Source organism: Carassius auratus, unplaced genomic scaffold, assembly GCF_003368295.1.
Source record: "Carassius auratus strain Wakin unplaced genomic scaffold, ASM336829v1 scaf_tig00216347, whole genome shotgun sequence".
Classification (NCBI taxonomy): Eukaryota; Metazoa; Chordata; class Actinopteri; order Cypriniformes; family Cyprinidae; genus Carassius; species Carassius auratus.
This window is the reverse complement of record NW_020528521.1, coordinates 64569-136657: the sequence shown is the minus strand read 5'-3', so window position 1 is coordinate 136657 and position 72089 is coordinate 64569. Positions and strand designations below refer to the sequence as shown.

Below are 72089 nucleotides of genomic sequence, written 5' to 3'. Positions count from 1 at the left end.
ACCATAGTTTAACCATGTTATTTGTACAAATATGGTCATACAAATGGTAATCAATACTCAAAAAAAAAAAAAACCTTGTTTAAATTTTCTTTTTGTTAGGGTAATATTTGCAGAGCATTTCTGTATTTGTTTGTGTTGTGAGCATTTGTAGCTTATTTTGTATTTCATTGTGTTCAGTATTTGCAGCACGTGTGCTGTCAAACTGATGAAGATGTTTTCTTAATTTGCTGGTGAATTTTCTATTTGAATGTGTTTTGTGAAGTTGAGCTCTCTCGGCCACCGTGCCTCACCCCTATTTTGAAATCTTCACCCCACACGTACACACGCAACCATGGCAACAACGATCGCAGAAACAAGCGAAGATGACACACAAGCAAATTCAAATAAAAGCCAACATGGATAAGTTGTGTGAAACAACGCAAAATCGTTACTCACCTATCAAAAAGAAACAAATAAACCTCGGCGTCCGATTTGAGCCCTTCCAATCCTTGAGTTTCTCTCCACCGCTGGAAAGCTGCTCCGATATTTACGCGGTTCCTACCTCTTGCTTGATTGTAAACCTTCTTTTTTTATCCGCCATCTCTCTCAATAAAAGCGTCAGCTAAATGATTAAATGTAAATGTAATATGCGTCCTGTGAACTCAAATAGAGCGCGCCGCTCTCTTCTCGCTATCAGGTCAAGACACGCCCCCTTACCGCTGATTGGCTACAAGTGTGTTTTGGGACTCGGTCAGATACAGCGGTCAAAAGCGTGTTTCAAAAATCGTTTAGTTAGTACATGTTTAAAGGAGCGGCGGGCCGGGTCTAATGTACATCGCGGAAACTCAGATTAATCCTCTGTTTACCAATAGAACCTTTCATTGAGAAAGTGAGGGGGACGGATCTGGTTACTATGAATCTGGGGGGGTCATGTCCCCCCCGTCCCTAGTGCCATCTGCGCGCCTGTTTGAAACAGAAAAACCATGGGTTAAAATCAAATCAAGGGTATGACCATGGATATGGGTTGGACCAGAAACCCACTAAGTTAAAATCCTTAAGAATATGGTTTCGAAGCACAGAAAACATAAATGTTAAAATCGCCCAACAGCATTACTTTACTAATTCCAATATCCATGTGTGCAGCACTTTGGTCAACATCTGTTGTTTTAAATGTGCTATATAAACAAACAAACATTGTATTGTATTATAAAAGCTGTTTTTGAACTAACTAGAAGGTTTTGTGTTCTTAAACATACAGGATGTTTTTAAAGTATGTTGACACGTTAAGTAAAAAATAATCAAGGGAATGTAATTTCTCAGTTTATGACCCCTTTCAGTAACTGTAAACTGAAGGATCTCAGGTGAGCAGATGTGTCTCTAGGCCATTTTGGATTCAGTTGTACACTAAATTGCAGAGTAAACTGACAAGGAACAAAACTAATTAACTTCATGGATTATTATTGTAAAGGTAATTTCTAGAAGAGCTCATTACTTGTTACATTTGACATATTACATAACCTTTAGTATTTGTTTAATGATTGAATAAAGTCATATGGCCCCTTTAACGTTAACTCCGACCTTTCCTAATGCATTATTAAAATCAAAAGTAGAGCTTGTTAACATTAATGCACTGTGAATTAACATAACCTAACAGTGAACAGTAGGGGTGTAACGATTCACTCGTTTTCTCGATGCATTGATTACAAACCCTGACGATTCATATGCATCGATCTTGAAACATGATTTTTGAATCGTGAATCGCCAATCTCGGACAGAAATCGATTAAAAACGCTAAGAATCAAATGAATCGTGATTTCCATAGCAATGCAGTGCTTTCAAAATATATACACATTAAATTACTACACACACAAATTAATGGAGACCTTGAACAGTGTTCGTGCCTCTTATCCGCCTGAGACTGTCACAGGATTGCACAGACATCTGGCGCATTTTCTCTCAGAATCATCATTCGCTGATGGAGAGGAAAAGTTAAATAGCTTCTATAGCATTTTATTTTCTGAAAATTAGATAAAGAAGTTTTCACACTGAAAGAAAAGTGATGTCGCTCTCATAGACGTGCCAGGCTTTATCTGCAGCTAAACTGAATTTATTACAGTACAGAAACTATAAAGTATATTTTCTACCTTATTCTGTGCAGAAAATTAAAATAATTGATAATTAAATGTAGCCTAGTATATAAATCAATCATAAAATTGCCATTAGGAATAAATTATCGATAACAAATGATTGATTATTGTCCAGCAGTGTATTTGATTTCTTACAGCTAATTAAAAGTAATAAAAAAAGAAGAGAATTCCTTGTAGAAATAATAATAATAATTAAATAAATAAATAAATAATAAAAATAATAATTATGATAATACATAGGCTACATACATAAAACAATTGTATTTGATATTTCTGTCACTTCTGAAATGATGGCTACGCCCCTGGTGTGACAAAATGATAGCTTATACATAATACTCTTAAAGCTCTTTTTTTAATCTTTATCTTGGCTTACATAATTTTTTACGTATGCCATGTCATGCCATACCAACATTAAACTAGCATATAACAATGGACAAAATGTTTTTTTTTTTTAACCTATGGTTCTCTAACCATAAAGGCTACTGTAATTTTCCCCCTGATTTAGCATTTAAAGAATCCTGTGAATGCACTTAAAGAGTGCAGAATTGAAACATTATAATCGAATCGAATTTAATTGTGAATCAAATCGAATTGAATCGTTCTAAATTTGCAGAAATCGTTCTTGAATCGAATCGAAAACCTATGAATCGTGAATCGAATCGAATTGCTGCCTACCCAAAGATTCACAGCCCTAGTGAACAGCTCTATTTTCATTAACTAACGTTGTCAAAGATTAATTAATACTGTAATAAATGTATTGTTCAATGTTCATCATTAATACGTTAACTAACATTTAATTTAACCGTATTGTAAAGTGTTACCATACTTTGTTTTTGTAAATTCTCCCCTCGTGTTCATCATTTTGGGCTGCGTGGTTGTGGTCTAACAGAGGAAAGCTGTTCAGCTCTGGCTACAGTCCTGAGATCAAACTCCAGTCTGAAAAAGTTGGACCTGAGCAACAATAATCTGCAGGATTCAGGGGTGAAGAAACTCCAGAAAGGATTAGAAAATACAAAATGCACATTGGAGAAACTCAGGTGAATGTAATGAACCATCTTTTGGTTTTTAACAATAACATTCTCTTTGGCTCAAAATGCAAATGTTACTGTAGTAATCTAAAAAAGGAAAGACATGATCAGATGACAAAATGTTTTTTTCTTCTCTGATTAGAAGAAATATATTTAACCGTTTTGTAGTAGTAATATTAATTTATATAACTTTGAATAAAATAAACCTTTTCTAATAGACTTTCAGACTGCAGTATCAGTGAAGAAGGTTATAAAGCTCTGTCTTCAGCTCTGAGATCAAACCCTTCACACCTGATAGAGCTGGATCTCACAAGAAATGATCCTGGAGAATCAGGAGTGAAGCTGCTCAGTGATTTACTACAGGATCCAAACTGTCAACTCAATACACTGAGGTGAGATCTGATGAAATAATGAAAAATAAATGATACGTATGTGAATTATTGTATTTGACTAATTTAGTAAGGTATACAATTTGTTGCATCAAAAATGTTGAAAATGATCAAACATGAAAGATCAGATGCTGCAGCTTCTGTTGTTTTGGTGATAAATGTCAGCACAGTTTAGTTGTATTAAAAGTTACAGGTTAATCAGACATTTTGGGTTACTAGATGTGCTGGTGTTCAGTAGTTTGGTGCCTCAATTAACATTTATGATTGTGTGATTGTGGACATTTTCTCATGAAAAACATTATCCTGATTGTTTAAATTCTACTGAATGCACTGTACATTAATTTCCATCAACCTCAGATTCACAACACTGTAGATCTACTACAGCAGATCTATCACAGACCACTTAGAGCAGAACCATGCATCGTTCATTTATATTTCTACATGACTCCCTGCAATACAACTCTGATTCATCAATCGCTTCATCTAGTGGTCTGTTATTGATACAAACACAACTGCTACATCTGATAACTGAGCGCTAATGTTGAGTCATTAAAATATGTCAGATTAATATTTTGTGTTCAATTATTTACTTGGCCACATGATAAGTGGTGAAATGATACAGTGTAGTCTTCATCAACCTGCAGATGTTTATTTTGTAAAATAATCTGCTGACTGTACACTGTCCCTCAGTTTGGGAACCACTGGAACAGGTGATCTGTGCTCTATTAGTTGGGTCTTTTATGATGATCTGTGTGTTTGATTACTAATGTCTGTGTAGCACACAGAGGACAAAAACATTCAGCCTCGACTCTTTATCATCATTTGTGTTAGTCCAGTGTTTGGTGAATTCTGCTTCATAATAATAGGAAGAGCCGGCATCAAAATATCATCTACATACATCACTATGAATGCTTAGCTGTCACAAGCTAGTTATCTCTTTGCTAACTTTCCTCATCTCCTGCTTAAAAGCCAAAAGAGCTTCAGATTTTTGAGAATCATGATCTAGTGAGCTTCTGCCCGGAGTTTATTTTAAAGAATTTACTTTTGACTTTCTTAAAAATGATTTGTATATTTAAATGTTCAACTGTTTTAACTTGAACTGTACTTTTCGTTACAAACAATGTTTGATAATCTTTAAAAATGTTTTGTAATGCGATACACACTGGATTGATTCCAGCTTCATCTTCTCTTCTGCAGGTTTTTGGGTCCTGCTGCAGATGAAGGCTGTCAGTATGTGACTGGAATTGTGGGTAAAAACCCGTTACTCCTGAGAGAGCTGGATCTGAGTCGACGTGAACTAGGAGACACACGAGTGAATCAGATCTCTGCTCTACTGCAGGATAAACACTGTACCCTCAACACACTGAAGTGAGTATCTTACATCATTTCACATGTTACATGACTAGTAATGTTACAGTCGTCTATTTTAATTCTCATTTGAGTCCGACCCCACGTTATAAAGGTTGGAAGAGCCAGGACATTTTTTTTTTTTTTTTGCAGAATAGAATATGGTCAACATCCGTGACGCAACTTAACTATATACAAAACCAGGGTGTGCATATGTATTAAATAAAATAAATAAATAATCTTTAATAAGTAAATAATAAATAGATCAAATAAATGGAGGGGGGGGTCAGTTGTGCACAAGCACAGATCTAAGATTCGTGGTTTGAGATTTTTGGTTTGGCTTTATTAATTCTCGCTGTTGTGTATTCCAACAATGCAATATTTTTTTATTTCTATAAGCCACATTTTAAACACTGGGGATGTGGGTTCATGCCAGATTTTAAAAATGATCTTTTTGGTCACAGTTAGAGCAGTGTGAAGGATCCTTCGCTGGTTAACATTCAGATTGAGCTCAGCATCATCATTCAACAAACAAAGACTGGGATGTTTGAAGATAACCACGTCACACAACTCTGTCAAAACTTGAAAAACCTGATCCCAGAATTCACCAACATGTTGACACTCATAAAACATATGCATATTAGTCCCCACAGTATTTGAACTACAGATTGAGCAGAAAGGGGTAGGCAAGCGCTTCATTTTGTGCAGGACATATGAAGTAGCTTAAGCCTTGTGAATGAGTTTATAATGTATTAGTTGGTGAGCAAGATTTTTGGACATCATTGGAATACTTTCCCAAATCCAGTCCCAGTTGGGTTTGAAAGGGGCCAGATCCTTTTCCCATATAGTAGTGATGGGGAGTGTGCCGCAGCACTGCTTGAGTGATCTGTTATAAATGAATGACACTGCTCCTCGTGCCTGAGAATAATTCTCTGGGGAAGTCGTGGCCTAATGGTTAGAGGGTTGGACTCCCAATCGAAGGGTTGTGAGTTCTAGTCTCGGCCCGGACGGAATTGTGGGTGGGGGGAGTGCATGTACAGTTCTCTCTCCACCTTCAATACCACGACTTAGGTGCCCTTGAGCAAGGCATCGAACCCCCAACTGCTCCCCGGGCGCCGCAGCATAAATGGCTGCCCACTGCTCCGGGTGTGTGCTCACAGTGTGTGTGTGTTCACTGCTCTGTGTGTGTGCATTTCGGATGGGTTAAATGCAGAGCACAAATTCTGAGTATGGGTCACCATACTTGGCTGAATGTCACTTTCACTTCACTTCACTTCACTAATTCACACAGTCCAACAGAGGATGAGAGTCCAGATTACGGTTCCACTGACGACATATGCACACATTGCCCTTCTCAACCTTAAATACAGAAAGTAGGAATGACCAGGAAGATTGTAGCAGTCTTTCAGGTCTTGAAAGGACCTTAATCTGTGATCGTTGAATATATCACTCAAGAGCCAGGACATTTTTAATATAACTCTGATTATATTTGTCTGAAAGAAGAAATTCATATACATCTAGGATGGCTTGAGGGTGAGTGAGTGTAGGGAATGTGTCCTCTTTCTTTTGTGATATAACGGCTCATACTGCTTTATTTCTGTGCAACTAATTTTCAGTCCTGATAAATTAATTCATTATGATCAATGTATCTCTTATTATTGTAAAACATTGATGCTTTTGGATTTAAATTTTTAACAAAGCATGCAAACATGTTTGTTTTGTGATAGCGCTGGTTCCAGTGACTTATCTATTATTAGTTTTCTGATAACTTCTTTGTTGGTGAAATGATGGAGTTTGACGTTGTGTCTAACACAACTGAACAGAACCGGTCCAGACTGGGCTTTATTCTGTGCAGGCATTGCTTCTTCAGTCTGACCTGTTTCAGAGAAATATTACTGTACTCCACATCTACACACACAGACAAACCTACAGTTTTATTTAGATGTGCAAAGTTGAATCTGTGGAGCAAAGCTGATCAAGTCATTGGACAGAGCAGAGCGAATGCATTTACGTTGTAGTGATATTCAGACCAGAATCAGTTTAAACAACAAATACACAGCAGTCAGGACTTTTATTTTAGAGAATATGATCAGTTTCAGACAAAAGATGAAATAAGAATTATATGATAGAAATAAAAAGATGGGAAAGATTTTAACACCTTTCACACAAGGTTGTTAGGAATTAAAACTTCATTGTATTTCTATCAAGAAACAGCAGAAATTGTACATAAATCATGAGAAGTGTCAATTATTTGATTAAATGAACAACTTATTTGTTTTTCTGTTTTGAAGACCAAATTGTGGGAAATTATCCAAAGGTGTTCAGACACTCTTCCTCTGTTTTTTGTTTTATCAAGACATTGTGACTTTATTAAATAGTTTTCTTCTATCTTCTCTCTTTCTGTCAATGTAGATTAAGATGCTGTTATTTGACAGATGAAGGTTGTTCTGCTGTGACTTCATGAACATAACGTGTCTGATTCATTGTGTTTTCTCTTTCTGTCTTCAGTCTGTGTGATTGCAGTATTACAGAGAAACAGTGTCTCATCCTGACTTCAGCTCTGAAATCAAACCCATCACACCTGAGAGAACTGAACCTGAGCTGGAATGAACTACTAGGAGACTCTGGAGTGAAACACCTCAGTGATCTACTGATGAACACACAATTCAAGCTGGAGAAACTACAGTTAGTATCATTATACTCTACAGCAGTTACAGTCAGATAGATTTATCAGTGTACATCATTTATTTCCAAAAATAAATGTATCCTTGTGATCTTTAATGAAAATAACTATCACTTTCCCTCATAAAACATCTCTTCTCTCGTCTGATGATGTGAAGGAGGAAAAACCTGTCAGTCACATGAAATCACAGCAATAGCAAACAATTATCAGCTTGTCATCAAAAACTCATGAATTCCTGACCTGCAGTTTTGTTTTTAAAGTGGTTTCACTCAGACATGCATCACAATAAGAACAAAATATGATCACAAAATCTTGTACTTGTTGACTGTAATCTACAATCTTAAAATATCTTGAATTGAATTTTCATTTTTGAACAGAGTTTTCTTTATTTGTTACATTTAATATCAATTTTAACATTTTAATGTTATTTTTAAAATTCTTCTGTAGTTGATCTTGTATCTTAATTACGTTATAAATCACAAACCCCTTTTTTTTTGGTCTAACTAAAGATTCTCTAGACTTGAAATGTAACTAATATCCTCAATATCCTAGTTTTTTATGGCTGTGTAATTATTTATTTATTGTTTTCAGGTTTCAGCAACATTTTATTTATTACACTGTATGGTGTTAACACATGATGAATTACTCACAGATGAACATAACGTGTCTGATTCATTGTGTTTTCTCTTTCTGTCTTCAGTCTGTGGGGATGCAGTATTACAGAGAAACAGTGTCTCATCCTGACTTCAGCTCTGAAATCAAACCCATCACACCTGAGAGAACTGAACCTGAGTCTGAATAAACGACTAGGAGACTCTGGAGTGAAACACCTCAGTGATCTACTGATGAACACACAATTCAAGCTGGAGAAACTAGAGTTAGTATCATTATACTCTACAGCAGTTACAGTCAGATTAAAGATTACTTTTACTTTCACAGTCACCATGAAATTAAAGTTGACAGTTATTATTTTTTATGGAATATTGCAGTGCTGAAATGATTTATCTGTGCACATAATGTATTTCTAATCCTGATCTTTGATCTGAATAACTTTCCTTCTCACAACTGTCATGAATCCTGTCCGCGGTCTTCCGTCCGCTCTCCACCAGAGGTCCTCCTCCTTTATATTGACTCACACTACACAGACTGTTATATATAGGTCCTCCTCCTTTATATTGACTCACACTACACAGACTGTTATATATAGGTCCTCCTCCTTTATATTGACTCACACTACACAGACTGTTATGTGTCCCCCGGACTACATTTCCCATGAACCATTGCACTGATTCACCATAATTGAAGGCGATTCATCTTTGATTATTAATGTGTTATTTAATATCTTGATAGTGAACTGTGGTTCTGTATATTAAATGCTGCTCCATCTGAAATCAATCACTTTAAATAATAGTGTAAGTATTAAAATAACAAACTCAAATGGAAAAAAATGTGTTTTAAGCTTATTAATATTTTGAGTCTCTTCTCCCTCACCTCACAGTGCTTTAGTTCAGGGCCTGCTTTCTTCTTGTACATATCACACACACACACACACACAAACACACACACACACACACATTTTTCGATGAGTCCACTAGTGATAATAATGTTACCTGCTTGACAGAAAGGGTTGCCAGGTTTTCAAAACAAAATCCACCTAATTGCTTCTCAAAACTAGTCCAAACTAACCACATTTCGAGGGGGTCCCTTGGTAAAAATAGCATTCCGAAGCTAAAATACACGTCACTGGGGTCATTTTAACCCACGGTAACATTGATAAAGTTTCAAATCCATGAGAAAACTGCAGACTTGGCAACACTGTGAAGATAGTAATGTCTACAACAGACACAAGCGCTGTCTCATGCTGCACTTATAGTAGTACAACTTTCCTCTGTGGATATACTTCCTCACAAGTGCAATTCTAGCTTTTACGCCCCTGCATGTGATTTATTGAGCAGCCCTACATTCAGAAGAGCACATCAGTTTTTCAGCCTGGTTCTCTTCTGAGAAGCTGGTGACCCATCAAATATAACAACAAAACATACATTAATAATAGTAATAATATTATTGCAATTTATTAAGTGTTTATTTAAATAAAATAATAACGTGTGATAATTCTATTATATTTTAAAATAAAATGGGACCATTAAATACAAAAACAATTATTTTATAGTAAACTTAAAAATAAAATGCTAATATTTTTATTATTATTATTTTAATTTGAATTAGAATTTCTTTAATTTTTCATCTTCAAACTTAAACTCAGCAAGCTTTTATTTTGGCGGGTTGCTCGTAAGTCTATGTGCTTCTGGGTTTAGTCTGAAGAGCGTCAGTGAATAAAATGTCACAGTTCTGCATTGTGCATTGAAAACATTAACAGGAAGCCTAGATTTATTATTTCAGTTTGAATAGAAATCTTATACACTACAGTTTGTCGATCTAAAATGGTAATTGTGCATTAATAGCAGTCAACCATGTCGGTCCACAAACACACACTCTGAACTCATTTACAGCACGTTTCTTATTTTGGTCGCGCATGCGGTAATAATTTAATTGAATAAAATAAAATAAAACTTTTAAAAAGCTAACTGAGACTTGTTATAGCACTTGTGTATCATTGCTCATTTGTTGATTTTGATTGCTTCAGTTGTCGTAATTTATAAGTCACTTTGAATTTGTATTTCTTTTAAATTATTGCAGTGTATGGTGTTAACACATGATGAATTACTCACACATGAACATAACGTGTCTGATTCATTGTGTTTTCTCTTTCTGTCTTCAGTCTGCGTTATTGCAGTATTACAGAGAAACAGTGTCTCATCCTGACTTCAGCTCTGAAATCAAACCCATCACACCTGAGAGAACTGAACCTGAGCTGGAATAAACTACTAGGAGACTCTGGAGTGAAACACCTCAGTGATCTACTGATGAACACACAATTCAAGCTGGAGAAACTACAGTTAGTATCATTATACTCTACAGCAGTTAAAGTCAGATTGATTTATCAGGGTACATCATTTATTTCCAAAAATGAATGTATCCTTGTGATCTTTAATGAAAATAACTATCACTTTCTCTCATAAACACATCTCTTCTCTCGTCTGATGATGTGAAGGAGGGAAAACCTGTCAGTCACACGAGATCACAGCAATAACAAACAATTATCAGCTTTTCATCTAAAATTAATTCCTGACTTGCAGTAAAAAAAAAAAAGAAAGAAAAAAATATGATCATAAAATGTACTTGTTGACTGTAAACTTCAATCTTAAAATGTCTTGAAGTAAATTTAGATTTATGAACAGAATTTTCTTGATTTGTTACATTTAAACTTTTTTTTTTAATGTTGTAAAGTGGTAAATAGTTGATCCTGTATCTTATTTTTTTTTTGGTCTGACTAAAGATTCTTCAGACTTGAAATGTAACTAATATCCTCAAATCCTATTTTGTTTTAGATTAAGTTTATGGCTGAATGATTATTTATTTACTTATATTGTTTTTAGGTTTTATTTATTGCACTGTATGTTGTTAACACATGATGAATTACTCACACATGAACATAACGTGTCTGATTCATTGTGTTTTCTCTTTCTGTCTTCAGTCTGTGTAGATGCAGTATTACAGAGAAACAGTGTCTCATCCTGACTTCAGCTCTGAAATCAAACCCATCACACCTGAGAGAACTGAACCTGAGCGAGAATCAAATAAAAAACCCAGGAGTGAATCACTTATGTGACGTACTGAAGGATTCACGCTGTAAATTGGAGAGATTGAGGTCAGTAACATTCACAGACAAGAATCAAAATGATGAAAATCACTTTGTTTAACTCTTATGTGCTGTTCAAGGTCTTTTGAGACCCCAAATGATGTTTGCTGAAATAAAAACAAAAGTTCCCTTTATCTAAATGACATGAGACTTTGTACGGTTGTCAACACTTGGTAGATCTACAAATAGAAAATTAAATTGGATTGATATCTGGTTGTGTGTTAGTGTGAAAAAAGTCTCTCTCTGGAGACACACATTGAAATGAATGAGGAAATGATCAAATCAATAAATCACCACAATTCAGACCACAAAATACACAAAAGTGAAGTGCACAATGCAGAATGATTAAACTCGCATACAAATGATGTTACATAATTAGTCAAAATGTCCATCACAACACAGATAACACACACAGTCTGAGGAGGAGACACCAGCACATCCACGATGGAGGAAAACACACACGCCATGTTATCAACATTAATCACAATTAGGAATGAGGGTCTTAATAAAGTGAATTTTACATAAAAAGCTCGTTTTATATAAAAAACTATTTAAAAATATATTTTTAATTAATACATTTTATACATTTACTAAATATCATAAATCCTTCAAAAAAAAAAAAACTACGTAAATGTAGAGTAAAAACATTAATAAATGACACATTCTGTAACTGGAGAGCCCAAACAGCACGAGTGTCGTCCCCAAACGAACAGCACATAAGAGTTCAACAAAACACTTTATACTCAATATCTCATGATGAATGTGTTCACATTATATTTGTGAAAGATTCTTCATCTTAATGATTTGTTTGTAAGATGATCTCTCTTCCTCTGTTTGTCTCTTTCTAGTCTTATTTACTGTGGCATTACAGATGTTTCTTCTTTAACTCAGTCTTTGACAAACACAAAAGCTCTGCAGTTTCTAAAAGAGCTTGATCTGAGAGGTAATACGATTGGAGACTCAAAGCAGAAGCTCATTGATGTGCTACGAGACTCAAACTGTAAACTGAGGTGAGTAAACTTCACTTTGTGATTGTGGTGAAGTAGACACCTCGCTGGGCACGCACGTACACATACACACACCTGCATACATACCCCATTCACTTTTCATTCCCCTCTCCTTACCTGCTAGTTCTGCTCACGGCAAAGCGGGTGCACACGCCAGGACGATGGCACACGGACATTTCTCCACCTAGCGTTTCCCTTTAAACCCGTCTCTTGCCAATCATTTCTCACACACACTCACACACACACACACACTCATACACTGTCCTTGTCTTGGTCTTGTTGTATCGATAGTCGATTAAATGTTTGTTCGAGGAGAGTTGACTGTCTTCCAGCGGGTAAATGTTGCGTCGGCCAAACAGAGCGCACGGAGGGCGCCCTTTTATGACGTACTGATTAGTCACGTCGGCGCAGCACCGCTGAAAGCAGGCGAAACCATTGTCTTGTGTGTGAGGGGGGGGGAATTATATTTAACAAATGTGTCAAATATTTTTTCTAAGTAATATGGGTAATGAATAGGTGCCCTTTTGAATAATTGCTGGAAATTATTTAATGTTGTTTTTAAGGTGTCTAGAAATGTGTGGAAGATCAAAAGGGTGGAGACCTGTTTTAATTACTTACCCTTGAATTAATTATGCCGAAAAGGGGCGGAGTCTGGAATATAAAAGGGGAGGCAAGACTCCATTCAGGACTTGTTAACCAAGTCAGCGAGAGAGTTACAGTGGAACCTCGAGCCGAACACCAACGTATTGTGGAGATTTTGTATATTGTAGATACAGTTTTCATTTTGTTTTCCTGTTTTGTTGTTTCTTTGATACTTTAGTTTTTTTAGGATTTCATGCACTTGTGAATATTCTTCATGGTGGACTGTCTTGTTTATTGGCACTGTAAATAAAATACACCCTGCACGATAGTGCTGTGCGAGTAAGCCATATTTATTTTCCTCACGGACTCCCGCAACTTCCCCCCCCCCCCCCCCCACCCCCCCCCCACCCCCAAAGCGTGTAGTGGTGCTCGCTTAAATCACATTTGGTGGCAGCGGTGGGATGGCTACTCGCAAAACAGCGCCAAAAGGCAGAAAACCCAGAGCTGAGTTGCGGTCACAGGTGAAGGCAGCGGCAATGGAGGATGTGGCATGGGATTCGGCGGAGACTACAGAGGAAGAGGAAGTTGTGGCAGGGCTTCCTGATACTTCCAAAAAGTCTAGCTCACCACGGACAGAGCCAATCGCTCCAGTCGCTACAGCCGGTGAGGGAATGGTTTCCCTAATGCGCCAGTTCCTAGATGCACAACAGCAGAGAGAGGAGAGATATCTGCAGGAGCTCAGAGAACTGCGTAAATCTATCCAACAGACAACACGGCCGGTTGGGAGTTCGTCTGACAGTGAGAGCCCACGAATGGAGCTACCAACACCAGCTAGACAGAGGGTGTCCACACAACACAGACCAGCACATGACCGTGACTCCCCAAGTGTTCCTGTGATCAGAGAGCCGAGGCAGCGAGCTGAACTTAAAATGCCGGTCTTCCAGCAGGGGGAAGATATTGAGAATTATCTTCGGCGTTTTGAGCGTCTGGCCAGGAGCTGGAGGTGGCCTGAGGAAGAATGGAGCTATCATCTGGTTCCTCTATTGACTGGGCAAGCATTGGAGGCATACCTGGCGATGGGTGAGGAGCAAGCAGAGGTGTATGAGGATCTGAAGGAGGCGTTGCTGGAGAAATTCAACATCTCAGCAGAAACTTACCGGCAGAGGTTCCGATCACCTGCTGTTCCAGCTGGAGAATCACCAACTGAGACCTACCATCGCTTAAAGAACCTGTATCAGCGATGGGTACGACCGGGGGAGCACTCCAAGGAGGAGATTGGTGAGGCCATCATCCTGGAGCAATTACTACGGGTACTTCCATACGACGCTCGCACCTGGGTAAGAGAGCATGAGCCAACGTCTGGACTGGCAGCAGCTAAGCTGGCTCAGCAATACCTGAACGCTCATCGCGGAGGTCCACGTACTCAACCACCTAAAGGTACTGTCCGTATTCACACTGGGACTGAGAGGGGTCGTGCTGAACTGTTGGACAAGGTACCAAGCCCGAAGTCAACAAGGGGAAAAGAACTGATTTGTTTTTACTGTCAGCAGCCGGGGCACAAAGCTGCAGTGTGTCCTGCTCGTAAGACAAAGTTGACAGGGTTTTGTTATGTCCCCAGGGAAGAGGACAGAGATAATGACTCTAGAGGGGAGAGTCAAGTATTATGTGATGTAACTGTTGATGGACATGTTGTGAAAGCCCTGTTGGACACTGGTAGTTCCCTGTCTCTCCTAAAGCCATGTTATGTTTCAAATGTGGATTATGCAACCACCACAGCTATCCAGTGTGTGCATGGGGATATACGGCACTACCCAAGAGCTGAGGTAGTTGTGTGTGTACAAGAACAGTCATTTCTGATGAATGTTGTTATAGTTGATGGACTGCCTGCTGATATGATCTTGGGAGGTGACTTACCCATACTTTATGACCTGCTGCAAGCCTCTGTGAATTCTGAGACTATTGTTAACACTGCCACTGTACATAAGTCATGTCCTGCTGTTACCCGGGCTCAAGTAAAAACAGGTTTGCAGCCACTGCCAGACTTCCACAGTAGTCTGCTGCAGGGTGGAACCAAGGGCCCAAGAAAACCACGTTGTCAACGTCGGCTTGAAAAGTATCTGGGTTCTCCAGTCCCTAAGGCCTCGGGGGAGGGCCTCAAAGCCGATGACTGGAGGATCCCAGAGAACATTGGGGAACTGCAAAGGAAGGATGAGTCACTTAAGTCACTGTTTGAAAAAGCTGCCAGTGGGAAAAGTTCAAATTTGTGTGATGAAAAGTTTGTTATTGTGAATGAAGCGTTGTACCTGCAAGCCAATGATGTTACTCGTTTAATTGTTCCTAAATGTTGTAGACCACTTGTCTTGCACCTCGCACACACCATTCCATGGGCTGGTCACTTGGGACAGCAGAAAACTTACACTCGCATAAGTTCACGATTTTACTGGCCTTCACTTTACACTGACGTACAGACATACTGTAACACATGTGTAACATGTTAAAAGACCAGTGCTGTGCCACAGCGGGGTCGAGCACCCTTGTACCCTCTCCCTGTTGTCTTTACTCCCTTCAGGCGCATCGCCATGGACATTGTGGGGCCACTTGAGAAGAGCAGTGCAGGACACCAATATATCCTGGTGATATGTGACTATGCGACCCGATACCCTGAAGCCTTCCCACTCCGTTCCATTACCACATCGAAGATCATCCAAGCCCTCGTACAGCTGTTCTCCAGGGTAGGAATCCCTGAGGAGATTCTGACCGACCAAGGGACAAACTTCACCTCACGGCTAATGGGGCAGCTTCACCGCCAGCTGGGCATCACAGCCATCAGAACCAGTGCATACCATCCACAGACAGATGGCTTAGTGGAGCGGTTTAACCAGACACTGAAGAACATGCTGCGGAAGTTTGTGTCAGACACGGGCCGTGACTGGGATAAATGGCTTCCATTTGTACTGTTCGCTTATCGAGAGGTACCCCAGGCTTCAACGGGTTTCTCCCCTTTCGAGCTCTTATACGGCTGGCAAGTTCAAGGACCCCTGGACCTGATACGGAAGAGCTGGGAGGATCCTGCTTGCAGAGAAGAGGGGAAGGGCATTGTTCAGTATGTGCTGGAGATGAGGGATCGGCTTGAGCGTTATCAAGACCAGGCAAGAGAGAACCTGAAGGAAGCACAGAAAGCACAGAAAACGTGGTACGACCAGAACGCAAGACATAGGCAGTTACAACCAGGACAGAAAGTACTACTACTGTTACCAACATCAACCAACAAGCTGTTGGCCAAATGGCAAGGACCATATTCTGTGGTAAGGAAAATGGGACCAGTGACCTATGAAATACACCATCCAGATAAAGGGAAAGCCAAGCAGACGTATCACATCAACCTGCTCAAGGAATGGAAGGAACCACCCGTAACGAAAGGGATGACAATGATGGTGAGGGAAGTGACTGAAGTGATGGATGAGGAACCAGAAGCCAGGGCACAGAGAGAACCAGCAGAAGTAAATTTGGAGCACCTGTCGGACTCCAACAGAGCTCAGCTGCAAAGCCTCCTGGAACAGTTCCCTGCTTTGTTCTGCCAGCGGCCGGGGAGGACCAAGTTAATCCACCACACGATCCACCTCACTGACCCGAAACCATCAAGGCAGCGACCATACCGGGTGCCCGAAAGGTTGGTGGAACCCTTAAAAGAAGAAGTAAAGATGATGTTGGAAATGGGGGTGATTGAGCCATCCAGAAGTGAGTGGAGCAGTCCTGTAGTCATTGTCCCGAAAAAGGATGGAACACTACGTGTCTGCATAGACTTCCGCAAGCTGAACGCACAGTCCCGCTTTGATGCTTACCCCATGCCGCGAATAGATGACTTGCTGGAGAGAATTGGACAGGCCCAGTACATCACCACCTTGGACCTGTGCAAGGGATATTGGCAGGTGCCTCTTGACAACGACTCCCAACAGTACACGGCGTTCAGAACACCGATGGGGCTGTACCATTTTACGGTCCTTCCCTTTGGCCTGCACGGGGCACCTGCAACATTCCAACGGCTAATGGACCAGGTGCTTCAGGGATGTGAGGGGTGGGCAGCCGCCTACCTGGATGACGTGGTGATATTCAGTAACTCCTGGGAGGAACATCTGGAACATCTAAAAGATACCCTGAGATGAATTCAAGAAGCAGGACTCACCCTCAATGTAAGGAAATGTGAGTGGGCAAGGCAGGAGACCAGTTACCTTGGATATCACTTAGGCAATGGCCAGCTGAGACCCCAGGTGGACAAAGTAGAAGCCATCCAAAGAAGTTCAAGGCCTAAGACAAAAAAAGAGATGAGATCCTTTCTGGGCCTAGTGGGTTGGTATAGGAGGTTCATTCCGGACTTCGCCACCATCGCAACACCTCTTACTAATCTACTGGCGAAAGCTGCAAGAAGCCCGATTGAGTGGACCGAGGACTGTGAGGCAGCCTTCAGAACTCTCAAGGAGAAGATGTGCTCCAGTCCGGTCCTACAAAGCCCTGATTTCAACCAGAGATTCCTGGTCCAGGTAGATGCCTCAGCCACCGGAGTTGGGGCTGTCCTGGCCCAGGGGGACGTGGGGGCAGAAAAACCAGTGGTCTACATCAGCAGGAAGCTGTTGCCTAGAGAGACAAGGTACTCGACTGTGGAGAAAGAGTGTCTCGCTATCAAGTGGTCCATTGAAAGCCTAAGATATTATCTCCTAGGGAGGGAGTTTGATCTGGACACCGACCACCGAGCACTAACGTGGATTCAGACAATGAAAGACCACAACTCCAGAGTAATGAGGTGGTACCTAAGCCTCCAACCCTACAAATTCAAGGTGCGGCACAGACCAGGACGGCAGAACATGGTTGCCGACTACCTGTCACGGTACCCTGGACAGTACGCGGCCGAGAGAAGGGGGAGGTGATGTGGTGAAGTAGACACCTCGCTGGGCACGCACGTACACATACACACACCTGCATACATACCCCATTCACTTTTCATTCCCCTCTCCTTACCTGCTAGTTCTGCTGACGGCAAAGCGGGTGCACACGCCAGGACGATGGCACACGGACATTTCTCCACCTAGCGTTTCCCTTTAAACCCGTCTCTTGCCAATCATTTCTCACACACACTCACACACACAGACACACTCATACACTGTCCTTGTCTTGGTCTTGTTGTATCGATAGTCGATTAAATGTTTGTTCGAGGAGAGTTGACTGTCTTCCAGCAGGTAAATGTTGCGTCGGCCAAACAGAGCGCATGGAGGGCGCCCTTTTATGACGTACTGATTAGTCACGTCGGCGCAGCACCGCTGAAAGCAGGCGAAACCATTGTCTTGTGTGTGAGGGGGGGGGAATTATATTTAACAAATGTGTCAAATATTTTTTCTAAGTAATATGGGTAATGAATAGGTGCCCTTTTGAATAATTGCTGGAAATTATTTAATGTTGTTTTTAAGGTGTCTAGAAATGTGTGGAAGTTCAAAAGGGTGGAGACCTGTTTTAATTACTTACCCTTGAATTAATTATGCCGAAAAGGGGCGGAGTCTGGAATATAAAAGGGGAGGCAAGACTCCATTCAGGATTTGTTAACCAAGTCAGCGAGAGAGTTACAGTGGAACCTCGAGCCGAACACCAACGTATTGTGGAGATTTTGTATATTGTAGATACAGTTTTCATTTTGTTTTCCTGTTTTGTTGTTTCTTTGATACTTTAGTTTTTTTAGGATTTCATGCACTTGTGAATATTCTTCACTGTGGACTGTCTTGTTTATTGGCACTGTAAATAAAATACACCCTGCACGATAGTGCTGTAGTGGTGCTCGCTTTATCACAGTGATATTAAAGAGATTCATTTACCTCTGAAATGTGAACAAATATATACTTTCAAATATTAGTGAAAAGAGTTTATCAAATGATCATCAAGCTTTATTTCAAAGGGTTTGTGTAAGAATGAAATGTAAAGTTGATAAAAATGTTGAACACAAAGGAGGAAAGAGAAGAAAAGCAGACTGTCACAGCTTTCTACAGCAACAGCTGCTTTATTAATGAGATCAGTAATAGTGAATCATTAGAGTTTGAAATAGATTTGTTCAGACTGTAGGAAAACGCTGGTAAAATCAGAGCAGATTCAGCTTCAGCTCACAGTCGTCCAGCATCACATGATCAATGTCTCTGTCTCTTGTGTGTTTTTACTTTGACAAGCAACACGTCACATTACTTTACACTTACTTTCTGTAAGAGATAATGTACCTCCAGCCGCTTGTTATCACAGAATAAACCCGACAGGGTGATCAGGACTTGTGTCCTCCTGAAGAGACTTATTCTGTGATAACATCCGGCTGCATCTGCATTATCACACTTATTATATGCTTTCTTGACACACAAGTGAAGAATTAGACACAATTTAGATTCAGCTAAACACTTCTGGTCAGTTAGCAACAACTTGAACAACAAGACACACTTTGAACAATGTCTCCTCAAGTCTACTATTAACAGGAATCTCCTGCGGTTTGGTTTGAGGGTAAATCCAGTCAGTAACTGAGGCACAAGCTAATAGCAGTTGTGTTTGAATGAAACGAGTGAGAGTGCGGTGCTGTGATACGAGAGAAGTCAAAGAAACGCCCGACTCAAATACAGTATGACTGTGTGTTATTCTGCTGCTAATGACACACACCTAATGAATAACACACCTCCGAATGTCACGACTGACCAATCAGAATCCAGTATTCCAGCGAGCTGTGCAATCATTTCACTTATTTACTGAGACCAACACAAACATGTTTAAACTAGAGACAAACAGCTTTAACTAGTGACACATTTAACTGAAAGATTTGTGTTTTAAGACTAAATCACATTTGTGTTTGTTCCTTGTCATTTATTATATTTTCTGTACACTCGTTAGTGTGTTTCTCTTTATATTGACTCAATACAGACACAAACAGAATGGAATTCATGTTATAAATGTATTTAAAACACAAATATTGTTTTAGAAATATCTATGCAAAACTAGTGACACATTGAAGTCAGTAATGAATCTGATTACAGGATTTTAATTTAACTTTTTACTGTTTAAAAAAAAGTAATTATTTTGTACTTTATTCCATTGAACAGATTATTTTCTCTTCTGTTCCACCTTACAGTGTAGATACAGATCCATCACCAGAAGTCCCTAATAGAGTTCAGCAGCAAACAATTCCTGAAAGAGTTCATTCACCAGAAGCTGCTAAATGCTGTATCTCATAAAGTGAAGTGGTCTTGAGAGGAGCAGTAAACATCAGCTGAAGATCCACAGAAGAGCTTCACTACTGTGTCTATGAGGAGAAATAAATGTGTGATAAATGTGTAAATGTGGTCCATACAGGTGAAGAGACTCAGACTTTACAATCAAATAATGCAGCATGTGTGTTAGAAACATGATATTGAATGATTAATGTTGTTTTAGTATTCAAGCAGATGATCATTGTGTTTAATGTAAAGCTGGAACAGAGGAGGAAGAAGCTCAGATGAGTCTGTCTGGCTCTTCAGTTTAATAATATTTCTATTAAACTCATTCATAATGATTCAAATGTTTAAATGTGATTGTCAAGTGCAGCACTTAAATTTGTCACAAGATATAAAGTAAATCTACAATGTTTGAAACTTATCTCATGTTTTCTACACATTGTTATTCTATTTGACTTTATATTTAGTTGTGTGTCTGTTGTTAATGTACAGATATCCAGTATATAGTCTTTGTTCTGTGGATGGAGTCTCTCCTTCATCAAATCAACTAAACATTTTCACAAGTTAACAGCATTTGTGTCTTTCACTCTCCTCTAAATACTCAAACACATTTAGTCTTTTTAACAGTTTTATATTTTCATGTAAATAAAATGCCACATACAGTTAAAAACAAGTGAAAAGTTTACTTGTCTGTTTTAAGTATTATTAAACTGTTTTAAATATAGGCTAACTTGTAGACATGAAACATAAAGCATAAATGGCTAATTTTTTTTAGTTTATTTGTATTTTTCTCAGTTCATATATTTCTAAAGGTGCTGTACTTTCTTAATTGCGCCGCATGAGTAGTTGTTGGTCAGAGATGTTTTGGAGAAGAAGATCTGCAGGATTCTGGAGGTTCATCATGTGGAAAGTTGATAGTTAGGTAAAGTGCTTCTGTCGTTCTCTAACATTCAGATCTGTAAAGTAAGGTGGAAAGGACACAGCTCTGATACAGAGTCATTCTAGTGTTGGACCTCCACATATTGTTCAGTGTTATAAAGCTTCACTGACAAGTTCACTTAACTCAAAAAAATTGTTGAAACAGATTATATCGACAATTTTAAGTCAAATTAACTTAATATTTTTTAGTTCAATAAAATATATATTTTTAAGTGTCTGTTACCATACACTGTAAACCCTAATAAGTTCACAGAACTCTTAAGTTTAAAAATTACATTACATTAAAAATTACATTTCCAGTTGCCTTAAATTATCTCCGTTATCTTATAAATATTGATATTTCTCAACTTATAATTACAGAGTACTTCACTCAAAATTTTCTCTATTTTTCAACTCATATAATGTGGGAAATACCCTCAAATACAGTCTATTGTTGTCCATCCTAAACCTAACCACAGGCTCTACTCTTCACCACAATGGTAACACTACAAAAACAACATAATAGAAACCTTTGTAAGTTCTGACATGACATACAACATTTAAGTACTAACTTAAGTCCCTCTATGTTAATCTTGTGTAAAAACACACAAAATAACACTTAATTTCTACATTTATTTTCCTTGTTTTCTGATGCAAAGCATGCTGGGAACTTGAAAACGCAATAATTTTAAGTTCACCTTACTACAACAATTTTGAGTTTACAGAACTTATTTAAATTAAGTCCAATGAACTTTCATTATTATTTGAGTGCAATTAACTAATTTCATTTGATTAATTTCACTGTTCGGTTTTACAGTGCATAACATTATAATGAGGACACTATTATAATAAAACGCTGTGAATGTTTAGAGTTTAGTTGTCGTGTTTCTGCTCGTTGTTGTGTTGAAGAACGCTTCCACAAACGGAGTTCATTCAGAGACACACAGACACCTTCACTTCTGCGTTCAGGGGATTCTGTGCAGATAGATATAAGTCCAGTGTTCGAATTGAGGGGGGGCTGGGGGGTCCAGGACCCCCCATAAGCATCAAGGGACCCTGGTTTTTCATTAAAACTAAAATAGAAACAATATTTGACATAGCCCTATCTATATATTTTTGTTTTATCAAAGTATTGCGCTGCCGCTCCCATAAAAAGCTCCTTCAAATTAGATGTGCGTCTGAAAATACGCTCAAGTGCACCACACGCTGTTTTCTGAAGGAATGTACAGACTGCGGGAGCGACGTCGCTGTGTGATTGGCTGACAGAGTGATCCTTCCTCATTATTTTACCTCACGATGACGGTAAGATAATATTTCTTTGTATTATGATTGTTTAGTACACCTAATTTACTGCTACTGAATAAGTGTCTGTCCTAGAATTGGACAGTCACTTTTATTATAATCTTGGTCTGTCAGTAGTTGTTGTTTTTTTATCTTGTGATGCTAGCTCACTATTGGATTGTTAGTTGTAATTAGCCATCTAACGTAATTCTGAGAAAAATGCTAGCGTTGCATCCATTCTAAATTAAACGAATAATTTTAAATCTATAGCCATAACTGCTCATAAACAGTGTTAATTTAATTAAGGACATTATTACTGATGAAAATGTTAATCAGGTGAAGGCTTTTTTTTGTATCAAAGATGACAAAGCAGCCCAGATAGCAAATGACATGTGGCCCAGTTCTGGCCCACATCTCCCATATTCTTCTGGCCCACATACCGCGCGGAATGACGGCGATGACTCAACCTGAGTCTGGCTGACATATGTCAGCCACAACTGAACCAGATCTGGGCCACATCTTAGAAATGGTGTGGGTGACATCTGGGCCAGATCTGGCCCAGTTTTGTCTGACAGAAGTCAGCCACAACTTTACCAGATCCATGCCGCATCTCACAAATGCTATGGGCGACACCTGGCCCAGATGTCAACCACGCCATTTCTGAGATGTGGCCCAGATCCGTCCCAGTTGTGGCTGACTTCTGGGTTAGATATGGCCCATATTAACCCTTTCTAGACACAAAAGAATATGTAATTCATCCAGAATAAAGAAAACACTCATGTAGTCTAAACTGCTTTATTAAAATATAAAAATTAGACAAATAAATATACATACATGAATACAACTGCATGTATAGATATAAAACAAATACATTTACATTATTACAAAATAAAAAATACATATAAATATTTATAAATATAGTTAAATACACATTAACATTACATTTACATTTAGCAGACACTTTTATCCAAAGCAACTTACAAATGAGGACAATGGAAGCAATCAAAATCAACAAAAGAGCAATGATATACAGGTGCTGGTCATATAATTAGAATATCATCAAAAAGTTGATTTATTTCACTAATTCCATTCAAAAAGTGAAACTTGTATATTATATTTATTCATTACACACAGACTGATATATTTCAAATGTTTATTTCTTTTAATTTTGACGTTTATAACTGACAGCTAAGGAAAATCCAAAATTCAGACGCAGCAGAGAGGAGTGAGTATGAGAAACATTCAGATACACAGGCTGATTCAGTCTTCTGAATTGGGAGTAGCGAACATGCATTATAAACTTCTTTCAAATTAGAATCTGTTGGGGAGATAAAATGTGCAAGATAACGTATATGTACTAATAAAATCTTTTACTCTCCAGTACTGAAAGCAGAACTGACCCAGACAGCAAGCAGTTTCGGCCCAGGTCTGGCCCACATCTGGCCCACATGGATTTCATGCGGGCCAGATGTGGGCCGGATCTGGGCCAACACTATGTTGCTGTCTGGGGATAAGGGAGCCCTTGATACTAGCCGCATTTCCACTGTCGGGACAGTGCGAGCCAGGGCTTAAAGCGGGTCGGGCGGGGCTCATAGCCTCGGGCCAGTAGCACCGAGGCCAGAATAGCGCAGTGTTTCCATAGTGGAGCTTGAAGCACCGCTGCACGTCACTAAAACACGCCCTTTACACGCCTCTCAGGACAACGTCATGCAAAATTAATCACACATAAACACACTTATTTCTATTTTATTTATTTTTAACGCTTATGAAAATAGCCTGCTTATTCAGTCGAGTCTGTTTCTGTTTATTAGCCACAGTATAGCTGTCATATTTATAATGAATGATAATATCTCTATTTTTATAAAAGCTCCCGAACAAAAAAACATTATTAGGCTATATTCTTTTATGATAGGCAACGTGAGATAAACTCTCGAGACGAGGCTTGTGACAGATAATATAAGTTACTTAATAAATACACGATTGTGATAGAGAATAAGAATCTGACGTCTGATTTCTTCAAGCGGTCTTATTTTACCATGTTTACTATGGTAATATGTTTAGCGTGCATATCTTTTTCATCGCTTATACATATTTCTGCCTTGTATGGTGATTATCCACATTGGATCAAGTTATTTCAAACACTCGCTGCTGACTGAAAGAGAGTTTTGAGCTCGACTTATTTAAAGTGTTTAATGCTGGTGTTAAAGCTGTTATCTTTCTGAAATGATCCGCAGCGCAGACTCTCTATTTTTATAAAAGCTCCCGAACAAAAATCATTATTATATTTTGATGATATGCAACGTGGAGCTAAACTCTTGAAACGAGACGACAGATAAAATGTTACTTTATAAATACACAATTGTGATAGAGAATAAGAAGCTGACGTCTGGATTTATCCAATCGGTCATATTTACCATGTTTACTATGGTAACATTAATGTTTAGCGTGCATAGTCTTTTACATCGCTTATAAATATTTATTCCTTGTTTAGTGATTATAATCCACATCGGATCAAGTTATTTCAAACACTTGCTGCTAACTAAGAGTGAGTTTTGAGCTCAACTGATTTTAAAACGTCTTTAATGCTGGTGTTAAAGCTGTTATCTCTCTGAAATGATCCGCGCTGACGCTCTCCAGACACGGAGAAACTCTGCCTTTGTTCATAACTCCTCCTCTAGCCCCAGCTGGCCCGCTTTGGCCCAAGGTTTTCGTCGGGCCAAAAAACCCTGGCCGTTGGCCCCGAGGAAGCCCCGGCGAGGCACGATCAAGCCACGGAAGTGACAGTGGAAACGCGACCGGCCCTGACAGGCACTAGCACGCCTGGTCTTAGCTCGATAGTGGAAACACGGCTACTGTGACACAGCTCTTTCAAATTAACATTACCTTTTTTGCAGTGGCGGTAGTTTGTATGTCCATCTATAGTTGCCATCATCTAAGGTCTTTTGAGTACTGGTATCATCTGAAGTCCTCACAAGTCCTGCAAGTCCTGTGCTGTGCAGTTTCTAATAACCCTGGGATGGACATTTGCAGAAACAGGAAGGCAAAGGGAGAAAGATTAGCATAGCTGCTGTTCATATCATTTCAGGCAATGTGCACTTTTAACTATTTCATCAATGGAGTACATTGAGTACTATTTTTAATCTAGTAGGTTTAAACTGAAATAAATTTTCTAGATCCCTTAATAAACATATTATTTGTAGTCTGTTTTTGGGGAACAGACACAGTCTCTATAGAATGGACTGCATATGCCAGAGTAACATTTAATACATTTTAATAAAGTTTAACTGGGAGGAACATCATAACTGTAATTTACACAACCATTCAAGAGTTTGGGGTCTGTAAGATATTTTATGCCTTTATAAAAAATCTCTTATGCTCACCACGGCTCCATTTATTGAATCAAATTACAGTAAAATAGTAACACTGTGACTATTACAATACAAAACAACTCTTTTCTATGTGAATATTATGATAAAATGTCATTTATTCCTTTGATCAAAGCTGTATTTTCAGCATCATTACTCCAGTCTTCAGTGACAAATCTTCAGAAATCATTCTAATATGATGATTTACTGCTCAAGAAACATTTCTGATTATGATCAATGTTAAAATACAGATGTGCTGAAATTGTTTTTTTGTTGGATTCGTTGTTACATAGAATCCAAACATTTTAATGTTAGTGTTACATGCATCAAATTGTTCAAAATCATCTGTTTCAAATAGTGTTCCTGTAGCTCAACTGATAGATCACTGTGTAAGCAAGCAAGCGCAAGGTTGGGGGTTCGATTCCCCGGGAACACATGATATGTAAAAATTGATAGCCTGAATGCACTGTAAGTCGCTTTGGATAAAAGCGTCTGCATAAATAAATGCAGGTCTTTTGAACTTTGTATTCATCTGTGAATCCTGAAAAATAAAATGCATCAGTTTCCACAAAAAAAATGAAGCAGCACAACTGTTTCAACGCTGATAATAAGTTTCTTGAGCAGCAAATCAGCATTTCTGAGGGATCCATGTGACACTGAAGACTGGAGGAATGATGCTGAAAATACAGCCGCACATCACAGGAATAAATTAGTTTATAATGTATTCACATAGAAAACAGCTATTTTAAATTGTAATAATATTTCACAATATTACTCTTTTTACATATTTTAATCAAATAATTACTACAGAGGTGAGCAGAAGATAATTATTACAAATTGTATCAACTTCAAGCTTTTGAACACTAGTGTACTGTATATTTGAGGTTTGACTTACTGTACTAGTCTTGTGGTCAATAGCATCTTGGAGATGTTGTCTTACAGTAGGTTCACTGCGACTCTGCTGGATGCAGCAGGCCATCAGCACTGAATAATCTAGGAACAAAACAAGCAATTTGACACAGAGCCAACAATATTTAGTCTGCAGTTCCAGGTTTATTAGATGGAAACAAGCTAGAGCAGGTGAAATGCAAAAAAAATAATAAAAATAAATAACAGATTCATTGCGATATATGTTGTGAAAAAAATGCATATTAGGTTACTTAACCTTTTCAGCGCTTCCTACATCTCTGTCAGCAGCTCCCTTCAGACATATTGAAATCTTGGACACTCCCTTCTGTTGTAGAAGGATTATTTTGTTATTCTTGAAATCGCAGAACAGTTTTATGTTTACCATAAAAGATCAAAACAACTTTAGTTTTCTGCCAATTTTCGCGCTCCTTGATAACGTGACGTCATCGATAAACAGTAAAGTGTAAATGTTAAGGTTAAATAAATTAAGCAATTTCCAATCATCCATTGAAAGATTACCAACATAACAGTCAAAAGCTATCATCTACAGATGAAGATTTGATTAAAAGCCCAAACTTTAATAAATAAGAGAACAATAGAGTTATCATACCTGACGATACGTCGTCTGAAAACGGTAGAAATGCTAACGGACTTTTTCGAAGACATTAAACCATTCCTATAAAGTAAATTAACAACAGAAGCGAGTCAAATACAAGTAAGAGAAGTGTCAACAACAGTTATAAGTAATATTTGTGTGATTTTATGGACTTGACTCACCTGAAAACAGTGAAATCAGCGAGAAACGGGGTGTTTCCTCGTGACATTTGCAGTGTTGCGCTACGTTTCCATGGCAACTCCATCCGGTCCGCGCGCGGCGCACGCCCATGAAAGCACGTCACGAATTAAAAGTAACACGCTTAGGTTACATAAATAAACATATGAATAAACATATGCCCCTTATTTTTTTTCTGTAAGAGGGGCCGCGGCCATTTGTAAATTTAATGTGTCTGGCTTTCGGTGTCATTCCAGCTATATTAGCTGTACAAACAGCTTGTTTTGCTGTTTACTGTTGCAAACTGCTGTATTACCATGTTATTTTTAATGTATTGTCTTAATTATGAACGTACTGGTTTGTAGTGCAAACAGTTTTACCGTTTACTGCACTTTGTTCTTCTTGTTATTTCCCTATAACCATGACCATAAGTCTCACACATTCACATACAATTGTTTGGTGGATAGAATTAGATCACTACATAATTCAAAATGTCATTCAAATATGATGTTTCTAATTTAAAATTCATTTTGTAGTTCTATAGCCCAGTGCAAAATGCCAGGCCTGCACATAATAGTGGGACAAAGTGGCACTTTTATAGTTTAAGATTTTGTATTGTTGCTTTTACGAACTCACATATATATATATATATATATATATATATATATATATATATATATATACACACACATATATATATATATATATATATATATATATATATATATATGTGTGTGTGTGTGTGTGTGTGTGTGTGTGTAAAAGGTGCATCTTGAAGAAATATGAATATCATGAAAAAAGTTCATTTTTTTGTAACTTTTTTTATTAAAAAGTGAAATTTTCATATATTCTAAAGATTCATATTTTTTTATTTTTGATGATTAGAGCTCAATTTAATGAATGTAATTATTACATTTAAAAGTAAAAAAAGGAGTTAAACAAATATTATTTAATTATTTAAAATGATTTTTAATGAAACTTTGTCCTGTGGTGTGACAGTACAGGTGTCACAATGGAGGACTTTTTTTTTTTATCACACCAAAGGACGTTTCAGCCTTTTCTGTCAATTAATGACCTTGCTATTCCAAGCTAACCTGTCATTAGTGGCAAGCAAGACACATTTGCTAAATTTTCTAGGATTATGTATCTTAACATGCACTTTTTAATTTAAAAAATATATAATTTAGGGGTGTCATATAAATGCACAACAAAGCGTAAAACATTTGTAGTGGTTCCGAAAAAGTTCAAAGGACATGGTGTCACACCAGAGGACATGGTACAAAAACGTAAAAAAAATCGAATAACATTGCAGCTTCATAAAAGGTCCGTGTAGGTCAAATAAATGTGTGTATGTATTTATATTACGTGTCCTGAAATATTATGGGCGTCCAGTACTCAAAATAGTTTTAGAACAACTGACTGGTAAAGTAAGGTGATCTGCCAGGACGTGTCTTCAGGAAATGGCACATCTGATCACCTGGTATAGGCCATATCTGGCCCACATACAACAAGCCAGAACTCAAATTAAAGCCGGTTTGTCACACACGGGCCAGATCTGGCCCACACACAACAAGCCACAACTCAAATTAAAGCCGGTTTGTCACACACGGGCCAGATCTGGCCCACACACAGCAAGCCACGACTCAAATTAAAGCCGGTTTGTTGCACACGGGCCAGATCTGGCCCACACACAGCAAACCACGACTCAAATTAAAGCCGGTTTGTCGCACACGGGCCAGATCTGGCCCACACACAGCAAGCCACGACTAAAATTAAAGCCGGTTTGTCGCACAGGGGCCAGATCTGGCCCATAAACAGCATGCCACAACTCAAACTAAAACCGGCTTGATGTGTGTGGGCCAGAGATGGCCCATATAACCTCTGCCGCTGCCAGAACTGAGCCAGATGTGCCATAGTTGGCCCAGATGAGGCCCGGATATGTTTGCTATCTGGGAGGGTTGCTAATTCTCACAAATTGTGCGTGAGACACACATGCATTGATTATTACACCGAAGACAAACATGCAGATCAACCGTTTTTGTTATGAATTGTATCCTATTTTCCGTTATTATGTATAGCCTAATAAAATTAGTGTAGTATTTAAGGTTAAATGGAGAAAAGGGTTTTAAATTCAATGCAAAGAGGCAAATTAAAGTCATTTTGTGGCATTTGTTTACCCACTCTAATAAATATACATCTATGTACCATATTTTTCGGACTATGAGTCCAAAATTACGTCATGATGAGGAAAAAAACATATTCTGTAAATCGCACTGGACTATAAATCGCATTTATTTAGAACCAAGAACCAAGAGAAAACATTACCGTCTACAGCCGTGAGAGGGCGCTCTATGTCTTCAGTGTAGACTACAGGAGAACTGAGCAGCTGGAGATGGTAATGTTTTCTCTTAGTTCATTTTTTCTTGGTTCATGTCAAATTAATTTTGATAAATAAGTCGCACCTGACTATAAGCGGCAGGAACAGCCAAACTATGAAAAAACGTATAGTCCGGAAAATCTAGTTGCTCAAAAGAGTCTAGTTGCTCAAAAGAGTATTGCAGGTCATAACTGCTTACTTATTTTTAGGTTTTGCATTTGAATAAATATTTAGTTTCAAATTATACATTTTAAAAAGATACTAGTATAAGCACACAAGTGAATATTAATGCAATAAAAATACTGAATTTAACCCAAGAAAAGTACAGTAGGCCTATTCATGTGAATTGATAATGAATCAAGAGATCGAAATTGATTAATGGTCATCAGCATCGTAATCGTATCAAATTCTTTCTATTTTTTCCCTCTTGTAGAAACACTATTGTGACAAAACATATCTTTAATGTAGTCTCTCATTCACCACTATAGAAGTTCACCCAACTATGACAACTTCCGCTTGAAAATATGAAAGGGTTATGTAACTACATTCAAGATAAATTAGTTAAATGAAATAAAATGCCTACATGTGCACTGTTCAAAGTTTATCACCATTAATAATAACCTTAATAAGTAGCATGATTATCATATAGTGCTTTCTTAAATATATTCGCAGTAACGACAACAAATATAATATTACAACTTACATCTGACATTATTTTCAGATATGGACAAGGGAAAGAAGAGAAGAGCCATCACTGACTTTTTTGAAGGGTAAGCCTGTTTATTATTATTATTATTATTATTATTATTATTATTATTATTATTATTATTTTAATTTCAAGATTCTTCTGGATTTTTATTTTAACTTCTGCTCTTTAAAAGTGACTTGGTGTGTCCCAGGCTTAAGACACTTAATCAGAAAAAAATATGTAAGGAAAACACTTTGAAACATCAGATTGGTATGTAATATTTATTAGTTAGCCTTCTCAAAAATGTATGGATTGGTTGAGTTACAAGAAATGAATGGAGTAAAAACCGTCTCTTGTCACAAATCTGATCACTTATGCATTAATATAATAACACACATTGCCAATAAAATGAGGGAAAAAATGGTCTCAACAATTAAAAGTGCTGGTTCTTGGATCTGTCTTACAGTAGATGAAAGCACTGCAATTGGGAGAAGCTACCTCATCCTATACCTCAGAGGAGATGTGACAGGAGAAGGTGAGACAGAAAACATTTTTGGGGATTTGATTGAGCTGGAGGAAGGAACAACTGCTGATGCCATATACAAAGCTCTCAAAAAGAGTCTCCTGGAAGCTGACCTGGATGATGCAGACCTCAAGTCTCATCTGATTTGCATAACAACAGATGGGGCATCTGTGATGACTGGAAGACAGAGTGGTCTTATCACAAGGCTAGAAAAAGACTATCCTTTAGTTAGTTTAGTTTAGTTTTATTGTCATTGCATATCTCTACACAACAAAATTAAGATGACATCGATCACTCAGTTAGCAGCTAAAAGAATAAAAAGTGACACTATCAACAACAGTCAATAAATAAATATATATAAACATTTAAAAATACACAGTATAATTCAAGTCCAAATTTAATTAGTCTTCCATGCTTTCAGCCTTTCAGCAGCTCATTTATGGCCTTTGGAAAAAAACTTTTTCTCATGCGGTTTGTCCGCGCCCTCATGACCCTGAGCCGGCCTGAGGGTAGGGTGTCAAACAGGGCATAGCCAGGATGTGTAGGATCTGCCCTGATACTTGCTGCTCTTCTCTGCAGCCTACTGGAATATATATCCTCAAGGCTTGGAAGAGGTGCACCAATGATTCTCTGGGCAGTTTTAATTACCCGCTGCAGATCTTTTTTTCCCTCAATAGTGCAGCTAGAAAACCACACTGTACAACCGTATGCCAGCACACTCTCTATTGTGCACCTGTAAAAGTTTTTGAGGAGTGTCTGCGGGAGACCAGTACTTCTTAGGGTTCGCAGGAAAAAGAGTCTCTGCTGAGCTTTTTCCCTATCTCTTTGGTGTTCATTCCCCAGGTCAGATCCTCCGCCAGATGCAGCCCTAAATATCAGAAACTTTGGACCTGTTCCACCTCCTCTCCCTGTATCTCAAGACTGTCGTGTTTCTTGATTTTGTATTTCCTAAAATCAATTATGATTTCTTTTGTTTTCTTTGTGTTGAAGATTAGATAGTTTCTGCTACACCATGATACCAGTGATTGGACCTCCTCCCTGTAAGCGGTCTCTTCATTGTTGTTTACCAGCCCTACCACCGCTGTGTCATCTGCAAATTTGAAAATTAAATTTGAATCATGAATGGGAAAACAGTCATAGGTGAACAGCGAATAAAGGAGCGGACTAAGAACACAACCCTGGGGAGTACCAGTGTTGAGGATGGTGGTGGAGGAGGTAATATTTCCAAGTCTGACATGCTGGGGTCTGTCAGTAAGAAAGTTCTTGATCCACTTACAGAGGTGAGAGTCCAGGCCAAGCAACAGCAGTTTGTTGACTAGCTTGCTGGAGTTGATGGTATTAAAAGCTGAACTAAAGTCAACAAAAAGCATCCTGGCATATGTATTGGGGTTCTCCAGGTGAGTGAGGGCAGTGTGAAGTGCAACTGAGATCTGTTTGCTCTGTAGGCAAACTGATGTTTGTCCAGATTAACTGGAATGAAAGCCTTGATGCTGTTCAGTACCAATCTCTCAAAGCATTTGATTATGACTGGTGTTAATGCTATTGGTCTATAGTCGTTCAAGCATGCAACAGTTGTCTGTTTTGGAACAGGTATGATGGTAGCAGTCTTTAAACAGGTAGGAACTATAGCCTCCTTCAATGACCTGTTAAATATGTCAGTCCAAACAGCTGCAAGCTGTTGAGCACATACCTTTAGTACACGTCCTGGGACCCCATCTGGTCCAGGTGCTTTTCTGATGTTTATGTTCTGCAAGGCCCGCTTGACCTGGTGCTGATCTAGTACGATTGGTTGCTCGTCCACATGAGCACTGACAATGGTCTGTCCTACACTGGCTCCATCCTCAAAGCGTGCAAAGAAGAGATTCAGCTGGTCTGGAAGAGAAGGGTCAGCAGAAGAGGGTGGACCATAGTTTACTGTATTATTTGTTATTGTCCTGATTCCCTGCCACATGCTGTGATGATTATTTTCTTTAAAATGCTGTTCAATGCGCAGCTTGTAATTTTTCTTTGCAGAAGTGATCCCTCTTCTGAGGTCAACTCTGGATTTCCTGTAGGCCTCCTGGTCCCCAGATCGCAAGGCAGCATCCCTAGCTTTCAGAAGAGTACATACATTTCTGTTAAACCAGGGCTTCTGGTTAGGGATCAGTTTGACCTGTTTAGTCTGGATGGTATTTTCAATACAGAACTTAATGTATGACAGTACTGTGGTGGTGTATTGCTCAATGTCTGTATGATCAAAAAGCTCCCACATAGTATCTTCAAAACAGTCCTGTAGTGCAGATTCTGTTTCCTCAGTCCAGATCTGCACAGTCTTGATTTGGCATTTAGTTCTGTTGGCAACAGGTCTGTATGTTGGTCTCAGGAAAAAAGCCACATGATCAGATTGACCGAGGTGGGGGTCTGGCAGTGCTCTATAGGCCCCCTTTATATTCGTAAACACCTGATCCAGTGTTTTTCCCTTCCTCGTTCCAACCTTAATATTTTTATGAAACTTAGGTAGGACTGACTTTAAATTTGAATAATTAAAGTCTCCCGCCACAATGAAGAAACTGTCAGGTAGCCTGTTTTGTTGTGCACTGATAGCCTCGTACAGTTTTTTCATGGCTAACTTAGCGGTAGCCCGTGGGTGGACATACACAGCAGCCACAAACACAACCGTGAACTCCTGCGGTAAATAAAACGGTCTGCATTTTAACAGCAGGAATTCCATATCTTCACAACAATGCCTTTCCATAACAATAACATCCTTACACCAGTTTTTATTTATAAACACGCATACTCCTCCCCCTCTCGTCTTACCAGACTGTAATGTGCGGTCTGATCTATAAACACCTCGACCCGCTAGCTCCACAGCTGTATCCGGGATGTTTTCATGTAGCCATGTTTCTGATATTATCGTGACACAACTGTCCCAGCTGTGATCCATAGTCCGGTGTCTCATCTCGTCCATCTTATTGACGAGAGAGCGGGCATTAGCAAGAAAATGCTGGGCACGGCAGGTTTATGTGGAGCTAGGCGAAGCCTGTCCCGGCTCCCAGCCCTCTTCCACCGCTTCTGCTTCCGCGTCCTCCTCGATCGGTGTCTCTTTCCGGAGACTCGGATTAGTTCCCTACGCTTCGTTGGCCGAATAATCTCCACCGGGAATGTACCAAAGTTACCAGGTACATATACTGAACTGCTGTTTCTTATCATCAAAAGTGTAGATCGAGTGTATTTTACCATAAAGCTGCTAAGCAAAGGAGAGTGCCAAGCCGCTGCGTGTGCCCGCGCCGCCATTACTCTTTGCTGGAGAGTATCCACTGTCTGCTCACAGGCTTGAGTTATCAGTAAGTGATGCACTAAAGTCAGTCACAGGTTGCAATCACTTTGAGATATTTATTTCAAAGCTGTATACACTGTACCATCAATCCCCAAAGAATGCCAGACAACTTTCAGAGGCAGCTTCTCAAGTTAACATCTGCTTACTTAAGATTGGTCAAATTTTTACCATCCGCTGGGTAGCAAGTAGTTTTCTGACTTTACAAGCTGTTTGGAGAGACTTCCCTGCTCTGGTTGCAGATGTGAAGATGGATCTCGCTCTGATATAGAAAGAAAAAAATTCAGTGGCCTTCTGAATCGCCTCACATGCACTGGCTTTGTTAATGACCTGGCAACCATTAAAGATGTGCTACGTGAACTTCACAGTCTGTCCCTAAAACTTCAGGTAGGTACAGTGTTTTTCTTCAGATTAAGTGTGAACAAGACCGTTAAATTGAGGAATATGTCAAATCTATCTATCTATCTATCTATCTATCTATCTATCAATATACTTCAAAGTTTTTCAAGCCAACTTCAAAGTTTATCTGGTTTAGATTTGTCTTTTTTTTATTTTTCAGAACAGAAGCACTTCTCTTATGGAGGCCACATGAGAAATAAAGATGACAATTGAGGTGTTGAAGGCTTTCAAGATCACCCCAGGGAAGTCAATGGAGAAAGCAGCGGAAGCTGTTAAAGTAGGAGAATTCAAACAAGTGCCCTTACGTTCAAGCAAGGAAAATGTAAATAGATTCCTATTCCTCCAAGCCATCATCGACAGTCTCTCTTCACGAATGCCTGACACAAATCTTACAAAGATTATAACACCACTGGATCCCCTAAACTGGCCAAAATCCAGGGATCCACGACCTGGCAAAGATGCTTGAAGTACCAAGTAGGGAGGCAGTTGTGGACTTCAGAAATTGGAAGTTCAACAATGATCAGAATGGGAAGGTCCTCAAAAAGTTGTTGACTGCTAGCAAAACATACCTGGCAAGTTCTTCTGAATGTGAAAGAGGCTTCTCTGTCCTCAATGCCACTGCCACAGATGCAAGGAATCGCCTTCAAGTCAGGAGCCTCTCTGCAGTACTTTTCATTGACATTAATGAAAGTGAAAGTGAAAGTGACGTGACATTCAGTCTGGTGACCCATACTCAGAATTTGTGCTCTGCATTTAACCCATCCGAAGTGCACACACACAGAGCAGTGAACACACACACACACACACACACACACACACACTGTGAACACACACCCGGAGCAGTGGGCAGCCATTTATGCTGCGGCGCCCGGGGAGCAGTTGGGGGTTCGATGCCTTGCTCAAGGGCACCTCAGTCGTGGTATTGAAGGTGGAGAGAGAACTGTACATGCACTCCCCCCACCCACAATTCCTGCTGACCCGGGACTTGAACTCACAACCTTTCGATTGGGAGTCCGACTCTCTAACCATTAGGCCACGACTTCCCAACGTAATGTTCATCTAATGCTGTGTTCAGACTCTGTCAGCAGATTGTCATTTGACTGACAGCTTCTGATCAATGTGGAAGCAGCCAAATATCTCCAAATGAAAGAAAACTTGGGTTTATCTTTGCAATAATACCCTTCACAAGGTGTTCAGATGAAGAAAAAAAGAGGATAAAACTCCAGAAGAAGGACACAGATTCAGTTCACATTAAGAGGAGCATCCAGCAGGACACACAGAAGATAAAAAAAAAAAACAATTGGTAAATGTAACTTGTTTATATCTGTAGACACGCTGTGATAGGTGTGTGTGGGATTAATGGGAGGATTATATTTTAAGGTTACTGAAATATTTAAGAAAACATATTGTAAAGTCATCAAAGACATGAGAAGACATTTACAATTACCCATAGAAGGTAACTCAAACAATACAGCTACATTTGTTGCAAATATATTATTTATTTATTTTTGATCGCTCCCTCTTATAGATATGAAGATTAGTAAAATATACATTTATACAATGGCCATGTCTCTTTTCAAATAAGAATCGTTTTATAAATATCATTCCATTTAATACATTAAATTATTCAAATTTTATATGCACTTTCCTTCAACTGGGCATATATTCATTCATAGTTGGTGACATAAGTTTTTAATATCATTAGGATATAAAAATATTAATGATAATATGTATTTTTGAGATTGTAATATATTCCATTTTGGAGATTAATATTTCTATGCATTTTTTACTAAAATTGAAGTGTTTACCATTTTTACAGTCTTTAAATTGTGATCTAAAAGAGTTTGTTGTCTGATTTCCTCTAGTGGACAACATCAGTATTACAGCCTTCATCTCTGTTAGCTCCCTGAGCAGCTGAAATTCATCAAACTTGACTTATTTACTCATATGTGTTGTCCATGTGTATGAATTTCTGAGAAATTATGGATCCAAACACTGAAACTGATCTCCCTTTATAACTAAAAACTGCTCATTTTAAATTGTTTCAGCTGAAATTGAGATTTTGTGATCACTACATCATGTTTGTTTTCCTCCTTCACTCTCTAGGTCTGTGATACCATACTCTCACACACCATGGAGCAGTTCTCCTTCACAAACACCTTGTTAGTGTCACTGTGCTTCAAGCAGACAGGTTTGAACAGGACACAATGGTGTTTCCTGAAGATGCACTGAGCAGGACTTTGAAGGTCTAGCCAGAGCTCAGTGAGAGTAAGCTGAAGACAGAGCTTAGTCTCATCTACTGCAAGGAAGAGTTCAGAAGCTCTCATGCTGCTGTGGACCTTCTCCACTTGTTTATGGAGAACAATCTTGAACAAGATCCTCATCAGCACACCCATGACCACAGCAGAAGTGATCTGAGAGCTGCTTCTCAAGCTTGAAAAGAATGAAGACTTCTCTGAGAAACAGCAGGACCCAGGAGAGGCTGAATGCATTGTTCATGCTGTCGATGGAGAAGAGACTGGGACTGAGATGATGATTTCAACCAGAAAGAAAACCAGGGAGAAATCTGACAGCCAGAAAGAAAACCAGGGAGAAATCTGACAGCCAGGAAGAAAGGAAAAAAAGTGCTACTGGCCAGTAATTAGGCAACTTCACTGTGTGTGTGTCTGTCTCTGTGTGTGTGTGTGTGTGTGTGTTTAATGATGACCTTGATTACTGAACTCATACTGATAATACTACTATAAAACTGATACTGATGTTAAACTACTGCTGGTAATAAACCCACACTGAACTCAAATTCATGGCACATTTATTGCATTCTTTAACATTTGACTAGCATTTTCAATATTTTATCTAGCAGTAATGATACATAATCACCTGATAAATGGCTTTTTACAGTCCTAACAGTTTAGTTTTTCAGCTTGTTTGCGCACCCACAAATGTGTTTATAATCGTTTATAATATTCAGGAGAAAGTCTGTGAAATGAGGGACAGAAACTGAAAAGAAGAGGTTTTGTTCACTCTTAGAATAGGAAACACTGGACTGAATCAGACACTGTTCAAAACAGACGAACATCAACAGGTTTGTGTGAAAACTGTGAGGAAACGGAGTCAGTGTTACGTGTTTTATTGAAGAGGAGGAAATATGAGGAGGAAAGAAGAGAAATGATTCAAATGATAAAGACAGACATTGTAAATGATAATGTTCATAAGCTTTTAGAAGGAAGTACTTGTAATATATTCAAACATCTCATGATTTACCTAAAAAATACTACAGGATTGATGGAAAGAATATGATTAATTTCTAAATGTCCTAGTTTGTCATACACTGCTCCACACTTCAGTCTCGTATGTGGCATTAATGAACGTTTAAAATTAGTTGTCAGCCACCAATCAAATCAAAAGAAGAAGAAGAAGAAGCTTTCCTACAAGAAAAATCCTGATTCATACTTTATTCCAGTTGGTAGCGGTCATGCACCAAACAGTTAAACTGTAATCCACCAATAAACACCGAAGAAGAGAAAGCATATATATTCATATATATATATATATATATAATATGGATTTCATCAGTGGCGGGTCACATGTTCACTCCTACTATGATGATTGATTTTATTACATTCTGTGTAAACAGTGATTTATAACGGATCAGTAACAACAAGATCACAGTTGAAGTTCACACAGTCTGTCTGAGAGAGAATCTCCTGGAGAAATCAAAACAAATGAACACAACTGCACACAGAAGAAACGTAAAACTGTAACTTAGTTCTTATATTTATAACATACAGCCCAGTTAAGCAACATGACACGACCAAGAGAGTGAAGTTTTCCCTGGAAACCATGATTGAAAATTTGACATTTTAAAGCGTTAAAACGAGTAGTTCTTATACATTTTAGTTCAATATTTGATATATTGTCAAAGTTGACTGATTTTGCTCCATTTGGTTAATGAAAACACTTCCAAAAGCTTCTCTGAGCAACACACAGCAGTGTTTCGTTACTGAAAGATTCGTGTTTGTGAATTTTGAATCATTTGAGTCAATGATTCAGTGCTTCATTTATAAAGACATGCCCTGTGTCTCAATGTTCATACTATCATCCTAAATAGTGTGTGAGATTAGAAGAAGTGTAGAGAAATATATTGTAGGAACCAGTTAAATGTCCTTGTTAGTTTTTATCATATTTAGTCAACCTTATCCTGTTTAGTTTTAGTCGACTGAAAGTCTCAACATTTTAGTCTAGTTTTAGTCAATGAAAACTTGACATTTTAGCAGTAAGATTATTATTAATTAACCGCACAGCAGTATTAAGTTTGGCAGCCATTTTTTAATTCAGTCTTAGTTTTACTCAAATGTACATTTTTGTTATCATATTTAGTCAACCCTGTCCTGTTTTTGTTTAGTCAAGTTTAAGAAAACGAAATGTATGAGCATTTTAGTCAGGTTGTATAATAGCTAAACCGATCAGAATTATTTTTGCTCTAAATTATAATCGTAATGTTTGTTGTTATTTGAGAAATGTACTTTTGTGTTTCAGGTATTGCTCTTTCACCAGTAAACACAAAGCAACAGAATGTGGACTCATACACATGGTTTATTTAATCTCATGTAATGTGCTGATTTATTAAGCTTTTTATTATATAAAATAACACCAAAGACTTATGCACTCAGTCTGTCTATAATATGAAAACTGGTGAAACAAAGAAAAATATGATAACGGTGAAATTCCTAATAGTTATTCCACTATTTCCAAATTGCAGCGTTGCATTGTCAGTGACAGCATTTGAAGATTGATTTATAAAAATAATTTCAGGTTTAAGAAGTGTTTTAACATTGCATCAACTACTGATGAACACACTGATTTTTATTTGAATCATCACTCTGTAGTTTATTTAACCATGTATTATTTTGTATTTGGAAGGCGTTTGTCTTTCAGATACATTAAAACACACAAATTCACAAACTTTTGTCATCTGATCCTCTTTCACCAAATATATTTACTTGAAGTACCCCTGAGATTTAAAAAATATATATTTTAATAATTATCACATTTGCATGTTCATGATTCTTTGATGTTGGTTATGTCCACATGACATGCAGGTAAACAAATGAAATGTTAAACTTTTTTAGTAAGATTTTATTTTGATTGGTTTTAAAATTATTTATTTTAATGTATCATTTTTTTTTATGATTTAATTAATTAGCTTTTTATTAAAGTCACAAACCCTAGTTTGGGAAACCTTGATGTAATGTTTAATGCATTTCATGTTAATAACAACAAATGGAATATATATATTTATAAGTCATGGGCCGGTATGAGATTTTGATGGTATGATAACCTTAAGCAAACATAACACGGTTTCACAGTATTGTTGTTACAGCTCTGAAATGATTGCGAATCATGAGTCAGTTCAGGAGTTCGGAGCGAATTCGCGGATCATTTGAGTCAGTTCGGGAGTTCAAAGCGGGTTCGCGAATCATTTGAGTCAGTTTGGGGATCGCGAATCATTTGAATCAGTTCGGGAGTTCGTAGCGGGATCGCGAATCATTTGAATCAGTTCGGGAGTTCGTAGCGGGATCGCGAATCATTTGAGTCAGTTCGGGAGTTCGGAGCGGTTTCGTGAATCATTTGAGTCGGTTCGGGAGTTCAAAGCGGGTTCGCGAATCATTTGAGTACTTGGGTTTGGAGATCGCGAATCTGTATATGGATGGGCATTTTTAACTAATTTAGTAGCTAGTTCTAATGACTTTTTCCATGCGTGTTTAGGTGCGATATGTGAACTCGTGTTTTTTTTTTTTTAAATGTGTTATTTTTAAAAGAATAGGTAAAAAAAAAAAACTTGACAAAATATATATTTAGTTTTTGAGCAACATACAGAATATTAGAAACAGAATTAGTTTATTTTTTTCTTTGATTTGTTTCCTAAAAAGAAAAACAAGACTGACATCTTTATTTAACCTAAATCTGTTATTAGAGTTATTTAATTTGTTATATAATTAATATACATATAATTTATATAATTTAATATCATTTAGTTATATAATAATAATGATACACATAATTTGATTTAATAATAACCCAATGTGAAGCAAAAACAGAATGTTCTGACAAGCTTTGTGAAATTATATATATATGCATATATTAATCTTTGTATTTTTATGTCAATATGGTAGAATATTATCTTATTTAAATCAAGTTAGGTCAAAAGTAATCTAAAGTAGTCTGATTAGATTATCTAAAATGTGTAATGTAATGGATTATGTTACTAACTATAATTTTTGTCATGTAATTTGGAATCAGTACCGGATTACAGTTTACATAGCTAGGCTATTTTTAGTTCCCCTCACTCCACAACAATCCTTTCAATTAACAGTATTTAGAAAAGAACAAGAGTTAAAAATATAAGAAGCTATAGCAATACAGACGACAAGCCAAAACAAATTAATTTAAGCCAAAGCGAAACTGAAACCAACATTGGGTCTCTCATTCGACACAAAATCAAATGTTTCCGCATTTGCGATGTATTTGTATTTATTATGTACTTTACTCACGCTCAAATATCTACGTAAAACAAAATGTTTTTGCATAACATCACGGTGGTGCAGTGATAACACTTAATGGCACAGATTTTACTACATATTTAAACTGCGCAGTGTTTCTGTATTTTATTATGATAATGAAGAGTGCATTGTCAAAGTAACTTTGGGATTATAATATTATAATTATAATATATATTATATATATTGTGCAGGATTATATACACATTATGAACAGCAGCAACGTGAGAGCTGTGGTAATAAATACAGTTGGATTGAGTGTGCAAGCGTATGCAAAATAACAGTAATGCAATGATATTTTTATAGAAATAGTTTACTGTGCTCTGTACAGAAGTACTGTGAGGAGTGCAGTAAAAGAGCAGGTGCAGGTTAGATTGGTGTTGTGGAGTTCAGAAGTGTCACAGTCTCGGGGAAGAAGCTCTTCTGAGTCTACTAGTGCGAGAGCGTAGTCTCCTGTAACTCCTGCCGGATGGAAGGAGGATGAAGAGTTCATAGTGAAGATGAGAGGCATCCTTGATCATGTTTCTTGCCCTGCCCAGACAGCGCTTCTGATAAATGTTCTCGATGGAAGTTAACTGGGTGTCAGTGATCCATTGAGCAGTTTAAGGCTCCGTAAGAAGTAAAGGTGCTGCTGTGCCTTTTTGACCAGGGTGGAGGTGTTTTAGTTTTCTCCACCCACTGGAGTGCTTTGTGGTCAGATGCAGAGCAACTGCTGTGTCATACTGAGATGCAGTTTCTAATTTGTCAGGTTTTTAATGATATCTGTTTCCTCAAACGGTTTGAGTTAAGTCACTTGTCAGGTTTTACAGTGAAGGGTGGTCTGATGATCTTAATGAGCTGCCGCTCGTAATCTTCATCGATGTATTTTCTTTCCTTGTTTGTAGCGTCAGTGCGTAATGTTACACATCTGAGCAATTAAAAAATGTGAAATCTCTCGAGGCGCACCTACAATATACAAATATGGATCAGTGCAGGACTTTCAGATTTTGTGTGTCAATGAGCAGAAAATGGTTGTTCACTCAAAGGTCCTGAATTAATTAGTTTTAATAATTGTCTTTCCATTTACCATTTTTTTCTTCACTTATTGCATTATCTATGTTCTTGATACTTGAAGGTTACACTGTTGTTACAAGTTACTCCTGTTGTATTAGCACTACAAGTGCACTAAATGTATAAATTAAGTGTTTTTCTATTTAATTTTTTACTTATTGTCTTAGCTGTGGTCTTGATAGTTGTTTATCTAATTACCTTTTATGTGTTACACTGCCCCTTTACTGGTTTTATATACCTTACTGTAAACTGTACACATTTACCTCAATGTGATGCACAAATAATGAGATACAGAATTGATCAGTTTCGCCATTTATTGTTGTAACAGGTGGTATGCAATATGCATAACAATTATAATGCTGTTCATGCATACGCAACATTTAATGTAAGGCTGTGAAAACGATTAATAGCATCCAGAATAAAAGTAGTTTATTTAAGGTACATTCCTGTATATGTATATAAATGCACATACATACAGGTGTATATCACCCTCTTCACATGAACCCTGAGGTGATCTATCTGCCGTGTTTCCTCCACATCTTCTGCATCCAGCTGCGTCCTCTGGTGAATGCAGGTATTTCCACTTCTGCACACACGAGTCCAACACTGTCTCTGTCACATCCACCATCTGCCAACACCAAGTCTCCAGGTAATAGTTTATTAAGAAGGCCATTATTCTCAGCCACGTTTGTCACTGACACGACCTCCCCACATGAAAGAGAGAGATCCTTGTGGTGTAATCCCAATGAGATACTTTAGGGTGAATTGCATTTAGTGAGATACAGTCTGTGGCAGGCAGACGAGAAGCTGTGTCAGCACACATCAGAAGAGAAGACATTGAAGAAGCCCAGTGTAGTACTTCACCTTTGCATCATCATCTTTAAAAGAATCCTCATCCGTTCTCTTTTGACCTAGCTCCTCCTTCAGTCTCCGATTTCATGAGTAAAGATGAGACAAGGACTCGAACAGAAAGCAAAGGGCTTTATTGAATAATAATAAAGCAAAGAAAAAAAAAGAAAGAAAAAACGTAGGGCAGACATGAGAACAAACCGCTGAAAACACAAGACAAGACAAGAGTGTCCGGTGAGAAAATGAAAATTCAACACACACACGTTCACACAATAACAATATACACCAGTGTCAGGAATACTGACATAACCAGGAATAAACCAGACCAAAATGACAGTCCTGATATTAATAAAGTGTGCGGTGTAACAATGACTCCATTGCTAGTGGTAAAAACAACAACAAAAGTTAAACGTGTTTTGTTCATAACTTACCACGTATAACTTAATATTTAATATTTCACTGGAATCTGACTTGGGGGGTTTGTCAGTCTCTCAACAGTGACAAAAAGAGTACGAGTGTTATTTAAGTTACTGTTTATAAGGTTTGAGAAGAAATTCTGTCTAGCTTTGGCTAGTTTCACATTAAAAGCATGAAGGATGTCTTTATAGATGCTATAGTGAATTTCAAGTTTCTTCTTTTCTGCATTGTCTTTTCAGCGTCTGAACTGCTGTTGATCTTCTCCAGACTGATTTCTGTCTGTTTGTTTTCTTACTGACTATTATTGGAGCAATATCATCAATAACATTCTTAACTTTTGAGTTGAAGGAATCAAGGAGAATATCAACAGAGTCTGCAGAAATGCTTGGTGTTAAAGATATAGCCTCCATAAATAGTTCACTTGTGTTCTCGTTAATGCATCTCCTTCTGACAGAGACAGATCTAGATTCAGTTGTAGCAGAGATCAATATATCAAAGAAAATACAGAAGTGATCAGATAGTGCTATGTCTTTAATAACAATGGATGAAATGTTTAGACCCCTACTGATGATTAAGTCTAGAGTGTGTCCATCTTTGTGTGTGTGTCCATCACACGCTGAATCAAGTCGTATAACACTGATAAATGCATGTAATTCACTAAATCTATCATGATCAAAGAACCTTTTGTGTTGGGATATATTTATATCTAATGTGGTTTGATCTGTTGTCTTGACAAACAGCTTCGACATCAGCATGTATATTATTAGATGAATGTGGTCCGTGTATCTTTTAGTAGTTTAAAGTCTTCTTTTTTTTCTTCTGCTTATATGAACTAAACATTTTTACTTCCACTCCACACAAAATGCCATATGAAAATATGAGAGAGCACACAGTTACAACAAGTGATCTGTTCTGGATCCATAAAGCAGTTGGAGAATCTGTGAAATCAGTCTGAGAGGAGAAACTATTTGATCAGACACGAAGAACAAACCGACTGAAGACAGTTACAGGAGAAACCAGAGTCAAAGACTCTCAGGATCTCAGGATCAAACACTGCTTTAAGACATTTTGAACATGTATATTTGGCTCAGCTTATTTCTGTTGAAAATGACAGCATTGATCACCAGGAAGCTCAGAAGAGCTGATGATCTTGTGCATCAATGCTGAATAAATCGAGGGTTATTTAGCTGACAGGAGAGTTTGACTTCACTTTACTACAGAGCAGCCTCACATCAGCTCATCTGTCTCATCTCTCATTACTGATCCAGTTTGTGTCTTCATATCTGTGGACTCAAACCGCTCAAGATGTTTGACAGAGTTTGCTTCTGGTTGTGTTCGTGGCATATGCTTGGTGAGTTTGAAATGTGTATTTTTTTCTCTCAAATATGTGTGTGTGTTTTTCTAAATATCCTTTATATAAAAACAGTGAAGCTCAAACAGCAGCAGCTTTAGTTTCAGTCGTGACGTGATTCTCATCTGAAGAGTTTTCTGTGTATGAATTCAGCTCAAATCAACTTCTGTTCCTGTGTCGGCAAATGGGTTTTATTCAAAATCACCATGAACACTTTTTTTGTGTTGTTGTTTGGATATTATTGGTCCAAGATTTACATTTCACACTGTTTACTTCAGTAAACCTTCACCTTAATCTGTGACAAACTCTGTGTTTGTTCTTCAGGTGTGTTTCTGATTCAGATGAAGTGAAGTCAGTGTCTGTGATGGAGGGAGATTCAGTCTCTCTACAGAATAACACTGAACTACAGACAAATGATGAGGTATTCTGGACATGTGGACACTCAGAGACTCGTATAGCTGAAATTGATAAAGACACTGGAAGATTCTCCACATGTGATGTTCTTGATGGAGATTCAGAGACAGACTGAAGCTGGATCATCAGACTGGATCTCTGATCATCACAAACACCAGAAACACAGACTCTGAAGTGTATGACGTAACCATCAGAAGTAGGAAAGAGACCATGTACAGATTCAGTGTCTCTGTTACTGTCTCTGGTGAGTCAGATTTAGAGTGTTATTTTTGCTGCTGGTCTTCATAATAAGGTCTTCAATAATTCACAAATAATAATTTATTTAAAATCACATTTATTGATGCATTTTTGTTAAGTCTATTAATTTTCTTTTGCTCATTATTGTGGGGCTTCCCAGCTAGAATTGTTTTGTTCTAAACATGTTTTAAGAACATTACCATGGATTGTTCTAACAATGTTTTAGGGGGGTAGTTTTATTTTTGCTCCCAGAACGTTCTCTCAAAAGATAGGATAATGTTCTCTTAAAACATTCTAAAAATGTTTATTAATAACATTATTAAATTTATGCATTTAGCAGATGCTTTGTTTTAGCAGAGGTTTTGATGTTTGTTTAAAAGTAATAGTTTGGTTTGCTGTCACCATAATGGTGGTAAGTGTTGGCTTTAGTTGTACAATTTAACACTTGACTTGTTAGTGTTGTACTTCAGCTGCTGTAATCTTTATTATGGCAAAAAAGCAAGATAACGTGATTAGATGATGTTGTTTGCTTGCTTGCTGATGATTAAGACATTCATACACTTATTATTGATGTGTCTGTGTGTCTAACCCTTCTGTGGTTCATGAACAATGTAATTTTAAAAGAACAGACAAAAGTCCATATGATAAAAATCTGCAAGATCGCATGCATTGCAACACATTTGCTATAGACACTAATACTAAATTAATAGCATAAATAAAACTCAAGATTAAATCAGTTGATCAGATCGTTTTATAATGCAATTTTTAACATCAGCAAATAACCATCACTTGATTACATTTTTTCTCACTGTTTTTGCCATAACAAATATAGTTACATCAGTCAAACAATGAAAAGACTCAAACTGTCTAACTACTGATCAATAGGCTACTGTAGAATTAACAATTTACTATATAAAACAGATTAACTTAACAATAATAATAATAATAAAGAAAAATGTGTGTTTTACATGAATTTAGAAATGATTGTTGACCGGCTATTTATTTATTATGTGGTTTTACTGTTTAGATGGTGTTACTGTCTGGAAACAATGACAAATATTTTATCCAAAATCTGTGTTCACGCCACCTTATACAATTACTAAAGTTCATTAGCAATTAATATTTTTTTGAAAACATGTTTTAAGTTGTGATTTACCATCACTGGCACGTAATCGGACCTTTGGTCATCGCAGTCCCAAGGGGTGTCCCCCAGGCGTCCCTTATTTTTCTGTATTGAAGGTGGCAACCCTAGATCTCAGTGACCTTTGAACTGAGTATGGTTGTACAATGTTATCATATAGGTTGGGGCGAGCCAATTAATTGCCTTAAAAACAAACAATAAAACTTTAAACTGAATCCTAAAAGGAACTGGGAGCTAATGCAAGGAGGCCAAAATGGGGGTGATGTGCTCGCTCCTCATAGCGGCAGTTAAAAGATGCGCTACTGCGTTTTGTACTAACTGATGATTGTGGGAGGCCAAAGTAGAGGGAATTACAATAATCCAGCCGTTATGTAAAAAAGGCATGGATAACTTTCTCAAGTTTGTTAAAAAACTTCAGGTGGGAAATCATTTTGAGCTGATAGAAACTATTTTTAACAACAAAACTAATCTGTTTGTCAAGGCAGAGTTCTGAGTCAAGAATGACACCAACATTTCTGGCATAAGGTTTGATAAATGGGGTAAAGTTCCTAAATGTTGTACCACATTGCATCTTGCCTTGGGAGAACCAAGAAAAATCACTTCTGTCTTGTCACTGTTTAACGGGAGAAAGTTGTTAACCATCCAAGTTTTGATGTCTTCGTGACAGACCAGAATAGACTGTATTGAATCCCTAGATTTTAGAGGCAAGTACAAAAGAGATGTTATGCTTACTTATGATGTCACCCAGTGGGAGCATATACAGGCTAAAAAGCATAGGACCCAAGATGGACCCCTGAGGGACCCCATATGAAACAGAAGCAGAGGATGAGGAGAACTTGCCAATAGATACTGAGAAAGTCCTATCATTGAGATAGGAACTGAACCAAAGTAATGCAGTCTCCTTATGCCCACCTGCTGATCAAGGCGAGTAAGGAGGATGTTGTGATTGATGGTGTCGAAGACAGCACTAAGATCCAACAATATCATCCAAAATTATCACCTGAATCTAGTGTAAGGAGAAGATCATTAGTTACTTTGAGCAGAGCGGTTTCAGTACTAGGAAGTGATCTAAAACCTGACTGAAATGTTTCTAGTATATTGTGAGTGTATGTATGTTTTCCTCTCAGAGCATTCCCTGGTCTTTTCAAGGCACGAAAAGGCTTTATCCCGACTCTTAAAAAAAGTCCTTCTAGGTCAACACCAATCCAGTTTGTCCTGCCAAAAAGAAGTGTTGAACAGATCCCAAAATCCTCGGATGAGTTGATTCTTCTGCAGGCTGGACTAGGACGGAGGACTGTTGCATCCCAGAGGATGCTGATCACTTCAAGTTTTACAAATGACTTTTCATTTATCTAAAAGCTGGCATAGTTGAGATTTACCCCTGGTTTAAGGCTAGTCCCAGACTAAATGCATGTTTGAGCTGTCTTGACTAAAAATAACTTGCACTGACATCTTAAAATATCTTGGTGTCATTTTGTCTCAAGGTGCACAGCAATAATGAAGCTTTCTCTGTCATTTTTATAAAACCTGCTTAAATATCCTAATTTAAGTAATGCCTAGACTGAGCTTTAGCTAAGCCCTGTCTGTGAAACCAGGCCTTAAATAATGTATTGATTCAGCTTAATTAGGCTCACTATATATAATTTGTCTCACTATATTGAATAGTGTGATTTTCTTATCAAGCAAGTCTCATCTTAATAGAGTTTGGCGTGTTTAATACCAGAAGAAATCTAAACTATTGTTGGAGACATATTCAGGAATGGACTCATTGCTATATAAAGCTGTTGGTAAGATATCTTGGTTGATTTGTGATTGTTTCGTTGTGACTTCAACTTTACACATCAGTCCACTGGATTGTTCCTTTGAGAAGCATCTCCGCTTTAAAACTATTTTTATTTTTCTACTCTTGAACCTGTCTTAGTTTGTCTACCTTGGCTATTCATACTAATATTTTAATTGGTTGAAGACCATTATTTTGTGTTACTCATACTAATAGAGCCACAACTGACAGCTGTTTTTTAGGTAAAAGGATCCTGGAGAACCTACAGATGAAGAAGTGGCATCTACTTCCACAGAAATGAATCGGAGTAGTGGAAATGTAAGTAGTAATCCATATAATGGACGATTACGTATGGAAACTATGAAACGATTTCTCAAATTTGATCATGTTTTATGTTTGTTTTTATCCACAGTTAGGGAATGAGTTGGATTCACCTTCAGCAGTTATGGATGCCAAGGTAAGACCAATGCAGGACTACTTAGTATCATTTTATAGAAAGAAATGGTATCTTTTTTTAACAAATCTTTTATCCGTGCAGATTCATTTTCAGATTAATTACTTATTAAATGTAATTAATTTTACTTGTTAATGGTATATTATACGATTAAGACAAATCATAATTGCTGATTGTTCCTTTTGAAATTGTAATTAAGATTATTTGATTTTTTTTTTCTTCATTGAATGATGTTTTGAAGAGCTTTTTATCATTGTTTAAAGCAACTGCATGTCATATTCTTATATGAAAATAAGTTTAGCTTCAAATGTCAATTATACATTGGTTTGGTTTCTTATTTATATATACAGGTGCTGGTCATATAATTATAATATCATAAAAAAAGTTTATTTCACTAATTCCATTCAAAAAGTGAAACTTGTATATTATATTCATTCATTACACAAAGACTGATATATTTCAAATATTTATTTCTTTTAATTTTGATGATTATAACTGACAACTAAGGAAAATCCCATACATTAATCTGTTACTGACATGAACTAACAATAAGCAATACATTGGTTTTAATGCATAAGTAAATGCTGAAATTAACGAACTAAAATTAATAAATGCTGTACTAGTATTGTTCATTTGTGAATGCTTAGTTCATATTAACTAATACAGTTAATTAATGTTAGCTAATGAACCTTATTTTAAAGTGTTACCATATATATAATTACTATAATTGCGTTTATGTAATAACGTAAGTGTCACCTGTAATTGTAATCACCCAAGTATCATTTTGTTTGAGGTTTTTCTGTGTTTTAATAGTTTTCCTTCATTTGTTTGTGAGGTATCTTGTCCTGTGTGTTCTGCCATCTATTCAGAAGACTTTATAGAAGCACATTCAAGTTTTTTCATCCTCTGTGTCACAAGAGAAGACATGTTCTCCCGAGGCCTGACACAGAAGAAGTCCTCTCCGAAGAATCCCCTCAGAGTCACTTTCATTGGAGATCCTGGGATAGATCGAGCTGCTCTGATGAAACAATTCCTGACCGCTGTGTGTTTGTTCTCAGATGAAGCACCACTGCATTAATTATGCAGTTTTATCAAATGTAGTCATCTTCTTTACTAACTTCAGTGCATTTGTTTATTAGTTCTGACAATTAGTTTTCTTCACAGAAATGATGGCCGTAATTGAGGAAAGATTCTTTGATGAAGAGAGCACTGGGAAAAATCTGAAGTATTCAGTTACAGACTTTCAGAATGACAATTTCAGGAAGGTTTATTAGCATCACAGCTGGTTAAAAAACATTGATGTCTCAATTTTATATTGTATATTTATAATCTGACTGTGGTGCTCTCTATCTAATGCAGTGACGATCACGCAGTGTGTCTCAGGTCAAGTGAAGCGGCAGCATGCAGCACTCTTGAAAGATCACGTCTTCCTCTGTTTTTAACACCAGTTACGGGCTACAGCGCCAAATAAACATGAATGAATGCCAAAGGGTCTGTAAACAGATACAGGACAATTTACTGACATGAATCCTGTCACATGTAATCGCTCAATCAGTGCTTCAGCCGTACTTCACAAACAGCTCGTCAACAAGATGTCATGTTTCTCATCAAATCCATATTCAGAGATCATGAACTTGGTATTCAGCTAGAACATTAATTCTGGAGAAGAGCATTTTGATAAATACACCATATTACATTCAATGTAATGTTTAATCTATATTTAATGTATGTTTAAATGTTTACATTAAAAAATCCTTGTTTACAATTTAAGTGTTTGTATATAAATTTACTTTACATTTATCATTTAGCAGACGCTTTTATCCAAAGCAACTCACAAATGAGGACAACTGAAGCAATCAAATCTAAGAAAAAGAGCAATGATACACAAGTGCTATAACAAGTCTCAGTTAGCTTAACACAGTACATGTAGCATGGGCTTTTAAATAATATAATAAATACAAAGAAAACAGAATAGAAAAAGAATAGAGCAAGCTAGTGTTAGAGGTCTTTTTTATTGAGCGATTCTTTCTGGTTTGTGTATGCTTCTTAAAAACTAGGTATTCTTCAACAGTTACCGCATCTTTTCTAAATCCCTGTGACACTCCTGATGGTCAAATTTAAGAAGAAACAATCAAAGAAACAAAACTATAGAACAAGATCATTGTTTCTTCAGAATTTAATTTCTGCTCCGAATGTAACCTTTTTTATAAGTGATTTGATATCTTTTACATCTGCCTTACATTTAACTGTTCTAATACTTATGTTCACATCAAATAGTCAGTGGCGGCTCCAGACAATTTTGATTGGGGGGGCAATGGGGGTCCTGGTCATTTCAAGGGGGGTCTCATGAAAACCAACAAAAAATACAGTGGACACGGCTAATAACTGCATATTACTGCTACTAAACAACAAAAACAACACAGCATATCAGCTACTTTGTTTTTAATTAATCAATTGCAGTTTGCAAACAATATGCTCAAACTTTAAAGGGTTGGTTCGTGTCACCAATACGCATTAATGCACAAATGACTTAAGCGGTTAACTTTTTTAACGTGGCTGACAGTTCCTCTGAACAGGGCCGTGCAGAGACCTTTGGAGGGGCAGGTGCTCAAAGTATAAAAGGGGCACATGGAACAAGGCTTTAAATGGCGCTGCTCAAAATATCAATACAGCAGTATATTTTACAAATGCTTTGATGCATTTATTTCCAGTGAGATATTATTGAGTTTACAGGCTAGAGTGGTCTTGCTGTGGTAAACACTGTTGCTATTGTAGAAAAAATATATATTTGCGTCACATTTAAAATATAATTATATTTTAATTCATTTCTGAATTGTTTTTATTTTTATAATCATAATTCAGAGAATGAGAAAATCTGAATAAGCCTTGCCAGTGTTGTGATAATTATTTTTAAGGCACTCTATGTGTTAAAAAATAAATAAGTACTGTAATATAATAATAGTTTAGTCAAATAACATAAAAAGACCAGACCCTTCGATGCCTGTGAAACATTTCTCCCTCAAACAGCACGCTAGTGTTACTTCTACACTACAGGCTACACACAGCAATATAAACAACATATCTGCATGTTCTCACATCACATCGTTCTTGTAAAATAATAATAAGTAAATAAACATCAGAATCACTTCGCTAAGAATGAAACACCACTTACCAGCTGCCACTTGAAAATGTCCTTTAGCATTTAAAAAATGCTCGTGAGGAATCGTCCTGGTCGGATGAGGTCATGAGATCATCATGTTGGTCATTTTATTTATGGCTAAATTATTATTAATAAATTGTACTAATATTATGATTGGGCGTGGGCAAAAAAAAATCGAGGAAATTTTGCTTTGACAAAAGGGCACTTAAAGGGGGGGTGAAATGCTCGTTTTCACTCAATATCCTGTTAATCTTGAGTACCTGTAGAGTAGTACTGCATCCTTCATAACTCCAAAAAGTCTTTAGTTTTATTATATTTATAAGAGAAAGATAGTCTGTACCGATTTTTCCTGGAAAAACACGAGCGACTGGAGGCGTGACGTGTGGGCGGAGCTAAAGAATCACGAGCACGAGTAGGCTTTTGCGTTGAGAGCGTTTGGAAATTGTGACATTACCGTGAGGAAAATAGGAAATAGGAAATAGCATTTCACCCCCCCACCCCCCTCCCCCCCTTTAAGGGGCAAAGGAGCAGGTGCTCAAGTGAACCGGTTCTTTCAGACAATTCGATCAAATAAAACCAGTTGAAAAAAAAAAAAAAAGGTTCACCGGTTCTTTTGCGCTCGATGTAATGTCACTCGCGATGACTGCCCTTGATTCAAGTCTTCGGTTTACCTGCACTCATAACACTAACACAGAATCAGTTCAGAATCAATCAGCAAAAGAATCAGTTCGGTTCAGACGAGCTGTGTGTCTGTCTGCTTCACGCTGAATCACGCATGTGCAGTATCATCAGCTCCTCGGTTCACGAATCGGACGCGTCTGACAGAAACGGTAACCGTCTAACGCTCCAAGGGGGCCGGCCGACTGGAACCAAGTGTGACACGCATTTGTTCCGCCTGTCACTTTAGGTCGAATTATTGTGATACATCGTGCTGCATTGTAGCCTATCGAAGGCGCAGCGACTGATCAAATGCGCGGTTGTTTGGTGTGATTTTACGATTCCAAATTTAGGGGGGCCAGAGGGGGGACCAAGCTTGGTGACACGGGGGCACTGCCCCCCCCCCCCCCCCCCCCCCCCCCAGAACCGCCAGTGAAAAATAGAGCTGAAATATGGGACTGTCCCGGGAAAAACAGGACGTCTGTACAAACTAGGCCTAATGTTTATTTTCACCCAGTCAAGTTCAAGTCATTAACTGTCATGTGTACAAGTAGCATCATGCACAAAACACAATGAAAAAAAAAAAACCTTCTTGAATACTTCCGCACATACTGTAGACAACACAAAGTAAGAATACAGAACATTCTGTGCTTGTGCTAGATCCTGTTCTTCAACATTTGAGCACTACCCTCGGGCAGAGTTTCACAAAGACACCAAACCTCTCCCAGAAGCACGTCTGCACTCAGCGATTAGAATGTGACATTTATTCAGATTAATCATAAGACCCCATATATATAAATTCTATGAGTTTGAATATTCTTATTCTGTTCATCAGAACAACTAAAGAAGACATCGTCCGTGTTTAATTTCTGGATTAAATAAATAAATTTAATATTAATATTAATATTAATATTTATTAAATTTAAATTTAATAAATGGATGTAAAAATGTCAATATATATATATATATATATATATATATATATATATATATATATATATATATATATATATTTTTTTTTTTTTTTTTTTTACAATCTCTGCAGGCGGGGTGTTGTGTCATATTCGGTTCCTGTGAAAAAACTGTTCCCGTGGGTGGAGTGTACATGATTATTCATTAGTTCACAACAGCGCAAATGAATGGAACTGAAATTATCAGCGCACACTTCTTAAATCGCTTCTTGTTTAATGAATTATTTTGAACAGGTAACTAACAATGCAACAGTGCATTGAATCTGTGTCTTAATTAAATCTGTTTGAGCATCCTGTGTCATGCTTTCTTTAATCTTTAATCCTTTTTTAAATAAGCCGTTTTTACCAGCCTCCACAGTGCCATCAGTATATTTCTTGAATTATTCGGGATATCAGGTAAAGTAATAATTAAAGTCACATTAAATGCACATTTACTTCTGCCACATATTTTCTCCTATTATAAGATTTTAAAGTATCTTCTGCAGAGTGAGTCATGCAACATTGAATCAACATGTGATTTAATTTTTATAATTAAATGAACTGCCTTTTTAAAATGGACATTTTTCTTTATTGCATTTAGGTAACAGTCAAATACAGAGCTTAACGATTTAGACAATCTGAGAAAGAACTACTACTAATAAATACTGTAATAATAAATATAATATCTAAGCATACCTTGTGTTTGTTCTTTGACCATAGGCACTGAAAACAACCTCATCATGTCATGTTTAAGAATAGTGATCCATTGTGTAAATAATGTTTAATATTTGAACACCTTATTCAAAATTGTTTCTCACATTTTACAACTAGGCCTATTACATACAGTGAAACCCAGAGGTTTTTTTTTTTTTTTTTTTCAGCCAAACTGTTCTCCTGTCGCTTACCGAGATTAATCAATCAAGCAAAACAGTTTAAAGACGATTTATCATATTACACAAACTGCATTGTTTTGACACTGCTGCAGTGAGTCAGTGCTTAATATAGACACTTTGTTGCCTGTTCAGAATAATCAGTTAAAAAGGCAGCGATTTGAGGAGCATGCGCTGATATTTTCAGTTTGTTAGTTTGCGCAACAACAAGAGAACTAATGATTATTCACGTAAACTCCACCCACGGGAACAGTTTTTCACAGGAACCGAATATTACTCAACAGGAGTGCAGGTCAGCTCTCTATCAGAGATTTTCTTTCGATTTGTTTAGGTGTAAAAATGGCGTCAGGTAAGAAACTATTTGGAGACGAATAAATGCAGCCACGTTTCATTGATTTATTATGTATATATGAAATATTTGCAAACATAGAGTTGTTTTACTTCATTTAGTTTATTGAATGATATTTCACTTCGGTCTTATATTTATGTTTAATCCATTTGACACCAGGAAGTAACCAAATTCTGCGTGAGGTTTCTTTTATTATTATTGCCTATTTATTAATATTTTTGTGTAGGCTATAGATCATGAGTTGAAGTGTAATTTGTAGATGTTCTGAAGTTAAGGAAAATAATAATGTCACCAATCAAATGAGTGTTGATCTCAATGATCTGTGATCAGCAGCACACTGTTCTGAACTCAGTTGGTAAATGCAAACATTGTGAAGTCAAAACTTTTCGGTGCATGCAGGCTTTTATAAATCATTTATAATGGATAAACCATCTGTTCTCTTTCTGTGTATGTCTGATTTTTCTTCCCTAGCAGCAGCAGACAGACACAGTCCAGAATTGGATCGTCCTAACAGTAAGTAAATGAATTCTGAAATACACTTGTCTGTGAAACCGGGCCTTTGTGTTGTAACTGTAAAAGTAGAGGTTACCCTAAAATTAAAATAATGATTAGTCCCAATATGTTGAGATTTACTAAAAAAACAAAACAAACCTATGATTGTGAATTACTCGCATATGTGCAGCTTTACCAACAAAGTTAAATTGATCAAGTTAATGTCTCGCTTTATTTGACAGAGAATGTGATGTTGGTCAGTGGTGAACTGTTTGATGAGAAAGACCCCCCATATTTTTACATGTATAGTTAGACCAACTTCTGCTGTGTAAGAAAATATTAGGCATCATAACTATAAACTAAAGCCTCCATAAAACCACCACAAAACTTGTCCGTACAGTTCTGGGTCTACAGGTTTTCCGTTTTTTTTTTTTTTTTTTTTTTAAACATTCATTCTTGTCTTGTGTTAAATCTGCTAATTCTATAGAATTTTTAAAATGTTTATAATGTTCACTGATGATTATGCTGTGCTATTGATTTTTCTTTTCAGTTAGTGATGTTCCGCTGGGAAAGAATCAGGAATCTGATCTTAGTGAGAACACAAAAACAGGAAGTGATGGAGGAGGTTTGTTACTCATTATTTTTCATAATAAAATGATAAGAGTATGATCATGAACAATTTTTTCCTTCAAGAGACAGAAAATTACAGGGAGAAAAATGAGGGTCACTTTGTGACTCCATGATGTGACCAATCAAATGAGTGTTGATCTCAATGATCTGTGATCAGCAGCACACTGTTCTGAACTCAGTTAGTTGGTAAATGCAAACATTGTGAAGTCAAAGCTTTTCGGTGCATGCAGGCTTTTATAAATCATTTATAATCAGTGTTGTGCATGACGCGTTCATATTTTCGCCGAACGCTGAACTGAACGAATCACTTTTCATACAATGAACGTGAACGAGAGCGGCGCTCACTCTGGCAGGAATGAACAGCATGCGCAGTTCACGTTCACGCTCATTTGAAAAGTCAGGTTTTACCAGGGCTTAATTTGAGCCGGAACATGTTCCGTCACCTCCGACATTGGATCCGGCACCTCCTGTGTCACTAAAATTAATTGCCTAAATGAAAGAAAAAAAAATACTGTTTGTGTAGTGTTCAATGTTTGTGATACATGACTTGCGCGCTTGTTGTACTAGTTGAGATTGCTGTTAGCCTCGATCGTTTCACGCAAAAGAAAAATGTCAAAAAGACAGGAAAGTTTGCTCAACTTTTTCAAATACGCTGGACAGTCAGATCCCAAACAAGCAAAAATCGTTTCCGCTGATCAAAAAGGAGACCACGGTGGACACAGTAGCCTAGTATAGATATCTCGTTATTTCGACATAATAAGGGGACATTCTAATCTGCATTAAGCCACATTAAGCGTTCTTATAATGGTTTTCTATGGGAGAAAAATGCTTAACCGTTCATATTATGGGCTCATCTGATTATTTTTTTTTTGTACATAGCATAGCCTATTTGTTAGGATTTTAGTATCATAATGATTAGGCTAATAAATGCATGCACAATTATCCGTGAACTTGATTTGAACAAATGCCTTTCAACTTGTGTGTGCAAAATTCAGAATTAAATTAATGTGCAGAAATTTGTACAAATAGAGAGTAGGCTATGTAGGCATACTATAATGTTGTAGCCATTAAAAAAAGTGTGTTTCATATTTGTTAAAATATTATAATGTATTTTTTTTTTTCATTTATGTTGATTTATGAAAAGTGAACAGCACGTCCGAGTAAGATAGGATGCGCAATATGAGACATGGAGTGGGTCAGACATGATTTTGACCGTTGAAGTTGAAGTTGTACATATCATGATTACACATTATTTAAGGGGTAAATATATTCTCTATCTCAACATTATTTTTCTCCTGGTTTTAATAATTGTCTCTTGTTTATTGGTACAATAATTTTGATTAGTTTTGGAGTGGCAGTGATTTGCAGCTGTTAATTAAAAAGAATTTAACAAATGAACGTGAACTAGTTCGTTTTTAGATATGTGAACTTAGTTCATTTAAAAAAAAAAAAGAACTATGAACATGAACTAGTTCATTATCATCTGTGTGAACTGAACTTTGAGCTAGTTCTTTTTAAGTATGAACTGGCACAACACTGTTTATAATGGATAAACCATCTGTTCTCTTTCTGTGTATGTCTGATTTTTCTTCCCTAGCAGCAGCAGACAGACACAGTCCAGAATTGGATCGTCCTAACAGTAAGTAAATGAATTCTGAAATACACTTGTCTGTGAAACCGGGCCTTTGTGTTGTAACTGTAAAAGTAGAGGTTACCCTAAAATTAAAATAATGATTAGTCCCAATATGTTGAGATTTACTAAAAAAACAAAACAAACCTATGATTGTGAATTACTCGCATATGTGCAGCTTTACCAACAAAGTTAAATTGATCAAGTTAATGTCTCGCTTTATTTGACAGAGAATGTGATGTTGGTCAGTGGTGAACTGTTTGATGAGAAAGACCCCCATATTTTTACATGTATAGTTAGACCAACTTATGCTGTGTAAGAAAATATTAGGCATCATAACTATAAACTAAAGCCTCCATAAAACCACCACAAAACTTGTCCGTACAGATCTGGGTCTACAGGTTTTTTTTTTTTTTTTTTTAAACATTAATTCTTGTCTTGTGTTAAATCTGCTAATTCTATAGAATTTTTAAAATGTTTATAATGTTCACTGATGATTATGCTGTGCTATTGATTTTTCTTTTCAGTTAGTGATGTTCCGCTGGGAAAGAATCAGGAATCTGATCTTAGTGAGAACACAAAAACAGGAAGTGATGGAGGAGGTTTGTTACTCATTATTTTTCATAATAAAATGATAAGAGTATGATCATGAACAATTTTTTCCTTCAAGAGACAGAAAATTACAGGGAGAAAAATGAGGGTCACTTTGTGACTCCATGATGTTTTTACAAATTTATTTTGTTTTGGTTTAAAAAAATAATTTCTGTGATCGATTGTCGTTTAATTAATCGTTAACTGCAAAATGTGTCTATTGCGTTGACATATTCACCAGAATGACAGGATGTGCAAATGGCACTCAAAAAGCCAGCTTCCTCAGCCAAAATAAAGGGTTTTTTAGTCGAATTAAAGGCTAGTAGTAGTATTGTTAAATAAATAAATGTGATTATCATTTGATTAAATGAAGAGTGCGGGCTGTAGTTAGGCTACTTTTGGGATCATTTTACTTTGTCAGCTGTTTCATATCCTGTTTAACGCGCCTTTTTAAATGGTATCATGACATTAATAGCATTTAAAATATAATGATCCCAAATGTAACTGTGGCTTGTGGGGCCATGTTGTACAGCCAGAGAACCAGAACCAGAACCAGAGGCGAAACAAAAAAGGTTGCTCAGGTGAAACATTTTAAGTATGACAAGTGAGGTACAACTGATCTTCTGACTCGTTGCGGCCTACCCCTCATTTGGCTGAGAACAGTCCCTGTTAAATCCTGTTGAATCGTGTTACCTTCTCTCCATTGAACATCCTCTGTGTCCTGCTCCGTCATCGACACAGTGTCTGGGCCATCGGAATTTCTGGTTTCCTCCATGAAAAGACAAGACTGATCCAAGTCAAGTTCAGCTCCATCGACTCCCAGGTCTGGGACAGGAACTTCCAGAGGTGGCCAAACTTCTGAGTCTTTAAACACCCAGCTGTCCTCCAGGGGTTGCCGAGAATGGTATGGTTGGAGCAAGTCATGGTGAACAACTTTTACTTTGGTCCTAAGGTTTCTCTGGATCCAGTACACTAAGTCATCCAGATGTCGCAGTATAAAGTTTCTTCCCATAGTCTGGGAGAAACTTCCTGATTTTGAGGCCTCTTTAATGGTCGAGCATTTGCAGCACAACTGGTGAATGTGCAACACCTAAGTGAAACATCGACTCACATTTTGTTCCAATAATACCTGGTCTGCAGCCGAGACTGCATTCGCTCTACACTGAAATGTCCAACCACTGGCCCCTCATGCATCTGGTGCATGACATCTTTCCGGAAAACTCGCAGCAGGATAATCTTGTGGTAAAACTCAGGGCCCTCATTTAGGTAGTAACATCGTAACAGAATGCCATCCTTTAGGTACAGTCTTTGCCACTGACTCCAATAGGCTTTCATTGCCGGCCTGTAGAGTGACACATCTTCTCAAGAGGGTCGTTCCATGCTTTCCTTCATCCACCTTATGATGGGAGTGATATCAGAATCTGCTGCTTGGGCAGTACACAGTTCTTCAGTAGTCCACCCAGAGAATGAAGAAGTACAGGCAGTGATGGTAGGTTGTACTAGCCCTACTTGACAAGACTCCGTAGTAACTGCTGCAAGTTCATTATTTACAGGTTTGTTGTCACACTGGACTGCCTGGTGACAGAGCTGAGAGCTAATCAAGATGGGATTCTTAAGGTTGCATGTGCAAGTTGATCGGCATGGCCTTCGGGAAAGCACATCAGCATTTTTTTATGACAGCGCCCAGGGTGATGAACAACTTTGAAGTCATACTCCCCAAGCTTCTCGAGCCACATCCCTCCGGTTCTCTCATTCTTATTAACCACTGTAGGCTATTATGGTCTGTGTGTACAGTGAAGGATCTGCCCAGCAGATACTGATGGAAATGTGTTGTGAACTCCACTACCGCTAAAAGTTCTCTCAGTGTGGTGCAGTAATTCTGTTCAGTTGGCGTCAGTGTTAAGGAAGATGACTTTTTTTGTGATGAAGATGAGACGCTGACGGAGATAAAACTAATATCTGATGATGAAAACTATGAAGAAATATATGCTGTGTCTTCTTTAACAAAATGAGATGGGACTATAATGTTATTCAAGGTCTACCGGACATTCAGAATACATCCTATAGGCTACTGTCTTGTCCTTAAAGGTGCCATATGCAAAAATTGAAGTAAAAATATCCATAACATGACCTGCACGCATCAAAAGAATGAGAAGAAATAAGGGCGATGATGTCATTAAAAAAATGTCAAGTTATAGTGCTGCAGAGATATCAACCTTAATTAGCATTAGCATTACTAGCCCCGGCCCGACAGGTGTCGTAATACCAGTTTCGGCCATGGGAGGCGGTATGCGGGCAACATAACCACCAGCCAACCTGCAATACACGAATAACTCGCACGGCTTGTGGGCGTGCCTGAACCTGATGTCAATCATGTGGAAAGTACAGCCCACTAGTTCATTTCAGTTCAGGGAAGAGAGAGAAAGGATGGCTCAAGCCCTTGGCAAGAGACCACCACCCGCTACAGGGAAACAACCGCACTCGGAATCACAAATCAAATCCGATAAGAAAAGGAGCCGAACCAGAGTAAACATCGCCACTGCTTTTAATCGCTGGAGACAACTGATGGACCTGAAAGAAATGAGGTTCGACTCCGAAGTTGCAACATTTCTTTTGGATTGGTAAGTTAGATGCTGTTAGTATTTCGCTAGAAGTTTGTTTTATATGTTTGTGTATTTGTTTTCGGGAAGTTATAACATAGAAATGTATCGAAGGCTGTTCGATAAACGTGCTAATGTTAGCGATGGCTAACCGTAGATGCGTTTGATAATTATCTAGCTATAACTTAACGTTACCCATTTTATTATTTCATAACTAACCTGCTCTGTCTAGTCTGTTGGTCTCCGTGTCCTCTTTGCTTCGTGGTTTTTCTGTGCGTGAAAAAATTGATGTGTGGCGTGAAAGCGTGTGAAAAGAGTCAATTACGTGTGTCTCACGCTGAATGCTTGAGAGTTGGCACATTAGTTCCCAAGCAGAATAAAGGACAGGTTGATTATTGCTGTTTAGCATTTGTATTAATCTAAGATGTGCCCCTGTTTGCGTACAGGGACATAAAAAATAAATTAAAAGTGATACATGGACCAAGGTGTCTGAGATTGTTCATTTTAAGTAAAGGATCCTAATATTTCGTCCACAACAATATTTAATGAGGTTAACTTATAACTCCTTGTGATTAGTCTGCACGAGATCAACAAGCTTGTTTGTTTGCGGCCGCTTTAAATACAAAATAAGCATTCGATCTACGTTAGATCTTCTGAGCGCTCACAAATCTTTCTGCAGCGTCGTGAGCAGAGCGGCAAGAGCGATTTTTGATGCTCTAGACGTCGGCGGTGTGAACGCACAGTAAGGCTTCTGCTATGGCTGTAGTGTTGTTGTGAAAGTAGGGGCGGAGCATAGAGACTATGCCGTTTCTCGTTTGTTACTCTAGAGTAGACCAATTCACTTTATTGAGGCATACTGCCCCCATCTGGTATGGAATGTGGAGTATGACTTGATTTTTTTTGCCAAACATTACAGATGGCACCTTTAAAAATGTGTGTTCATCATTGGATTGCAATTGGATAAGAGGCATTCGTATATCTAGTCTCAGTAGGGCAGCCACAGTGGATGGATAGACTACCAAAAAGCAAACTAGTGATCTGAAACAATGGCCTTAGCACCCGAAAGGGTAGAGATGATGTGACCAGTTGTCCTGTTTTTCCTAGGAGTTACCATTCGTTGTTGCTTAACTTAAAGTTAGGGAAGGTGGGTAGGCGGAATTGCGCTAATAGTGTTTTCTCTTGCACATGTTTAACTTCTTCAGTTCTCATATACAGCATGCGATCAGTTCTCAGTGCTCAAATACACATACAGAAGTCCAAATGTCTATCGTGTAGCATATCTCACGTAAATAACAGTTATGGATTAAGAGATTAAATTCATGTGAACAGGTGGGTGAAAACTGAATATGTGTCGGTATTACAAAGGGACAGTATTTCTAATTAAGTACCTATCCGTGTCATTATAATGGTAACCAACAAAAGATGTTAAATATTTTAAGTAAACCTACTAAACCTATCTGAAATTTGTTTAATTTATATCTCTTTCGTATTTGTCTTCTTATTCTGCTTCTTTTTCAAAAATGATAAATTATATATTAAATATAGCCTATATGAACATCTATAATTTTTATAATTTGTTCCCTTTTCACTACTGTTAAAGGGATACAGTAGTTCACCCCAAAATGAAAATTGTCATTTATTCATGTTGTTCCAAATTCAATCCTTGATTCAAATTTATCATAAGCTTAATTGATTTGGTCTAAAGAGAGAAAAATGTATGACTATTTTTGTTTGAAGACTACATAAAAAAATATGTTGTTAACTGCAGCTTGACTAAAAGTAATGACTACAAGTATCGACTAAAACTATATAAGACTCAAATTACTAAAATGTGACTTAGACTATTAAGCATTTTCGTGTCAAGCTAAAGACTAAGACTAAATCAAAAATCACTGTCAAAATTAATACTGTTTGGCGTCAGGCTCCAACTTCCATTTGCTAGTACACGCTCCTCTCCTTGTTGCGGTTGATACAACACATCCCTGATTATGAAGTTACTGGCATCTGTATCCAGAATAAGATCACCGCTGTCCATAGGGTAGTCAAGGATGGGGGTGGTAGTGAACAGCCCCTTTAACTTAACAATATAAATAGAAATCTAAAATATGTTTCTTTGAAATGTATAGCACAGTACTAAAGGCAGCAACATGTGATAAATAGGACAGAACAAGAAAGACTGTTAATAATCTTTGATTGCACAGAATGTGCATCCTGTGTGCAGAATGATGAGCTTGAAACAACATGGAGTCACAGTTCCTTAAAAAGAAAATAACTTCTAGTCATTTTTGGATTAATGCTTACTGGAGATGCAAACCAGTTCAAATGATTCAGTACGATCTGGTTCAACCGGTTCACTAAGAAGAATCGGTTATATCAAACGATTCGTTTGACAGACAGCCGTAGCGAAAAGAAGAGTTTATGTAACTGAGCTTTTACCGGTTTGAAACAACATGGGGGTAAGTGATTAATGACAAAAATGTACTTTTTGGGGTGGAGTATCCCTTTAAAGCAGCAACTCCTTTTTCCTCTCTCCCGCAACACGAGGGATGCACCAATGTATCAGCCAACGATATTTATCAGACGATTTTTCCTCAATTAACAACCATGGGCATATCGGGTATATAAGGAAAAAGGCCGATATAACAAACCAATGGTTTATTAATTAACTGCGTGAAGGCACAAAGCTGTATAATGTCTGTTGCATAATCCAAGCACTGTTGTCTGCACTTCAATGCTAATCAAATAACAAAGGATTGCACACTATTCTTAACTAAATAAATTTTCTAGCTTTTATTAATGTAGCAGACCTTGTCTGAATGATGACCAAAACTTTACTGATGTTTTATTGTTTATTGCATCATTTTTCAATACAAAAAAATCACCATAAGAGCTAAACAAAACACAGCACGAAAAGTGCACATTAAACTCTCTCTCTCTTTTGCATTATAATCAACATACAGCGAATTACACAAAACACTTATTACAAGTAACAGTAGACAAACATATACAGAGCTCATGCCTTTTCAGGGGGTGCTTATTAAACTGACAAACTTTAAATCTGCAGAACTGCGTGATGTCATTACCCAAATAATGTTAGCTCCATAGACTAGAAAACCCTTCAAAATAAGAGTCCCGTCTTAGTAAAGATCTCCACCATATTCAAACTTACAAAAAATATTCAAATGTACAAAAACAAATTAGAATAATAATCATAATAAAGTCTGTTACAATAAAGGATTGATATGCATTTAATTTATAGATTGAATTATTTTACATTTGTTTTCTTTATTTCTGTACCTGAAAACTTTCAATTTCTTATTTAAAATGTATCTTTGTTCTGTGGTATTTATGTATGGCTGCTGAATGTTAAATAGATCCAATCCATGTTAAAAAGAAATTATTAAATGATGCAGCAATTAAACTGCTGCTATAATTTAATGCAGTTGTTATTGAAATTTGCTGAATTAAAACATGATAAAAATACTATCTATTTTGATGTCAAAATTTCAAATAAAAGAGGAAGTGACAAATATCGGAATAAGCCCCAAAAAATCTTATTGGTGCATCCCCCATGATAAATATAGGCAGTTCTGTAATCAGTGGTAAATCTCTACGCAACTCTCTTTTTCGCAACTGGTCAGTGAACAACGGCTCTATGTTGTAAATGCTGCTCCACGTGAAAGCACACACGTGGAGAGTAGACAACACCCCCACACACCGCCCCGGCCCCTTTTTCAATGCACGATCACTTTCGAGATTTGCGATCGTATGTACTCTATTTATATTATGGAGCAACAGTACTTCCCACACATTTTACAAGATTATATGTTTGTCAGTGGTACTGAGGATCAGCAAATCATTTCCCATCATTCTCAGTCATCTACACTGGACACAAAAGTTGATGAAACAACAACATGATTATCACACAATGTTTCAGTATAAATTATTTATCTATCTTTAGATTCAAGAGAAAGAGAAGATGAAGTGAGGATTGTGCTGCTGGGAAAAACTGGAGCTGGGAAGAGTTCAACTGGAAACACAATCTTAGGAAGAGAAGTTTTCATATCAGACTTTTCTGAAGAATCTGTTACTAAAGAGTGTCAGAGAGAGACAGCTGAAATCAACGACAGACACATTACTGTGATCGACACTCCAGGACTGTTTGATACTGAATTCAGTAATAAAGAAATCCAGAGAGAAATGAGTAACTGTATCTCCATGATCCTGCCTGGACCACATGTGTTTCTCTTACTGATTCCACTGGGACGATTCACTCAAGAAGATGCAAAAGCAGTGGAGATCATTCAAAAGATGTTTGGTGAAAACTCTTTAAAGTACACCATAGTGCTCTTCACCAGAGGAGATGATCTGCAGAACAAAACTATTGAAGAGTATCTGATAGAACCTGAATCTGGCCTTAAAAACCTGATCGATGAGTGTGGAAACAGATTTCATGTGTTCAATAATAAAGAGACTGGAGACCAAACACAGGTGATTGATCTACTGCAGAAGATAGACAACATGGTGAAGACAAACGGAGGGAGTTACTATTCATGTAAGATGTTCAGAGAGATGGAGAGACAAATACAAGAACAACAGAAGAACATACTGATTGAGAGATTTAGAGAAAGAGAAGAAGAGATGAAGATGATCATGGAGAAAGAAAGACAGAATTATGAGAGAGAGAAAAAGAGAAAAGAAGAAGAACTTAGAGAGAGAGAAGAACAATATAAAAGAGAGATTAAAGAAAGAGAGGAACAAGAAAGAAAGATTCGAGAGGAGCTGAAGAGAGAACGAGAGGAATGGGAGAAACAAATAAAACAGGAAAGACAAAGAAGAGAAGAAGAGGAAGAGAAATGGAGAAATATAATTAAGGAAACATGTGATGAATATGATCAGAAACTTAAACAAGAGAGAGAGATAAGTGAGAAAAAGGAAGAAGAACTTCAGTTCAAACATGAAGAAGAGAAAGAGAGAATGAAGATGGAGATGGAGAAAGAAAGACAGAATTATGAGAAAGAGAAAAAGAGAATAGAAGAAGAGTTTAGAGAGATAGAAGAACAATATAAAAGAGAGATTAAAGAAGGAAAGGAACAAGAGAGAAAGATACGTGAGGAGCTGAAGAGAGAACGAGAGGAATGGGAGAAACAGAAACAAGAGGAACAACAAAGAAGAGAAGAAAAGGAGAAAGAAAGAGGTAGATTCTTTGAACTTTATACAGAGGCTCAGCGCACTAACTGTAAATCAAAACAATAACCAACTCGTTTTGAAATTATTTAGCAAAATAATAAATATTTGGGTGTAAACAATTGCACTATAGTTTTTTTCAGGAGTTTATGTGGTTGAAAGAATAATTAAGGATTTATAATTAGTAATAATTTGAATGTACTTGATTTAGAGCTGAGTTTTTAATAATTTCGTAAAGCATAAAGACTCACCATTTGTCCTTTCTGAGCTTTGTATCTGAAAACAGAAGATGAAAATAGTGAGAGAGAAATAAAACTAATTATTGGCAGTAAAATATAGCAAGCTAGTGTTAGAGGTCTTTTACAGGGTTTTGTTAATTATATAATAAATTAAATGAAACTTTGTGTTTTTAGCCGATTCTCGCTGCTCGGATTGAGTTGGGGAGGTCATTCCACCAGTAGGGAACAGTTAATGAAAAAGTCCATAAAAGTGACTTTGTGCTTTTTTAATGTTATAATAAAATTATTGCTTTTATCTCTGAAAGAAAGAATTGAAAAAAATTGTCAAGTGCCTTATAGTGTTTTTTTTTTATTATTCAGATACCCAATTAGTCAAGAAGTACAAAAACAATGCTATCAAGCATGTAAGCTGTTATCAAAGGCAAAGGAGGCTATTTTTCTTATTATGTGAATAAATACTATTTAGTTGTTTTGGTTTGTTATTTGTCCACAAAATACAATTACATTTTTAGATTTATTTCTAACATATTTGTGTTTTGTCTTATGACAAGTGGTCTAATAAATTGTTAAGCACTGTATGTTTTCATAGCATTCAGTTGGCACATTTGTTTTAAGGACATTGGGCAGAATGTGGAATAGTGTGTTTTTGTCCATAAAATTAAAATAAAGAAAATAGGGGTTTTAACCCGATTAATCAAGAAAATAATAATAATAATTCGACCAACTAATCCATTATCAAAATAATCATTAGTTTGCAGCCCTACAGACAACACATCGTATTTACCTGCTTTAAAAACTTACCCATATACAGTGCCAATAGACATTAGAAGGAAAAAGAAAGGGACATCTACTTTTATATTTTAAAGCATTTGTTTGAAAAAAAGAAAAATAAAGAAAAAGATGCTAGGATTTGGGAAGGAAACCAAGAGATTCTTCTTGCATTCCAGTGAATTATTCATGAGACCTAGTATTTAACTATTGTAAAGTAAATAATTCAGGAGCCAAACAAAAAACATTACGGTAGATAGAAAAGTGGTCATGCTATATTGTTGTCAAATTAAATGTCACATTAAAGGTGACTTAATTATGCCCCTATTTGCAAGATATAAAATAAATTATTTGATGTCCCCAGAGTTTGTATGTGATGTTTTAGCTCAAAATACCCCACAGATCATTTTTTATATCTTGTTGAATTTTATACAGTATTACAGTTTGTCAATCTAAAATGGTAATTGTGCATTACCTTGTGCATAAAGTCTGTCGTCAAAGTATTTCTGTATTATTGTCTTACTCGACTGTATCCCCAAGCAGCTGGTATCCACCTCCGAAAGCAATTGTGTTCTCTGCTTAGCTCTGAGGCCAAGTAACTTGTCATATATGAAAACTATTCAATTAAGTGGTTTCTCCTACATTTCTTAGTGATATTTAGTGCCAGTTTACCAGGAAATGACTGTTTTGTTCTCTTTGACTCGTTGGATGGAAATGGTGCTTCATTCACATATGTTTTATCCCTGCTGCACATGAAGGCTTTCAGTATGTGACTGGAATTGTGGGTAAAAACCCGTTACTCCTGAGAGAGCTGAATCTGACTGGACGTAAACTAGGAGACACAGGAGTGAAACAGATCTCTGCTCTACTGCAGGATAAACACTGTACACTCAACACACTAATGTGAGTATTGTTCTCAGTTATTATAATGTATTTACAGTATATTAAGGAAAATAGTTGAATCATACAGCTGCAAAAGTAAAAACAGATAAGTATATATTTAAAGTTAAAAAGCAGACACTCTAAAACATTTTTTAATGTTTCAAATAAAGGATCTCAGATGTGTGTTTCTTCTAAATTCTGCTGATGATACTATATTACTGCTCTAATATAACATTTATAATTTCAGCTTCAACTAACTAGAAAACAATTTTCTTTCTGCATAGTACTCGTTCTATTTCCCCTGATTTGTGAGTGAGTGTATATATATATATATAAAAAAATAAACATTTTAATCAAATTATTTACATGATGTGGTGATTAATTAATCTAATTAATCGCACATCAAATTTTGAGAAATAAATCTGAAAAGATCATTTAAAGTCGTTGTGCAAAGCGTCAAACAGAGATAAAAAAGTAGGTTCAGTAAGAAATATTTTGTTTGAAAAATTGATTACATATACTCTTTTGGACCTATAAATTATCTATAACTTTATTAATTAATTTTCTTAATTTTATTATTATTACTATGAAAATAATTACTATTTAAAATTATTGTCTTCAAATCCAATGGGACTATGGCCAATGGTTCAATGCGCCAAATGGTTCACCAAATTCGTTCAAAACGTGGATTAAGAAATAAAATTCCTCTGTGGGTTGCTCGTCGATGAACAGTTCTGATTTGTCTTTATCTTCTGGTTGGCAAAACTGAGCAAAACAGACAACATTGTGTCTAAAATAACACAATATTAACTTCTTAATGAACTGTTGTATAAGATGAGTATCACATTTGCACTCGTGTAATATTGCACTTAGCCTACAGCTCGTGTGATATTTCTTAACTATGAGATGTAAATATGAGACACAATCTCAAACAGGCATTTTGCCCCATATCTTGAATTTTAGGGATATTCCCTAGGCTCTATTAGACTGTATGAAATGTAAGATGATCCACATAGGTCTGGGGCGGGGAAAGTGTGTTAAATGCATTAATAATTTTAACACATTATTTTTCTCCATAATAAATCTAATTAGCACATTAAATTAGCCCTAATATATACCCTAATATATATATATACAGAGGGGACAGCTGTGGCCTAATGGTTAGAGAGTTGGACTTGTAACCCGAAGGTCGCATGTTCAAGTCTCATTGCTGTCAGGAGTTGTAGGAGGGGGGAGTGAATAAACAGTGCTCTCTTCCACCCTCAATACCCATGACTGAAGTGCCCCTGAGCAAGGCACTGAAGCCACAGTTGCTCCCCGGTTGCTGGATCTATAGCTGCCTACTGCTCCGGGTGTGTGTTCACAGTGTGTTCACTTCTTCACTGCTGTGTGTGTGCACTTGGATGGGTTAAATGCAGAGCACCAATTCCGAGTATGGGCTACCATACTTAGCAAATGTCACGACTTTCACTTTATATGTATATATTGTGGCGGGGTGAGGAACTACACGAAATCCGATGGACAGAAAAAGTCCCCGAAGGGTGGATTTATTAAGTAATAGGTGCTCTGAGTGAAGGCGGTGCTCTCCGTGGTGCTCCAACTCCCTCGTGCTCTCTGTGGCTTTAGTGGTGGTTCCCGTGCTGTGCTCTCCTGGTTGGGGCTGACGGTCACACGCTGCTCTCTGCAACAGAGGAGGCAAGGGTTAGTGGTTGCGTCGGAAGACATTCCTCACCACTCTGCTTTCCTCCTCTGCCTAAGTAGGCACCGCTTGACGAGCCGCAGGTGCGGCCGCTCAGCCCGTGACGAGCTAGTGCCGGTGAATCCACTGTGTTGCCAGGGCGACGCTGACGAGCGCTCGGGACGCCTGTCACACTCCCCCCCCCCCCCTAAGCGTCGACCTGCGCCTGCGGAACAATGGGGAGATATGGGGAGGGTGGGGAGTGGAGCCTGACAGACCTGCGAAAGCTGCCCCTATCCTGGAGAGGCCGTCCGCGTTGGCGTTGGCTGTCCCCGCCCGGTGTTGTATGGTGAAGTGGAAGTCCTGGAGCGCAAGGAACCACCGGGTCACCCTGGGATTGGTGTCCTTTGCGCGGGCCATCCACTGCAGTGGCGCATGATCTGTCAGCAGGGTGAACCGGCGGCCGAGGAGGTAGTAGCGAAGCTCCAGGACTGCCCACTTGACGGCCAATGCTTCCTTCTCCACGGCGGCATACCGTTGTTCGGTCGGGGTCAGCTTCCGGCTAATAAAGATCACCGGGTGTTCCTCGCCGTCCTGGACCTGGGAGAGAACGGCTCCCAACCCGGTGTCTGAGGCGTTGGTTTGCACCAGGAAGGGGCAGTTGAAATCGGGGGCTCGCAGGACTGGCTCCGTGGTGAGGGCTGACTTCACCTGCTGGAACGCCTCTTCCGCTTCTGGACTCCAGGCTACCTTCTCAGGTTGCCCCTTCCTGGTCAGATCTGTCAGGGAGGAGGCTAAGGAGGAGAAGTTAGTGATAAAACAGCGGTAGTATCCCGCCAACCCCAAAAAGGCTCGTACCTGGGTCTTGGTAGTGGGCCGCGGTGCCGAGAGGATAGCTGTCACCTTCTTTTCCTGGGGGCGGATGAGGCCGCGTCCGACGCAGAAGCCCAGGTACTTGGCTTCGGAGAGAGCCAGGTGACATTTCCGGGGGTTGGCGGTGAGCCCCGCCCGGCGGAGGTCCAGCAGCACCCTCCGGAGCCGCTCCAAATGCTCCCCCCAGGTCTCTGAATGGATGACCACGTCGTCGAGGTAGGCCGCGGCGTAGGCCATATGGGGCCTCAGCAGGACATCCATGAGCCTCTGGAATGTGGCGGGGGCCCCGTGCAGGCCGAAGGGAAGGACCCGGTACTGCCAGTGGCCACTGGGGGTTGAGAAGGCTGTCTTGGGCTTGGCATCCTTAGACAGGGGGACTTGCCAATAACCTTTAGTGAGGTCGAACGTCGATATGAACCGGGCCCTTCCCAGTCGATCGAGGAGCTCATCGACCCGGGGCATGGGGTAGCCATCGAATTCAGAGACCTCATTTAGGCGGCGGAAGTCATTGCAGAACCTTAGGGTGCCATCGGGCTTCGGGACCATTACGATGGGGCTGGACCAGGGACTCCGCGAGGGCTCAATTACCCCCAACCTCAACATCTCCTGTACCTCCGTCTCGATTGCGTGTCGCCGAGCCTCCGGGACACGATAGGGCCGCTGCCGGACGATAACTCCTGGTGGTGTTCGGACTTCGTGCTGGATGACGGCCGTCCGCCCTGGCAGCGGGGAGAACACATCCAAGAACTGACCGACCAGGTGCTGCAGTTCCGTCTTCTGGGCCGCGGAGAGATTGGGGTCCATGTCCACAACCACGGGAGAGGTGGTGGCGAGGGCCGAGAGCTGGGGCCCGGTCCCCACCCAGCGCTTCAACAGATTTATATGATAGAGCTGCTCCTCTCTTCGGCGACCGGGTTGGCGCACTTTGTAGGTGACGGGTCCCACCCGTTCGGTGACCGTATATGGGCCCTGCCAGCGTGCCAGAAATTTACAGGCGGAGGTGGGGACCAGAACCATGACATGGTCTCCCGGCTGGAACTCCCGGGGTTGGGCGGCCCGATTGAAGAGGCGCTGCTGGTCTTGCTGGGCCTTGGACAGATGCTCCCGGACCAATGGCATGACCCTGTCGATCCGCTCCCTCATGGCCTTGATGTGCTCGACGGTGGTCCGACATACCACAGGTTGCTGTTCCCAGGCTTCCCGGGCGACATCTAGCAGCCCTCGGGGTTGGCGGCCGAAGAGGAGCTCGAAGGGCGTGAAGCCGGTGGACGCCTGGGGCACCTCCCGGACCCCGAACAGCACATACGGGATCATTTGGTCCCAGTCGCGTCAGTCCTCGGCCACGACACGCCGCAGCATCTGCTTAAGGGTCTTGTTAAAGCGTTCCACGAGCCCATCGGTTTGTGGATGGTACACGCTGGTCCGGATCTGTCGGACTTTGAGGAGTTTGCAGAGGTCAGCCATGATCCGGGACATGAAAGGGGTGCCCTGGTCGGTCAGGATCTCCGCTGGTAGGCCCACCCGACTACTCAGTAGGAAGAGCTCCTGCGCGATGTTCTTGGCGGTGGCC

At 38.2% G+C, this 72089-nt stretch overlaps 1 protein-coding gene and 1 long non-coding RNA gene across 2 annotated transcripts; both read left to right on the top strand.

The window, feature by feature from the left end:
* Positions 1–22312: 22312 nt before the first annotated feature.
* Positions 22313–35993, top strand: LOC113097659 (uncharacterized). The gene is made up of 2 exons (XR_003288912.1): positions 22313–22365; positions 35769–35993. It is a non-coding gene; the product is annotated as an uncharacterized LOC113097659 (long non-coding RNA).
* Positions 35994–63496: 27503 nt separating this feature from the next.
* On the top strand, positions 63497–68954 carry LOC113097660 (GTPase IMAP family member 4-like). Its single transcript, XM_026262922.1, has 3 exons — positions 63497–63509; positions 64854–65774; positions 68932–68954. Exons 1-3 carry the CDS (start codon positions 63497–63499, stop codon positions 68952–68954), a joined length of 957 nt encoding a protein of 318 aa, XP_026118707.1.
* Positions 68955–72089: the final 3135 nt, after the last annotated feature.

Excerpts from the sequence above, each read along its gene's own strand:
- LOC113097660 (XM_026262922.1), top strand. Across the intron at positions 65,775-68,931 it reads AAATATAATTAAGGAAACAT|GGATATTCCCTAGGCTCTAT; the intron begins GTGATGAATATG and ends CTTGAATTTTAG.